Source organism: Ananas comosus, linkage group 2 (genome assembly GCF_001540865.1).
Source record: "Ananas comosus cultivar F153 linkage group 2, ASM154086v1, whole genome shotgun sequence".
NCBI classification, from domain to species: domain Eukaryota; kingdom Viridiplantae; phylum Streptophyta; class Magnoliopsida; order Poales; family Bromeliaceae; genus Ananas; species Ananas comosus.
This window is the reverse complement of record NC_033622.1, coordinates 10,973,448-11,045,082: the sequence shown is the minus strand read 5'-3', so window position 1 is coordinate 11,045,082 and position 71,635 is coordinate 10,973,448. Positions and strand designations below refer to the sequence as shown.

At 35.2% G+C, this 71,635-nt stretch overlaps 5 protein-coding genes across 8 annotated transcripts; 1 reads left to right on the top strand and 4 right to left on the bottom strand.

Annotated features, from left to right (window-relative positions):
• On the bottom strand, positions 1,434-3,384 carry LOC109724308 (agamous-like MADS-box protein AGL30). The gene is made up of 3 exons (XM_020253091.1): positions 2,754-3,384; positions 1,613-1,672; positions 1,434-1,512 (listed from the first exon to the last, which is right to left on the bottom strand). Exons 1-3 carry the CDS (start codon positions 2,936-2,938, stop codon positions 1,455-1,457), a joined length of 303 nt encoding a protein of 100 aa, XP_020108680.1. The 5' UTR covers positions 2,939-3,384; the 3' UTR covers positions 1,434-1,454.
• Positions 16,242-43,089, top strand: LOC109723202 (protein OPAQUE1-like). Of its 4 annotated transcripts, none has more exons than XM_020251496.1 (38): positions 16,242-16,652; positions 16,857-17,000; positions 18,175-18,320; positions 18,431-18,587; positions 18,719-18,777; positions 19,552-19,708; positions 20,995-21,144; positions 21,260-21,396; positions 22,604-22,750; positions 22,833-22,934; positions 23,769-23,826; positions 23,945-24,046; positions 27,364-27,401; positions 27,499-27,625; positions 27,705-27,878; positions 29,239-29,370; positions 29,712-29,821; positions 30,795-30,855; positions 31,050-31,227; positions 33,335-33,540; positions 34,417-34,536; positions 35,947-36,045; positions 36,782-37,003; positions 37,417-37,556; positions 37,853-37,964; positions 38,065-38,115; positions 38,241-38,330; positions 38,586-38,756; positions 38,848-39,000; positions 39,797-39,973; positions 40,092-40,229; positions 40,841-40,911; positions 41,012-41,111; positions 41,185-41,241; positions 41,319-41,375; positions 41,517-41,597; positions 41,684-41,766; positions 42,569-43,089. In XM_020251496.1, the coding sequence occupies exons 1-38, from the start codon at positions 16,533-16,535 to the stop codon at positions 42,702-42,704; spliced, it is 4,563 nt and encodes a 1,520-aa protein (XP_020107085.1). In that variant the 5' UTR covers positions 16,242-16,532; the 3' UTR covers positions 42,705-43,089. The 4 variants fall into 4 exon arrangements, with proteins under 4 accessions (XP_020107085.1, XP_020107076.1, XP_020107093.1 ...); XM_020251487.1 differs by having other exon boundaries at positions 38,041-38,115; XM_020251504.1 differs by lacking the exon at positions 16,242-16,652 and having other exon boundaries at positions 16,894-17,000; positions 18,185-18,320; positions 38,041-38,115.
• Positions 43,547-46,312, bottom strand: LOC109723225. The gene is made up of 2 exons (XM_020251527.1): positions 45,949-46,312; positions 43,547-44,533 (listed from the first exon to the last, which is right to left on the bottom strand). The coding sequence occupies exons 1-2, from the start codon at positions 46,152-46,154 to the stop codon at positions 44,041-44,043; spliced, it is 699 nt and encodes a 232-aa protein (XP_020107116.1). The 5' UTR covers positions 46,155-46,312; the 3' UTR covers positions 43,547-44,040.
• On the bottom strand, positions 51,074-57,490 carry LOC109706621 (fatty-acid-binding protein 2). The gene is made up of 11 exons (XM_020227566.1): positions 57,257-57,490; positions 55,053-55,655; positions 54,442-54,652; positions 54,040-54,115; positions 53,733-53,835; positions 52,997-53,065; positions 52,023-52,059; positions 51,851-51,925; positions 51,706-51,757; positions 51,575-51,619; positions 51,074-51,283 (listed from the first exon to the last, which is right to left on the bottom strand). Exons 2-11 carry the CDS (start codon positions 55,568-55,570, stop codon positions 51,186-51,188), a joined length of 1,284 nt encoding a protein of 427 aa, XP_020083155.1. The 5' UTR covers positions 55,571-55,655; positions 57,257-57,490; the 3' UTR covers positions 51,074-51,185.
• On the bottom strand, positions 60,978-69,050 carry LOC109725500 (UMP-CMP kinase 4-like). The gene is given in 11 exon segments (XM_020254713.1): positions 60,978-61,187; positions 61,263-61,318; positions 61,513-61,584; positions 61,885-61,992; positions 62,091-62,171; positions 62,323-62,456; positions 62,459-62,472; positions 62,614-62,731; positions 63,169-63,223; positions 63,441-63,477; positions 68,950-69,050. Coding segments are annotated over 9 exon segments (603 nt in total). The 5' UTR covers positions 63,453-63,477; positions 68,950-69,050; the 3' UTR covers positions 60,978-61,187; positions 61,263-61,309.

The following is a 71,635-nucleotide window of genomic DNA, read 5'->3' as shown; positions in this document are numbered from 1 at the left end:
TTGTAGAAAATTAAAAAAATTATAGAAAAACTAAAAGACACACTAATACCTATTAAGTAACTAAATGTTTTATTCATCAATATGAACAGTGTTAGTACAATAAACTAAGGTATAACCGAACATCCACGTACATATTTTAGAAAGACCAATAGGATTTATATTGCTTTTGACGAAGTTAACTTTCAATCGAACTACATCCATTTCGCATTTCATTCGCTTATACTGTTGGCACTTGGTACTTGGCCTTATGATTTGAGGCCATCATTACATCATTGATCTTCATGGGAGATAAAAATGTGACTAATAAGGCCTGCTTGATCACCTTCTATAATCCGAATTACTTTGAATGCATTTATCCAAGCCAATGTGCTATACATTATTGCTAAGTGATTTACGAGCCTAAAGACGCATAATTAATCTTTCCATTGAAGTTAAAGAGGTTCTAGACTATTTAATTGTCTAATTCAAAAGCCATTTCAAAATTAAGATAGGCCAAACAAGCAATTGCATCCATACGTTTGGTAATCGCATATCGCTCTCTTTTTAGTTTTTCTTCTTTTTTTTTTGTCTATTGGTGAACTCTTTATTGGCTTGTACTATTCGGACTATCAACGACAAGTTTGACGTTTTGCATTTCAGAAAAGTGAATAAGGTGATATTGTTATACTCTTTATTGACTTGTACCATTATTCACTCCATTAGAAAAGTGAATAAGGTAACATTGTTATACTCGTGCAACATTTATCTCCTTATTTAGATCCTTATATATAATATACTGAACACTAATGACTTCAGTTTGTTCATCCAATAAAGGATTAAAAGCAACACTTGGACTAGTTATTCAAATGCAAGAAAACTGGAAAAAAAAAAAAAAAAAAAAAAAAAAAAAAAAAAAAAAAAAAAAAAAAACTTGTTTTCAAAATCAAGAATCAAATTGTGAACTTCGTTAGTCAGAAGAAAAACAGACAAGGAAAGTAAAAGCAAACAATATCCCTTAATTCTATTTTGCTTCTTACCTCAATTTCTCTTTTGACTCATTAATTTGTTGTTCTAGTTCTTGCAAGTATTTTTTGATTTCCTATAAAGAGAAAAAAAAAATTGAGATATATCTCAGTTGTTGTTCCAACAGATTAAAATTTAACACAAAAGTACAATAAATATTACTCACTTCTTTCTTTTCAGATCTGTAAAATTCATCAAAAAATTACAAAAAAAAAAACAAAAGCAAATTAGAGGGGGCAAAAATTCATCATTTGTCTAAATAGAAGGTAAGGAGCTAAAAGAAGATACTTACACATAGGAATCTAAGCCCTTCAAATCTATCTCATGTCCTTCTTTCTCATAGCACTTCCTAAGTTTCTGTTACCAAAAAACACAGTTATACCATGCATCTTAAAAATATGTAGCATTTGGAATTAATTAAAACTTAGTTCCTGTAATTATATTAGACGCGCTTATATATATCCAACAAGTTTTGGCTCATGAGATCTTACAGCAATAACTTCATTCTTCCTGTAGCATTCAGAGAAAAAAAAAAAGAAAAAAAGAAGATTAGTGTAATAAAATCTAATATGTTGTATAAGATCAGTTGCCTCTTGTACTGTTGTTGCACCTGTTTTCTCTTTCGGTAGGATCGACCTTCGAATACTTTTCCAAAATTTCTGCCAAATCACTAGAAAACAAAAGGCAGCTGTTGGTGAACATACATTCAAATCACTCGTTCAAACAATTTTAATTAGTTCAATCATGTCAATAGATGATTTTGAAAATAAAACAGATAAACGTAAATTATTATATTTTTTGAACTTCAAGAAAATTAAAAAAACTGAAAAAAAAAAATTTGGCACAAAATATATGTAGAATAGATTAGTCGATCTTTTAGTTAATCCTTTTTATCTTTTTTTCCTTTTACACAATCATTCTTATATTAATTGTTTCTACTATACATAATCCTTCTAATGCAGAATCCAAACACATTAGAGTATTTCTTTTAGAAAAAAAAAATGATAAATAGAAGAACCAAGCCATCCTTTTCCTTTTATTGATCACTAAAGTTAAAACTGAACAACAAAAAGAAGAGGAAAAAAAATTTCACGGAAAAGAAAAAAATATATTACAATCATTATATTCTTCATCTTGGAATGGAAAGGTTTGCCCAAATTGATACAGTTTTTGGAGGTTTAATGCACAATTACTAGATAAAAATACTATGCTTTAATATTCATATATATATAATATCCTTTATTCTTTTATTTTTCTTTTTCTCTTTTTCTTTTTTTGATTTTTTAAGTTTCTCATTGGCTATAAAGCTATAGTACAACATAATCTTTAGGACAAAAGAAGCTAAAACTAAATTTTACCAAATAAAACCTCATCACATCAACTATATATATAGGCATAAATGTACATCAAGAATTGTAAGATCTTACCAGATGCATATTATGTACTCCTGATCCATCTTCAGTAAAAAAATATAATAATAATAATAAATTAAATTGATCAGAGTAGTAACAAAAGATCTCAGTGTAATACAAATAACCAAAAACCAACATATATATATATATATAAAAGCAAAATCGGGAAGGAGAGAGAGAGAGTAGAGAACCATGCATGAATCGAACCACAAAAGCAGAAACAAATCAAGGAGACACCACAGTGAGAAAGTGATCATTAATTACTACCTAGCCACACACACACGCGCGCACACACACACACACACACAAAAGAGGAAATAGTGAGCATTAATGGATTACCTGGTCCCGCCGCAAAAGAGCGAAGGGTGACCGGAGGGGGAGAACATGAGGAGCACCGCGTCGGCCTCGCACAGCACGCCAAGCTCCTCAACGCGCCTCTTCAGCACCGGATGCCTCTTCCGGTACGTCTTCTTGCGGTGGTGCAACGTATCCCTCGCCTCCATCGGCACCTTCGTATACCCCATCCCTGCTCCCTCCTATCCTTACTCTGACGAAACCGTTCGCTCAGATGTACACACGTATGTATGTATTTGTGTGTACATGTACATGTATATATATTTATATATATATCGACGCGAAACATACTGCATTTCGCGTGTCGCCGATCTCTTTAAGCGTTTTCTTTTTTCCTCTTTTGGTCGTCGATGATGAGCTGGAACGCGGTGGGGCAGGGGACAGGTGGCGGCCGGGGAGAGGGGGTGGGAGTTAAAGTGGAAGGGTGTTGTTTTTGGAAGGATAGGAGAGGGGGAGGGGATGCACTCCATGAATGCAGTGGCTACGTAGTAACAGTGCTTGTGTGCTTGAGTGACAAGAGTGAGGGGACGAACGGTTGCGATTGCGTTTGAGACGGGCATATGATGGGTGTTGGATTTGAAATGGGATGATCTGAGCCGTTCGTTGTTGTGGCGCTGTTCTGGTTCGTCGCATGTAGAACTGGAACGTGGTCACCGGGGTTATTATTATTTATAGAAACTCAGCTTTCAAGTATTTCTTTTTTTAAGTGAGAATCTCTGTGTTCTCATTTTTTTTGGGAATTAAGTAAATTTAGTTTAAAAACAGAAAGAGATATGAAGATTTTTATCAAAATTACTAATAATTTTATTAAATTTAATAACTTTACCTAATAAAATCATTAAATTTAATATGATTTTTTAACTTAATTGACTATAAAACTAGCATAAAAAAAAAGTTAGAAGTTGAAGGAGTCTTCGTTAAAAAAAAGGAATTAGTGTCTATATACCCCTCAATACTTCTGAAATATTTTATATATTTCTATTTTCTTTACTTCAAATATAACCCGTGTATATTTCTTCATTATTCAAAAATAACCTCACTGTTAGTACCCGTTACGTCATCTCGAGTTAAACTCAGGTTAAATTTTCTACCAGAGTTAGAAAAAAGTCAAAATATCTATTTGTCCCTAACTAAAAGACAAATAAGAAAAGTTGATGTCAATAGAAGGGTACATTTAAAAAGACAAAAATCAAAATATTCTTTTGTTCCAAACTTAAGGGCAAATAACAGAAGTCGGTGAAGGTAGAAGGGTATATTTGAAAAGGCAAAATAGTAATTTCATAGAAATAACGATTGTTCCTAATAGTTCACTAATTAGCAGAATCTAATTCTAAGAATATATTTGAAAAAACTTGTAATGTTAAAAGGATATTTTTAATATTAGCCTTCTAAGCAGAATAAATAAGAAAGTCGAGAACTTTTCAGAAGTATATAAGCAATTGCCTCCCCCAAAAAATAAGAGTACTACCACCTGCACACCCAAAAAGGAGTGTATATCTTACACCCCTTATTCAAGGGCTGAAAATTAGCGCTTATCTTGTCAAATTTTTAAAAATAAATATTAGGAGTCCAAAGGGTATGCTAACCTTAGAATGATGGGGTGTCAGTTGAGAGAACTATTTTAAATTGTTCTAGTAGTTGAGAGGGTTCCCATACAATTTTATCTACTATATGTGGAAATTGATATACCTGGACAGCAAAGAGGTTCAAATCGTGATAAAATATAATATACCTATTTTGGCAAAAAATTGCTTTGAATATATGAGTTTCTATTATATATATAGGAGACACTATTATTGGCATGCATTCAATTAATATATATCATAAACTGGCCTTTATATTTGATAATAGATTCGTTTAAAATTAAAATTTAATTTGAAAGATATTATACACAATGATTAAAAATTAAATGTATTAAAATTCAACAGTTTATAACTTGAATATGTAGACATAATTACTAATTACTAAGTAATGCCAAAAATCATTAATGGTATAAAGAAAGGCATTATTTGATTCAAAAAAAAGTGTCAGACCGTCCTTATCCAATACATAGGCGATACAATCTTCTTTTGCGAACCTAGAAAAAGCATTTCGCGCAATATAGGGTTCATTTGGAAACTATTCGAATGGACATCAGGCCTTAAAATCAGCATAGATAAATCCGAATTGTACTATCTGGGACCTAATCTGCACAAAGCAGTCTGACCTGCCTCTATTCTGGGATGTAAAGTGGGCACTCTACCTTTCCGCTACTTAGGATTGACCCTTCACTCTAAGAAGCTTAGGAAGGAGGACTGGTCCCCAGTTATTAATCGCATTGACATGCGGATCGAAGGTTGGAAGGCAAAGCTACTATGTCAAGGGGGAAGACTGACTTTAGTCAACTCTGTTCTTACTAACTTGTCGTTGTTCTACCTTACCATTTTCAAGGCCCCCCAATGGATTCTTCAACGAGTCGAGGCCCCAGTAGGGCCTTCTTTTGGAAAGGATGCAACAAAATAAGCGGGGGGGCATGACTAGTTAACTGGAAAACCATTTGCAAAAGCAAGAAAGAAGGGGGGCTAGGAATCAAAAATTTAGAATCAATGAACACGACCTCCTATCTAAATGGTGGTGGTGTTTCTTTATCGAGGATAAACTAGCCTGGACTAAGTTGATTAAAACCCTATATTACAGCAGAAGACGGCAGCTACATGAGGGCAAAGCCTTCGTCTCCTACTCGCAATGGTAGCAGAGTATACTGCGTTGCCGTGACGTGTTCAAATGCAGTACAAGCTACACATTAGGGGACAGCAACGGTATTAGATTTTGGATGGACATCTGGATGGGAGAGACCTCTCTTCGCACCGAGTTCCCAATTATATTTAACAATATTAGGAATAAGGAGGCTACTGTGTCCCAATGCTAGAGCGCTAATGGTTGGAGATGACACTATATCTGTCGGGGTTTCGTGTCGGCCCATTCCTTAGAAAGACACATCTTTCTGTTGCAGTTAAAGGATATACTACAACCTCACAATCCATTCAATAGACCGGACTCGGTCAACTGGCGTTGGACTTCAAATCAACATTTTACAGTCAAATCACTCTACTAGTTTCTTATAGATGCTGGTCGAAGAGACCCGACAAGCCAGTTCATATGGAAATTAAAAATCCCGATCAAAATCAAAATATTCATTTGGTTGCTGCTACGTAACAGACTTCTTACTGCGGATAGATTGCGCACCCAGAGATTGCCTTAGGAACGAGTCTGCGTCCTTTGTGCGAATGACCTAGAAAAGTATGATCACCTCTTCTGCAACTGCGTGTATGTCAAATATCTACTCTTCAACGCAGACGGCCAGGAGTTACTCGCCGATCCCCAGAAAGAGGCTCAAGAACTATGGAATAGAATCTTCTGTCAAGGAAATGCCGAGACAAGACACAAGAGATTATCTATACTGTCAGCCACCTGGTGGGTAGGGATGTCAATGGATATGGATACCGAAATTTTATCCGAATCCAAACCCGAATGAAACGGATATATCCGATGAATATGGATATGGATTCGGATATGGATATCAAAATTAGAAACCCGGCGGATATGGATTCGGATATGGATATTGATTGTACCTGACCCGAACCCGAACCCGAACCCGAACCCGACCCGAACCCGAATTTATTTTNTATATATATAGAGTCCGGCTACTATACTTTTATGAGCATTGGTTCTCTTATACTCACAAGTTTTCGGCCCTTAGATTTATTCCATGATCATTTCCACCCGTTAGATCATACTATTCAACCAACTATCCACTCAACCTAGGGGACCACTATCATTCTAAGTGGGGACCACCATCACCCAAACCACACATCCCATCAATCAACGGTTAAAAATTTATGAGTGGCAAGAGGTTCTATACTCATAAGAGTATAGTAGCCCCGGCCTCTACATATATATATATATATATATATATATTGTCACGCCCCGAGGTCCCTTTTTAGCTAATAAAACAGCGAAAATGCCCAATACATTTTTTTTTTTTGAAAACCTTGACCCAAAGGAATGCCTTCACCCAAAGGATGACAGACCTGCCACAAATATAGGAGACCCATTGTTCAAACGGACAGAGCATCCCCTGTATTTGCACGACATCGCACAAGCACAAGTACAACCACAATCATTCACTACACAACATACTAATACATTTCCACAAGAAAACTCTTTTAAAACTATTTTCCACTCGGAAACCTTTTCTTTAAAGACACTATCACGATGGGTAGAAAATTATTTTTACAACTCACAACCAGTTATAAAAGCCATAATATTTAACTTTATAAATCCATAAACATTCAACCGAAATAAAACCACTAAACCATAAATGTCTAAGTTATTTATTTTGAATAAGTAAGGATAGAAACTAAACCAATTCAATCAGGTCAGAAGCTCTATCGATCGCTACTAATGTGTCTCACGCCTCGTCACAACCCTCATCGCCCGCATCACCTGAAAAATGGTGGGGGGTGAGAACATATAAACATATCTCCCCTCCCAGTGGGTACCGCAAGCCAACGAAGACGAGGAGTACACACTGATACATAGAGATGTCAACGGGTCGGATTCGGGGCGGATTTTTTAAAAACCCGAACCCGAATCCGACTCCAAACCCGAGACCCGAACCCGAACCCGAACCCGAACCCGAACCCGACGGATTTTAAAAATCCATATCCAAATCCGAACCCGACCAAAAATTTGAAACCCGAACCCGAACCTGAAAATTTGAAACCGAAATAATTATTTCTTTTTTCAATATTTCAAAATATATTATATTAAATCTAAATTTTTAAAATACAAATTCAAATATAATATCATATATATATATATATATATATATATATATATGATATTATATTTGAATTTGTATTTTAAAAATTTAGATTTAATATAATATATTTTGAAATATTGAAAAAAGAAATAATTATTTCGGTTTCAAATTTTCAGGTTCGGGTTCGGGTTTCAAATTTTTGGTCGGGTTCGGATTTGGATATGGATTTTTAAAATCCGTCGGGTTCGGGTTCGGGTTCGGGTTCGGGTTCGGGTCTCGGGTTTGGAGTCGGGTTCGGGTTCGGGTTTTTAAAAATCCGCCCCGAATCCGACCCGTTGACATCTCTACTGGTGGGTGATCTGGACCGAGCGAAACAACAGATCTTTCAAGCGATATCCCCCAACCCTTTGCGCTCGCTCGATTGTATTAAAGTTCTCCTAACCAATTGGAGTAATTTCTACTGAGCGCGGAACATTTCACTTTTTCCTTTCCTCTAACTTTGGTTTTTTTCTTCTTTTTTTCTTTTCTTTTCCTCGGAAGGCTTAGCTGCATCCATCTTGTAAGTCTAGTTTATTCCACTTATTAAATGAAGCAGATAGTTTGCTATCTTTTTCTCAATATATATATATATGATTTTCGTATCCACCACTTTGAACATATATTAATGAAAATATTTAATAAATTAAATTCTAATTTTAATGCCCTAGAATAGAATTTATGGATGTGGTGCATGCACATGTATTAGAATTTATGCAAGACATTTGTAAGGGCCTCTTTTTTGTTTTATTTTTTTTATAAGTGCGTTCAAAATAGCTTTATCGTGCACCAAAAAAGGGCTTTAATTATTTCTTAATATAGTTTGATAAATTTATGTTAACTATGGTTCTATTTAACTTTTTTACTATATTATCTTGAATCTCCTGAGAATTTACATGATAACTTAGGAAATTCGACTTGTTTGGTCCACAAGATATATTAAAACTTAAAAACAAAGATACAGGAATTAAACATTATATGTTAAAAAGTTCCGGAAAGAAAGAAATTTTGCAGGTAAATTAACCACAAACTCAAGAAAGACCCAATCTTGAAGTGTCGTTGGATTAGTCAAGGCATCTTAGAGGATACGTACGTGATTAAACCCTTACCTAACGTATTTGACTTGAAATTTCAAATTCAAAGCCTAATTTATTTTTGGGATAATTGCCTATATACTCCTTATACGTTTGAAAATATCCGATTTACCCCTACTATTTTTTTTCTTTCTAAAATACCCCTCATATGTTCCACCGTTATAACAAAATACTCCCGCAGTTATCTCCTGTTAAGTTAACTTGGGTTAAACGTGAGTTCAATATCTGCCACAATTAAAAAAAAATTAAAATACCAATTTTACCCTTAACTTAAGGGCAAATAAGAAATACTGGTGACGGCAGAGTGGTATATATGAAAAGACCAAAAGTCAAAATACTTTTTGTGTCACTGACTTTAAGGGTAAATAAAAAAGTCGATGATGGTGCAAGGGTATATTTGAAATGGCAAAATAGTAATTCTACAGAGATAACAGAGTTAATTAACAGATTTTAACTCTAGGGGTATATTAGAAATAGGTTGGAACGTAAAAAGAATATTTTTAATATTAGCCTTCTAAAAAGAGTAAATCGAAAAGTCGAAAACTTTTTAGGGTATATAAGCAATTGCGCCTTTTTTTTTTTTTTTTTTTTTCAAGAGGAGAGAGGTAAGGAAGCAATAATGATAATAGACGACACAGCGGTAGATAGGGATAACCATGACAAAGCTGCTGTAATGGAGGTGATTGCTACATGTGACTAAGATTTAGTCTGAAATGACCCATTTGTTTTTAGTTTTCTCTTTTTTTCTAATATATTGATAATTTTTTTCTTCGCTGGAATAAAATTTAACTATTCGTTTTTAAATACTTTTGGGAAAAATTCTGAAACTTTTTTATTTAATAAAAAACAATCTGCATTTTATGAAAACTAATGTAAATTTTTTAAAAAAAATTGGAACTAAAATTAAAAAATTAAAATATATATAAAAAATGGGTTGGCTGGTTATTTGCATGGCACAATTCGACCCAGAATGGTTCGAGCAAGAGCCTGTACTGGGCCTTAGTCCGAGAAAAGGCGTCTCATTACGACCCACAAAATGATCTGAATCACCTTGCCGCTCAGTTTGGCTAAAACTTATATATAGTTTTATCTGAACTATAGACCGTTTTAATTTAGCTATTTTATAATTTTGGCTTTATTATTTAACCTTATAAAATTATTTGATTTGAGTTAGTCAACAACATTTTAATTTTAAAATTAAAGTCAATTACTAATTTTAATGTATTTGTAGTTACGAGAATTACATGAAATATACTAACTAAATCTGTAAAGATAAACGACGCATGCAAATTTTAAAAGTAAAGTACCGTTCATTGCATCAAATTAAACAAATAGGAATGTTAGATAGTAAAATCAAAATTTTGAAAGATTGGATAGTGAAATCAAAATTGTCTATATTTCGGATAAGTTCTGTACGTTCTTACCAAAAATACAAATTTGATTAAATCACGCCAGCATTATAAGTTCAGATTAAAATTACTGATTCTAAGCACAATGACATAAAAAAAAGGGCGCCGGATGGCAATTAGGGGCTGTTTGGTTGGATGTAATTAAAAACGTAGTGTAATTGGAGATGCATTCAGTTGAAAATATACCAGTTATAATGACATGCACCTTATTTTCTTAGAAATGATAGAAAATATCGTAGCTATAAATAATTTGTTTGGTTGCATATAGTTAAAAAGTGCATTTGTAAAATTTTATTATTCTATATATGCGGTGGCAAGAGTATCTCAAATATAAAAAAGGAAATTTTTTTTTTATTTAAACAGTGATTAGTAAGGTAAACTTTTTTTTTTTTCTAAAGTTACTCCTTTCAACTACTGTGGATCGAACTACAGCAAATTAGTAAGGTAAGCTTTTTTTTTTTATTTAAAAGTGCTCTTTCCAACTACCGTAGATAGAACCACAGCTTGGATGTAATTCCAACTACTGTATTTGGGTCTTCTCACATAGTTCCAACTGCAGTAATTAAATTCAAATATATTTAGACGTAATACCAAATTTCAATCTCCATATAGTTACAGTTGTAGTTCAGTTATAAGTAGCACATCATTAACATTCTTAAAAAAGAACTCAAAAAGATAATAACATTAAAAAAAGAAAGATTACTTCGTTCTTAACCATCTGAATAGTTCTATTCTTGCATCTCCCGCTATTGACTTTCTTATTTGCTTCCAAACGTTGTAGAGTCTGAACAAAGGATTATTTCAATTACAATTTAAAAATAATCGTTGCTTAACAGGGTCATCATAATTTTTTTAAAATTTCTTTTTCTAACTTTTATTAAAAAACTCTTTTTTATTTTTTTTTTTTGGGAAAACGAAAATTGCGGAAAGCTGATTTTTCGCAATAATTTTTCATAATTTTCGAACCAAACAAGCAATTCAATATTTTTCCCATTTAAATTTGAGAAAAGTAATTATTTCTATTCCTCTGTAAAAATTTCAGAATTTTATATTTACTTTTCCTAGCTCATAAAACTCTTTTTGTGACAAACATTCATTAAATGGTCTAAGCTCCTCGTTATTTATTTGGCGTGACGAACACAAAAGCCAGCTGTATAAAATTTGTGTGGGGAAATAATTTACGAGCCGTCCGATGTAATTCTAACGGCCGTGATCGCGTTTCCGCTTTTCTTTTGTTTTTGTTCTCGGGGCGACACCTGGATTATTGCGTCTTTTTCCCACGGCATACTCGTGACGAGTTGCAATAAATTTATTTATTGATAAATTAAAGGATAAATTACATTTATTATGGTTCTCAAACTATTGGGGACGTACCGTACTGGTACTCCATATTAATTTATTAAATTAATTTCATACACATCCCTATAAATATAGTAAATTATAAATACATCTCTAAAAAGTTCAACTTTTATATATCATTTCTGTAAAAATCTTAATATTTTTAAATATATCTCTCTGATTTGTTACCGTTAAAACACCATTTATTTTATAAGTGAAATGACATTTTTGTCATTACAAACATGTTTCTCCAAAAGTCTCAACTATTAATTAAAGATGAATAAAAAGATTAATTCACCTCATTAAGTAACTAGGGTTAAGTATTTTATTTATAATTAACTAATTTTTTCTAACGGATTTTAACAGGCATGAACATATTTGAAAATATTAGGACTATTGTAGGGACAATATATAAAAGTTGAACTTTATAGGAATATATTTGCAATTCACTATATTTATAGGAACCTGTATGAAATTAACCCTAATTTATTATAATATTTTGTCTCGAAAATTTTAAATTATTATATAAGTATGCATAATAATTAAATTTAGTTGAGTAAATATTGATGTGCTCGTGATATAAAAATGATGTAGCAGTATTATAATAGATAATTAGGTAATAATTAAAATACTAAATTACTTTTACATTAGCAATTCAATCAATATTTAATGAACTAAATTAGGTTTGAAACTTAATTGTAATAATTCATAATTCATAAAGTTTCAGCTAACACTTATAACGAATTGAAGTTTGATGACCAAATAGTCACTTGACTCATAGTTTGAGGACCAAAAATATAATTATTCAAAATTTAGTTTGTTGTATCATAGCTTTATGTAGATGCAGCATCCAAAATGACCAATTATTATACCATTTTTTGGCATTAGAGGAGTGGATGGAGTTGAAATTACACACAATTTATGTGATACAGAGGAAACTTTATAAGTGGACTTGTCGCATATATCGTATAATGAGATTTATAAATACAATTTTTAATTATGCTTCTAAATAAGCAAAACTTATAGCCATACCTAGTTTNTTTGAAATGGCAAAATAGTAATTCTACAGAGATAACAGAGTTAATTAACAGATTTTAACTCTAGGGGTATATTAGAAATAGGTTGGAACGTAAAAAGAATATTTTTAATATTAGCCTTCTAAAAAGAGTAAATCGAAAAGTCGAAAACTTTTTAGGGTATATAAGCAATTGCGCCTTTTTTTTTTTTTTTTTTTTTTTTCTTTATTTCTCCCTCTTCCATCTAATTAGAACTTTTCAAATCTTTAAATTAAAATAGTATATAGGATAGAATAATATTTTCTTTATTTTTCCAAGTGTTATCATATTACATATATAATGAGGTAAAAATGTAGAGAGTTTATCTGATATGTGAATTATTTTGAATTGTATACCTAATCTTTCAAAAATTTAATTTTACTATCAAAATTTTTAATTTATTTAATTTAAGTCGGTCGATAATACTTTGATTTTAAAATTTAAACTAATTACTTACTTTACTAAATTTATAGTTACGAGAATCATACAAAGTGTACTAATTAAATCTATAAAAATAAATAATGTATCTAAAATTTGAAGTTATAATATTATTGACTGATTCAAATAAAATAAAATGAAAGTTAAATAGTAGACCAAAATTTTGAAAGGTTAAATAGCTAACTCAAAATGGTCCACAGTTCAGATAAGATCAGTACATTTTTCACCTATATAATAATAAGTTGGTAAAATATATTTTTTATAATTAGTTAGTTTATATATATATATATAGAGTGAGGCTATTACGCTATTGGAAGTACGGAGCCTTCCGTGCTTCCAGCTTGTTTTCGATGTTGCGACTTTCGAATCGTCGATCGGCTCCGTTAAACTTGATCTAGAGTATTTGAAGTATCTAGAAAATAACTTTTATAATTTTACAATATCATTTGCCTAGTGAACGAAGGGGCTCAAAATCAATGGCTGAAAATAAAAATCTTACAAAATGTAATAATATGACATTAAAATTTTAAATCAAAGATATTGATCTTGTTTTATATAGTATAAAGAATTTTCTATCAAAATTTCACGTGATTTGGATATTTCTACACCGTTAAACTTGCAAACGGCTCACTACGGCTTTTGAAATTTATTGATTTTGAGCTCATTCAATCACTAGGCAGATGATATNTATATATATAATATATATATATATATATATATGTTTAAGTTCTTTTTGTTTTTTTTTTGTACAATAGCGTTTGACGGCTCTCGATGTGACACGTAAACCATCTGAATTCCGAAAATAGCAGTACGATTGTGAAATTTGAATGAAAACACTGGGGACATTTTGGTGTAACCTTAGCAATGCTTATTTCCGAATCAAAACCAAACCCAATGCAATGGTGGACTAGTCAAAGGTACCTTCAAATATATATCTATATATATATATATATATATATATAGAGAGAGAGAGAGAGAGAGAGAGAAAGAGAGAGAGAGAGAGAGAGAATGTCTCCTGTGCTTTCAAAGCATCGAAGTCTTCGTATTTATAAATTATTTTTAATAATAAAATATTTGATTTGACGATCAGTTCTATTAGATATAATTTACGCTATTAGAATTATTTAGAAATTAAATTTTGTATATTTTCGACATTATTTTCAAATGATTAAAGAGCCTAAAAAATGACTATTTTAACAGTCGATGTGGCACGTTTTTAAATTCAACGATATAGAAGAATCTAAATTATATGAAACTTTAATAGAAAATTTTATTTAACATCAAGGAACAATACTTCAATTTAAAATTTAAATTTATTATTATTATTATTATTATTATTTATAAAATTTTTATTTTCAGCAATTCGTTTGAAACTACTCGTTCATCAGGCAATCGATATCCAAAAATTATAAAAATTTAGTTTCTAAATAATTCTAACAACGTAGGTCATATCTAATAATATTAGCCGCCTAATTAGACGTTCCATCATAAAAAATAACTTTAAAAGCACGAAAATTTTCGAGTTTTGAAAAGCGCAGGAGTAGGAAAGAAGGTCAAAACCGTAATTTGGGGAGACAACACGAAGAAGGTCTCGCGGCACCGTGGGAGTAGTAAAATATACAATCCATTTGAATTAGGCGATCAGGACCGTTCGTATATCATCGGATCCAAGAATCCAACGGTTAATATTTTCTCGTCCTTTATGCAGTATAAAAAGTAAATTTTATCAATACAAAAGTGGGGCCCGATCCTGCAAAACACCGGACCCAAGAGACTCGAATTGATAACCCATCGCGCGCATTAAATCACAAGTATATATAAATTAACACCTCGCACCATTCAAATAGGGTAAATTGCGTACATACTCCCCAAACGTTCGAAAATTTTACAGTGGTCCTTGAACTTTTATTTCGAAAATTGTAGACTCGAATATTTTAATATTATTTCATTCTAATATTTATTTGTTTTTATCATTATTAGGTTTTTGATTTGATTTACATCCCCTCTTACTCACTAATTATTTGATTTAGCTCATTTCTTTAGCAATCTTGAAAATTTTTTTAAGAACTAAAATAGGCGTGATGTGCGAACGGATCAGCCATGAGAGAAATATGTGATAAAAAAATATTTTTAGTTGATTCTAATAAATTTTTGAAATTACTAATAAAATCAACTAAATCAAATGATTTCTAAATAGAGGAGGTATAAATCAAATAAGAAAAAACTCCTATTTCGAAACGAGTTAAAATTCAGAAAAAATACTTCTTATACACTCCGAAAAAGGATGTGCATCTTACACTCGTAATCCTAAGGTTGATAAAATCGAATTGGATTTTAGTAAAATTTTTAAAAATTGATGTGACCAAAATGATTTTAGGATGAAGTTGATGTAAGATGTACATCCTATTTTAAGGTGTATTTATAGCATTGCTCCAAATTCAGAATAGCCTATATATTTTTACCTACTATCTATTGAGCTATATTTTTTAAAAAAATTAAAATATTTGATAGAGTTTTTTTTTGCATTTGTCCCCTTGAAAATAATATATTTAAAAAATAACCCCAGCAAATTTATATTTACAAAAATGACCCTAGTCCTGTCACGCAGATGCTACGTCAGCGCCACGTGAGCGGGCTGTGGCCAGTTTGTTAAGTTAAATACTGTGAACCATTCACCTTATTTGAATACGGTGAACCATTCATTCATCGTGTTCAACTTAAAACCCTTCTGCTTGCGTGGTGCTGATATGGCACCTGCGTGGTGGGGATAGGGCCAAATTTGTAATTATAAATTTAATAGGATTATTTGTAAAAAAAAAAAGTTTGAGCGGCCAAATGCAAAAAAAAATCCTATTTGATTAGTATGAGATACCTATAGCATAGCGGACGTCGGTAAATTATTTATACATAAATATATAGAGAAATCGGATGCAGATAATAATTATTTCTCCGGACTTAAGCGAAATAATTCAAAAGAGGTTCAGTACCAGGGATGTTGAATTTACACTTGTGAGGCCTAAATTGAAATTTGACCGAAACAATTAAATTCATTCAAAATTAGTGGCATTTTCGTTATTTTCGTGAAATCGGGGGAGACTTTCTCAAGAGAGGCGCGGAAGTTTAACTTGCGAAAACTCTCGCCCGTTACCGCGAGATTACCCTAGCACCAGTAAAGGGAAACGTGTTTTCTTTTTTTTGGATTGGCAGGGGAAACGGAATATATCGTACGAATCAGAATAGGGGAAACGGGGAATCGGTACCCTTCTTCAAGTAGAAGCAACTCGTGTGAGCTCCGCAATTTTTTTATTCCCTGAATTGATTTGGTTTCGGAGAAGCGCCAAGAAATCGAACGATCGCCATGAATGAATCCGAAGCGTTCTAAAACCCCTCTCCGACGCCGTTGCCTTCACGTTTCCCCTGCTCACGATTTTCCCCCCATCTCCCACGCAAGAGAGAGAAAGAGAGAGTCTACGCGTCGCTAGGGTTTTGAGACCTCTTTGCTCTCTCTCTCTCTCTCTCTCTCTCTCTCTCTCGCCTTGTTGGTGTTTCTAGGGTTTCGAGGTGTTCTTCTTTGATCTTCGGAGGGGAAGATGAGCTTCCGAAAGGGTTCCAAGGTATGGGTGGAGGACGCGGAGTGCGCATGGGTCGAGGGTGAAGTGATCGAAGTGAGGGATAAGCTCCTTGTTGTTGTCACCCCTCAGAAGAAGAAGGTTTGGAGATCACCTCTTTTCTTTTTCTCTCTAAATTAGTTGTAATTTATGATTGCAACTTGTTTTGGATCATTCTTGTTGGAAAAGAAGTTCCTTTACTTTTTTGAAATTTTTGCTTGTTCTCAATCTTTCGTTGTTCAATTCGTTTCAAATTTCTGTGCAGATGAAATCTGACTAATTTTACTGGTGATTGATCATTCGTAGGTCACAGTTGCTCCGGGGAAATTACTGCCTAGGGATACTGATGTGGATCTTGGAGGGGTTGACGACATGACGAAATTGACTTATCTGAATGAGCCTGGGGTTCTATACAATCTCGCGAGAAGATATTCGCTCAATGAGATTTATGTAGGTGTTCTTTTCTGTAGGCAACTTTCTGATTATGTAACTTAGACATATTTCTCTGTTTGAATTTCACTTTTTTTGTTTCACTTTGGTGGACATTTAGTAATAACCGCCCGGTTAGAATATTCGAATTGTTGCTGTTTTTTTTCAAATGTACATCTCGATACTACTCACGCAACACAAGCTCTTTATCTGTTGCCAATATATACAATTGTCTGACAATGTTGATCACTCACCTCACCAACAAAACTTGTTAGTATATAAATGCACCATTTGTTCATGTTGATGGTAACTTGACTTTTGAATGCCTCTGTTATTAAAAGAAAAGATGGGCTAGGGGAGTCTAAAAGTTAATATTAAGGAAAAAGGACTCATTAATTGAATTAAGGCTTGAAAGATGATGTCAAAATCTATGTTTGGGAAGATTTTATTAGTGCAATGCGATACAATGACAATGTGTGGTAGGGAAGAAAGTTTAGGGAGGGAGGTCCATTGTTGACATTAAAGGAAATAATGAGAAAAGATATGATAGCACCTGGTTTGATGAAAAATCTTCCCCTAACAGAGCTTTATATGAACGAATAGAGTGAACATAGGCAAATTCAGACGCTGATTCTCGTAAATAGTGGATAATCTCATAGTGGAATGGGAGGGAGAAGATGCTATACGAAAAGAGACTAACAAGATCATTGCCAACCAGCCTCTTCCTTTGTCATTGTAAACATTCAGCATTTTCACTTTAATTTGTTACCTCCTTTTCGAAGAAAGTGCTGTTTCTAGTCTGCTAAAGAACCTCCTAATTTACATATATCTGAAAATTTATAAAATAAAAATAACTATTCGATCTTTTGTTTGCCAAGCTCACATCTTTACAACTTTCTGGTATTGGGTATTCTGTTTTCATTGATTGTTTTGTCCTGTTTATGACACAACACGGCACGACAGCCTGGTGGTGCTAATTTTGTACTTTATGGTCCTAATCTTCAGCTCCTTGTATGCAAAGGACCCCTTCACCCTGTTTATCACTAGTTGACTGAATGTTTTATTTTGATGATCAACTCTGTTTGAGTTTCGCTAAATTCAAAATGTTCTTTCATCGTGCTGCGTCTCTTTCAAATTGATGTAGCTTTGCTCTTGAATAGTGTTGGAAGGGCCTCTGACCTTAATAATTTAATAGACATACACAGGAAGCATATTGATTGCTGTTAATCCATTCGCAAAGCTTCCTCATTTGTATAATGAGCACATGATGGATCAATACAAGGGTGTTCGACTGGGGGAGTTAAGTCCACATGTTTTTGCTGTAGCTGATGCATCGTATAGGTGGGACTCTTTTTCCATTCTTTGTGCTTTATAGTTCCCTTTGGTAATCTATGAACTATTGATTTCTTTGGCATATGTAACTGATAATTATGGCGCCCACCTTGTTATAGAGCTATGATAAATGATGGGCGCAGCCAGTCCATTTTGGTTAGTGGAGAAAGTGGGGCAGGGAAGACTGAGACAACAAAGCTTATCATGCAGTATCTAACATATGTTGGTGGTCGGGCTGCTATGGATGATCGGACAGTTGAGCAACAAGTTCTTGAAGTATGTCGCTATGCTCTTTTTATTCTTTTGTGACCTTGAGTTGCTTAAAGAGTATATCTGGATGCCTGCTTATAAACAGTTCTGTTACCTACTTATGTATTTTTTGAGCTTATTTTCATTTTTCCCTTTAGTCGAATCCGCTTTTAGAAGCATTTGGGAATGCAAAAACAGTTCGGAATGATAATTCAAGGTTAGTTTATATTTCCCCTTGCATATGGTTTTTATTCCATAATTTTTAAGTTTTATAAATAAAACATTTGTCTTTCCCCTCGACAAAGTTGTTAACTGGCTTATCATGCTTGCATCATTTACTTGTGCATGTAAATGCATTATAAGTACTACTGGATTAAAACATGCATCTGCAATAATGTTTGGAAAATGTAGAATCTGTTAGCAATTAGAAAGAAGGAAATTTCAGTGAGGTCAAAATCATATTTTATGTTCTTTACCTAACTTATCCACTCTTCTGCTGAGGTTGTTATTGTTGCTTGTCTGGCTGCCTTGAAAATTAAAGTAGTTTCTGGTCCCTTGCCTTTATAATATCTAATATTCACTGCTTCATGCCCAAAATTTCACCATAATGTTCAGATAAGAAACTGTAGGATCGCAAAATCAAAATTATGATTTAGTATGCATGTTTAGCGTACCTCTCTATTATCAAACTTGATTACTTTAATGTTTGGATCATGTAAGTTGGTAGAAGGGCTGCCATGTATCCAGGTGGTCCGTACGGTAGATCTCATTTAGTTAATTAGCCAGAAAGTAACACTAAATTCAAGCTTCCTAGAAGTGTCAGCTTGTTCGATATCAACAACTTCTCGCATGTTGTAAATGTCACTTTTACAAATAATGCCTTTTGCCTATTTACAGTACGCCTACCACAACATCTGTCTTCTTTTGTCGAATTTACCCTGTCTCTGCTTCTTTGTATAGATATTAACATTTTGTCTGTTATTGGGTACAGTCGGTTTGGAAAATTTGTTGAGATCCAGTTTGATGGGAGTGGTAGGATATCTGGTGCTGCTATTAGAACCTATCTTTTGGAGAGATCTCGTGTAGTGCAGATTACCAATCCTGAAAGAAACTACCACTGTTTCTATCAATTATGTGCCTCCAGAAAGGTACATTAAATGAATTGTATGTGCCTTTCATCCTTCCATATATAATATCTTTAGTCTATATTGTTAGTTGAATGCAATGCTACTGTTTTCTGCATGAAGACTGCTCAGCAAGTTTGCAGTACTCGTCTTTTAATACTTATCAGTGGATCAGTGGATTCTCGATGGAAATGTTGATTGTTCAGGTTGTTTGTTCTTGAGTTTAGTTGGACATTTCATTTTTATGCATGTATACTTAAAACTTATTGCCGACTTTCCTACAGTTGGCACTTCCACCTTTGAATCTTCTAAATCTACTCAATCTCCATTTTTCTTATATTCTTGGCTTACATGGTTCTTCATACGCATTTATTTGATCAAATTGTGAGCTTCAGAAAAGAAGTTGAAGAACAATGGATAAGGCAACATTGAATTTGAAAGTAGTTTTAGATAGGGAGGGAGAAAAATGAAAAAATTATGGATGTGAGATATAGTGAAAGAGTAGTAAAATGAATCATGGAGGCATAATGCGTGATTATCATGCATAGTACAATTTTCGAACATAATACACCTTTGACATGTGACTGACATGTCTATCATCGCTTTATGGGATGGCGGGCAGTAATTAATTGTGATAACCGCCTTTTGAGTGCTTGCACTTTTGTCAACTACAAACAGATTTGTAGAACAATGGCCTGAGAGCCTTGAGTTCTTGCTTTTTGCCTGCAAGATGTATTGTGAGATTGGTGGCAAAATGATACAGAGAAACACATTATCGAGAAGCAAAATGTATGATTTTCTTTTTTGAGGGAAAAAACCATCCAGCTGGGAGGGGGCAAGAAATATGTTTTTGTTATGGTGATCCACTTCATTTCTTCCTGCTTGTATGTTTTGATTAGGCCAAGTGTCACTGGTATGGCTGTCTTGGTTGCAGTGTGGCTTCTATAATTGGATGAGAAAGGTGTTGTTGCAATAGTCAATTTTGTCTATATTTGTTAAAAATTGGACATAGCAGTATTAGCATAATTATCTTGCTGTGAAGTTGATGCTGGAGTGATTAGAAATGCTTGTTTATCTTGGTTGGAAGGTTTGGGGCCTTGAGATATAGACATATTTCATTATGCCAGTATATATAATGATCAAGATGTAGACTGTAAATATTTTATAATTTTGTTAAACCAAGTTAATCTTGTTCGTGTATCCAGCATTATGCATGTTTTTTTAAAGCTAGCATGCTGCATCTGGATGTTTCACCAGCCAGTTTGTTTAAGTTAACAGTTTTTGGACTTATATTATATCCTTCTTTCAAGGATGTTGAGAAGTACAAGCTTGGGCACCCTAGCACCTTCCATTATTTAAACCAGAGCAAGACATACGAATTGGAAGGATTGAGCAATGCAGAGGAATATTTGAAGACGAGAAGGGCAATGGATATAGTTGGTATAAGTGTTACTGATCAGGTATAACTGTATAAGTATCGACATGCAGTTTTTGCTTGATATTATTGGCGGCAAGCTGTTGGAATGGCTTGCTGATAGCCTTTAACCTTTATATTACTTCTTTCTCCATTCCCAGGAGGCTATATTTCGAACCTTGGCTGCTATTCTTCACCTCGGCAATATCGAATTTTCTCCTGGCAAAGATCATGATTCTTCAATTATTAAGGATGCAAAGTCTAATTTTCACCTTCAAATGGCTGCTAACTTGTTCATGTAAGAAAATTAATTTTGACTCCATGAACTTCTTATCGGTATTGCTATTTTTTTTGTGTATTTTATATGTTTGTTATCTTGGTCTATTCAGTACTGAGGGAGATTAAACTTATGAGATGAATGAGGGTAGTAAATGACCTTGGATTGTTTATGAGCATTCCAAGTTTGAAACCGGCTGTCACACTATCCATTCACCGATTCTTAACTATAAAATTTTAGTAATCTAAATAAACCAGTTCTGCTGATTTCACAGTCAATTGAGTTTATGAAAATACTGGAGTTTTTGTGAACTCACTTGTTCTTTTTTACTTATTAACCAATTTACACGATGATCTAAACCTAGCTTTCCTGCTAAGTGTCTTTTTTTCATCTCTCTTTTTTTTCTTTATTGCATATCCGTGGTGGAGGCAGCTTAAAGAAACTATGAAAGAAAAGTAGGATGCATAGAGTTTGTTCAGATTAATCTGTGATTAATTACTTGGATGATGCATGCTTGTTTATCTTTTAATAGTCATATCTGTTTAGGTTATTTGTGGCTGCGTATATTGAGTATGTGTTTTGGATTTTGTAATAGTGTCTATTGGCAAACTAACTGGTTGCCCTATACTTGTCTTGACGTAACATACTTGGTACACCTGAAGTGACTGTTTTGTACCCAGTTGGAGGCTGCAAACTTAAGGCCCTGTTTGAATGCATGAATACCTTGTACAACATTTCTTTTTGATTTACTCAAGAAGCTTGTAGTATTTGGTAAATGAGAAATGATATCAAATGTCTAGAATGACATACCATAGTTGGCTTTCAAGTCATTATCTTAAATTAAGATAAATCAAATCATTGGTGAAATATTCTTTTCTACCAATCATGGATGCCAAGACCTTTTAAGGAGCGAAAAGTAAAATTCTAGCTTACAAACACAAAAGAAAATCTTCATATCGAACAAGTAATTACTGGATAACTTATTCCAACATCTATACAATGCCTAGTTGGACAATACGGCTGTGACATATGATATACATTGAAATCATATTTCTGGTGCATCTTTTTCTTTATCTTTCTGATAACCATTGTTTTTGCTCTTTGTCATTATCATCATAATTTGTTTTCCACCAATGATTAGTAGTTGTGTTAACATACGCCCTTCATAGATCAAAGCTTGACATGATTCTGTTTTTTTTTTTTTTCTCTCCCCCTTTTCTTCCATTAGGTGCAATCCAGAATTGTTGGTTGCAACATTGTGCAGTCGCTCAATACAGACTCTCGAAGGAACTATAACAATAGCACTTGATTGTGCTGCTGCTGCAGCTAATCGTGACGCATTAGCAAAGACTGTATATTCTCGATTATTTGATTGGTACACTTTTTTGCTTCCTCTTACTATTTCTTTCTTTTCAACTAGCAAATATAATTCACTTTTCCATCTTTTCTGCCTTCAGGCTAGTTGATAATATTAATAAGTCTGTTGGGCAAGACAATGATTCAAAGATACAAATTGGTGTCCTGGACATCTATGGCTTCGAATGCTTTAAGAAAAACAGGTTTCCAGTAATCCATGTATTCTATATTGCAGCACATCCTTTTCATTTATCGTTGGCATTTATTCTGAGGGAAGAATCTTTGGCCTTAACTAGTGGTTCAATATGTCTCTGTTGGTTTTCCTTTTCTTTTATTGGTTTCAAGTTTAGTGTGTCCAAATGGTCATATTGATGGGCTGATGACAAATAGAAGATCTAATTTGTTTGCCATGCTTGTTTGACATCCTTTTCCTCTTGCATATTTCTGACTTGCTGTTTTATTGCTTTTATTCATTACTGGTACCTGATGGAAGTTGCCAATGGAATTTACTTTTCTTTAACATTTCGATAAACATATCATGATGTGTGATATGGCACTTGGTGTAAGAATAAATGAACGAAGGTTGGCTTGAAAAAAGTGTATCTGAATATCAAATTTGTATGTCTAATATAGCTAGGAATGTGATTGCATTATATTCTAGGACTAAATGTTTAGGTAGAAGTTCAGAGACTAAGTTGCAATATTAGAGACTTGCTCTGGGTTTTATTTTCTACTTCTGTGGACATTACCATTCCTTTTCTGGTGGATGTGTTTGGATCCTTTCACGCCCTATTATACTTCTTCTTCGATTGGTATTAGCATTATAAGCTTATTGAATTTTTTTTAGTGTTCTGATTGTACTTGTACTTCAATTCTGTCTTTTTTCTCTTCTGGACCCTGTCATCTTTTGCACTGTGAGGGAATGAAGTTGATGGTTAAATAAAAGAAATAAAATGTCTGCTACAATCATGTATAAAACTATATATGTTTCAATCCAATTTTCTCATCAAACTAGTTTCCACCCTTTGTTTGCACAGCTTTGAGCAGTTTTGCATTAACTTTGCAAACGAAAAACTTCAACAACATTTCAACGAGGTAGAGTAAATCTTTTTACTATGATAATTTTTAATATTTCTGATGTTATAGCTGGAAAATTGCACTTTGCAAGGTTATTTCCTCTATCGTCTTATCTTATTTTCCATTACTTTTACAGCATGTATTCAAAGTGGAGCAGGAAGAATACAAAAATGAGGAGATAAATTGGAGCTATATTGAATTCATAGATAATCAGGATGTTCTGGATTTGATCGAGAAGGTCCTTTCCCCTCTCTGACTCGTTTGATGCAATTGATGGTTATCTTCTTGATTTGCTTCTTTCAGTTTCATTATGTTATTGAAGTGATCTGCTTAACCATCTCTCCTGCCATTTAGCTTTTCCTGCCTTAAATTTGCTCATACTATTTTCAACTGACCTTTAGTTATTCTTTTGTTGTGGTTTAAGGAGTACATTCAAATGCAGTCTCTTGAAATCACATTTTCCATGATAAAATATTAGGTGTATTCATGATGTAAACTTCTTGTTTTAAGGTACCCTAGGAATCTTGCAAGTTAGTTGTGTAGGTCTTATTTGACTGGTTAAGCTGACTAAAAGAGACCGAATTTTAATATGTCCATATTAGCATACCGGTAAGCAAGAAAACTTCCATCTAGCTCAATAAATATAAGATAAATACATCATAAGAATCTAGAACAGTGAGTTTTTACTTTGATCATTATCCTCGACTTAGACCTTTGGAGGGTAACATCTAGATCCGATGGTACACAGATGCAACATAGAAAATTTACTTTGCACCGAGGCCAGCAAAAGTAAAATGAATGTGAAGCTGGAAGAGAATATTGCTTCTTTTCCTTTATATAAATGGATAGTGGTGATTGTGATGATTTATTACTAATGATGTTGATTTTGAGAACCTATCAAAGGTGATAATAGTTTTGGATTTCATTATGCCTATTAAATTATATGAAACAACCATTGTTTTCCAAAAATTTTAAGTTACCAGAGAATGATGTTTTTAATATTTATCTTCAATACTCCCCCTCACGTCTGAGCTCGGGACTTTTGATAATCCCGAGACGCAGACCTGAATTAAATGAGAGAAATTAAATGAAGCTAGGAGCCTGGTGGGATTAGAACTCATAATCTCCTGCTCTAATACCATTTTACATTATAAAGCAACTATTTTCTGTAAAACCTTGAGCTTGTAGAGATGATATTTTTACATTTTTCATATTTAACACTCTTTCTTGCGTTTGGGTCTTGCGTCTGGGCTCGAGACTTTTTGATAGGCCCATGAGGTGGAGCTTGAATTAAATGGGAGGAATTCAAATATGCTAGAAGCTTGGCAGGACTCAAACTCAGGGGTCTTGCTCTAATACTATGCTAAATTATGTGAAACAACCATCTCTCTCCAAAAGCTTAAGCTGGTAGAGAATGGTGATTTATATTTTTATATTCAGCGCCCCGTTGATTTATATTTTTAATATTCAACACTCTTTTTCGCGTTTGGGCTCGAGACATTTTGATAGGCCTAAGACGTGGACTTGAATTAAATGGGAGAAAATTAATAATGGTAGGAGTCTGATGGAACTCAAACTCAGGACCTCCTACTCTAATACCATGTTGATCAACCATTGTCTCCAAACGCTTATGCAATTGGTGAACAATAGTTATTTTCTTTTCTTTAATATGGTATCAAAGCAGGAGGTCCGGAGTTCTCGTCCTGTTAGGCTCATAGTGTTGTTTGAATTTCTTCTCATTTAATTAAGTTCATGTTTTGGGTCTAGCACAAGTCTCGACCGCGGAAATGAGGGTAAGTGTTGAATATAAAGGAAATGTAATTACCAACTTAAGCTTTTGGAGACAATGGTTGTTTAACATGGTATCAAAGCATGATGTCCTTAGTTTGTCCCAATAGACTCCTAGCATTATTTATTTCCTCCCATTTCATTCAAGTCTACGTTTTAGGTTTATCAAAATGTCTCGAGCCCAGGCGTGAGGGGAGTGTTGTATAAACCGTTCTCTGGTACTTTAAGCGTTTGGAGCAAGGATTTAAGTGCCGACTGTGCCTCACCGTGCCAGTGCGGCACGTACCGTGCCACCAAGAAAGGGGCACGGTACAGGGGGGGTCTAGGACTCCCCCTTCGTGCCGCGGCACGCGGGGCAGTGCCGCACGAGACAGAGCGGCACGGTGATGCGTGCCACGGCACAGTGCCGTGCCGGCGCTGTGCAAAAAATTTTTTTTTGCTTTTTTTTTTGCTTTTTGTTTTTTTCTTTTTGTTTTATTTTTTGGGGTACTCGAAGCATTCTAGGTACCCTACATCCCCAAAAAATATTGCAAATTGAAGATCTATTTATTAGGCAAGTAAAAAAAAAAAAAATTTAAATTTTTTTTTGTTTATCAATATAGGGCAAATTTTTAATTTACATATCCAATCCCTCTACTTTCACCACAGAGTCACAGACATCTATGTTTTCTTCACAAATTATTTTATCAAAATTTGTCTCACCGCGAAACTTTTGCCAAATTAGGGAAACAAAATCGAACTCAATAAATAAATTTTAAGACACATCAAACATAAAATTTTATTTTTGCATTAGAAGATTGAAAATACTGATAAAATTAAAAGTTAAATTAAATTAATTGATACTTAAATTTATTTAATTTATTTGTCATATAATTTATTGCTTAATTTTTTTGATAGATCTACTAATTTTTTGAAAAAATTAATTAAAAAATAATTTTTAAAAATTATTTTAAAATTATTTTTTTGTATTTTATAAAAGAAAGACTGTAATATGGTCAAAGGAAAAAAAAAAAAAAAAAGATGTCTTTGCATTTTAAAAATTATAACCTGTAAAAATTTCTATTCTGCATCAGATATAGTTGTACTTTATATACAAGAAAGCTTACAAGTATGTTAATTGATGAGTATAGTAAGCTATACATAACAAATATTCATAATTATTTGATTAAATCTTTCAAATTAATATTATAAGAGTTTATTGAAACTAAAAAAACTAAAATAAGTTCGTGCCAAAGCGTGCCAGTTGGAGGTCATGCGTATCCATCGGCACGCAAGCGTACTATGTGTCGGCACGGAAGCGTGCTGGTGCCGTACCTGCCAGGCAGACAGCGGCACGCCCCCGTGCCACGGCACTTTAAACCTTGGTTTGGAGAACAACCGTTGTTTCATATAATTTAACATGTCCTGTCATATTCTCATTGGATCATGCTGCGCTATATACATTTATAGAGAATTGTGCTATTCTTTATATGTATTTAGTTGATTTGATCTTTAAAAATGTAACATTTTATGGTATATTTGAGGTCAGCTGGTAAAGCTATTTCTATGTTTGAAAAATAGATTTTGGAGATAATTGTTCATGGGAATATCACCTATCAAATGATTTATGATTATGTATATATGCAGTATCGAAAGTAAGATCTATAATTTATCGTCAGCGACTTGCAACCTATCTCTTGCTCTACATTGACTTTCTTCTTTTGGCTCGTGATAAACATTTACTTTCCATATAGATGAACTCACTGTGCTATGTGTTGTTCTGAACAGAAACCTATTGGAATCATCTCATTACTGGATGAAGCATGGTAAGGAAATTTGCTGTGTATCATTTCCAACCAATTCATTTACATTCTAAGGTTTTATTGTTATCTAATGCTTAGTTATAATTGTTCCAATTTTCAGTATGTTTCCAAAGTCAACTCATGAAACTTTCTCCACCAAGCTGTTTCAGACTTTTCGCTCACATTCCAGATTAGAAAAGACGAAGTTCTCTGAAACAGATTTTACGATATCGCATTATGCCGGGAAGGTTTGACAGGCACCTGTACTTACGAATTCTGAAAATGTCCTCAAATAAAAATAAGCTTTAATGAATCATTTTTTTGCAGGTGACTTATCAAACAAATTCATTTTTGGATAAGAATAGAGACTATGTCATTGTGGAACATTGCAATCTTCTGTCTTCATCAAAATGTCCTTTTATTTCTGGACTCTTCCCTTCGCTGCCTGAGGAGTCTTCAAGATCATCATATAAATTTTCTTCTGTTGCTTCCAGATTTAAGGTATCAAACATGAAAAATATTTGGGAGATTAGTTTATGGAAATGTTTCTATGCATACAACTGGCTTGTTTCGTTTGATGCTCTATTTTCTCTTGTTTTTCTTTTCTTCTAATCTGTCTTAAAGAGAGTAGAACTTCAGTCGATCACCTTTGTTTTTTAAATAAATTTTGTTACTGATATATAGACGTGCTTTTCTCACTCTTCGCTGTACAAAACATATATTGATATGTTGTTGATCCAGTGTTAAGGGTGATTTTTTGCAGAGGTTGGACTAAAAATAATTAATCTAACTATGAGTTTTAGAGAGATGCTGTAGGATATAGAGCTTATCCTAATACGATGAAGAGAGTGTAAAATTTCGGTTGTCTTTTTTGTTTTTAGAAATTTCTTGTCGTATTTTTCATTGTGTTTTTTTTTGTTGATTTTTGAATAGAACTGATGGATATTGAACTCCACACTTCTATAATTATGAGAGGGGATTGGTAATTTATAAGCATATCCCAAATAAATAAACTTTTACATGGTTTATAGATATTCTGCAAATGGATAAACTTCTCAATGACTCATATATATCCTAAATATGTATTGTGTTATGACCACTTGACTTGGAACATGGTAAGCATCTCTTCTCCCGTCATATTTCTGAGTAGTTTACTTCTTGCTAACTTATTGACAAATTGTCTGGTTCCCCCAACACATGCAGCTTCATTCTAAACTTTCTTACCGTACAGTTGGATTTTGTGGGGTCTCTTGCACTCATTGCTGTTTTAAAAAGTCTTGAATTCCAGTCTATTGCATCATAATTTGTTTCTAAACTGTATTTGGTGCATATTATAGTTTTGAAAGAAGTAATCATCTCTTTTCTTACCATAACCTAGTTCTACAAATCCACTATGCTACCATAATGCATATGATTGGCCAGGTTCCTCACTGCATGTTCAGGAAACATCAAATACATATGTGGGTGCATGATGAACATTTGCCAACGCTGATCTCATTAGCACCCTTTTGTATTACAAATGGGTACTTGCCACTACAAACATTACTGCTTGAGAGAAGAGGCTTCTTTGACACCCTCAAAAATTGAGAGGTTTTCTTCTTGTTGGTTAACTTAAAAAATAGATGTTATTACCATGACAGTCAGACTGTAGAAGTCACTAAGCATTATTATTGGTTAGCTATGTTCTCATATGTCAGCTTTTGTGTTTGTATATTCTCTATTTCATCCATATCTTATGTTTCTTTTCTTCTTTTTTTTTTTCCAATGTTGGTTGTAATGTTCTCAGTTGATTGTCTTAGTTATATTGTATATGGTATCTGACTTTTAAATTTACTATTTGGTGCTGGACTTAATCTTCAAGCAACAACTTCAAGCCCTCATGGAAACACTTAGCTCGACAGAACCTCATTATATACGCTGTGTGAAGCCAAACTCTCTCAACCGTCCTCAGAAGTTTGAGAATCAGAGTGTGTTACATCAACTTCGATGTGGTGTAAGAACTATTGAACTTTTTTGTTTTTGTTATAAACTGCCCTTGTATGTTTTTACGTCTTGGTTGCAGCTGTTTTTGCCATCTTAAATTTCCCTGGATTTTTCAGATTTTATCCCTATTTGTTTTTTTTTAAATTATGTAGAACTCGATATTTCGATCATATGTCATATTCCCTCTGGTATCTCTCCTACACCTTTTATTTTTCAGTTTTGTCTTCTTTGCTGAGGGTTAATATCCTTGCTTCATCGTGATAGCTGATTTTGTCTTTTGAATCTTTTTGTACTTTTGACATGTTCGTCTGATGCATTGAACATGTGATTGCTGCCTTGGCTTCTGTACAGGGTGTGTTAGAGGCTGTGCGGATAAGCCTTGCTGGTTATCCTACTCGGAGGACTTATTCTGAATTTGTAGATCGGTTTGGAATTTTAGTGCCAGAGCTCATGGATGGAAGGTACATTGTCAAAATATCAGATGAATCGATACTTTTTGACCTCTTTTACCTTAAGACGGAAAAAGTGTCCGCACTATGAAAAGATGATTTTATCAAGCAAACAAAACCTAGTTATAATCTATAATTTTATGAAGTAGGTCTTATGTCCTTTTTTTTTAAACAGAGTACTGAAATTCGCAGTTGTGCAATGTTGTTTCTGTTCACATGTCCAGCTTTTTTCAAACAAGTTTTTGACCCAACTTATCCTCAGAATCATGCATTTCTTATTCTATTGTCTCCAATAATCTCAATCTCAACATCGTAAAGAACTAGTATCTTCTATATAATTCATATTCGGAATTTAAACTCTTCTTAGGCTCATCAATGGAGAGGCAATGACCAGCTAATAACATGCACATTATGTTGTACTGGTTTTTGTTAGTTCTTTTATGCGTAACAAATATTAGGACTCAGTATCAATCCATGGTTTGGCCCTATTGTCATAAAATGTGCTTTTTATCTCTTTCACAATCACCTTGCACTGTTCATTGCTCTATAATTCTCATCCCAGACCACACTTAATATTTATTGTGAAATCCACATGAATTCCTAGTCTGTCAATCATAAGCTTTCTTGAACTAGTTAATACCATGTTGTGCTTATAATCAATGTTCTTTTTCTGATCTTCCCAATAACCATGAGGATGACCCGGATAGTGCTGTCAAACTCCTCTTTAGAAAAGGTTAATGGGAAGAGCTAACCCATTGCATTTTCAGACTCTGGTTCTTTATATGTTATATATTCCTTGAGCTTTTAGTTACATCATAAACTTATATATACTTCATTTGACTTTTCCATGATAAGTACATTCTTTTTCTTTCTGCGACTGTTGATGGGTTGTCACTCTCAAATATATTCATGCTGTTTTTCTTAATAGACTTGTGGTTCTTTGTGCTTTTATATCTTAATGAATCTTACTGTTTAATTTATGTAGTTATGATGAAAAGGCACCGACAAAGGGAATTCTCCAGAAGCTGAAACTTGAAAATTTCCAGGTATTTTGCTGCTCCACTATTAAACAGTTTTTATGGTCTGTGCCCCCAAACTTATAGGCTATGCCGCAATAATGCAAATCCTTGTTGACAAAATGGTCTATTAAAAAGATATTAACGTTTGCAACTCGAGTTTAATGTCTTTCGTTTGCATCGATTCTCTTAATGAATTTTCATATGTTGGTTAATTTATGCAGCTTGGTAGGACAAAAGTTTTCCTCAGGGCTGGTCAGATTGCTGCGCTAGATTTGCGACGTAATGAAGTTTTGGATAATGCTGCAAGGTTTATTCAGGGTCGTTTTAGGACGTTTATCGCTCACAAAGAGTTTGTTATGACTAGGAATGCTGCAATTTCCCTCCAAGCTTATTGTCGAGGTTTGACATTTCATATTTCTATTAGTTCTTTCTGCTTAGCTTCTTGTCAATTTATAGAAATTCTGTACTATGCATAAATATATTTAGGGCTTTTTTTTGCAAATAGCCCTCTGAGCAATTTTTATTTTAAAAATAGCCCTATCAAAATTAAAATTGCAAAAATGGCCCTGTCCCTGCCACGCAGGCGCCACGTCAGCACCACGCGGGCAGGGCTGGGGCCAGGATATTAAGTTGAATACGGTGAATCATTCACCGTGTCTAAACACAGTGAATGGTTCACCGTGTTTAGTACGTATTTTTTGTATATTGAAAAGTGGAATAAGGAGTAGGGATGTCAATAGGCATGGATATCCGAAATATTATCCGAATCCAAACTTGAGTAAATTATATATAAATATATATATACGTAATTTATTTTTGTTTATTTATACAATATATAAAATATTTAATAATTTTTATTTCTTAGATCTTCATCTAACAGTATAGATTTTTAAAACCCGCTGGGTTGGATGAAGATCTAAGGAATAAAAATTATTAAAAATTTTATATGTTGTATAGGCCGTGGCTACTATACTATTATGAGTATTGGAACCCTCGTACTCATAAGTTGTTTTCAATGATGGAGATTCCGAATCGACGATCCACTCCGTTAAATATGATCTAGAGTATTTGAAACTTCTAGAAAATAAATTTCGTAAATTTTCGAAATCATAATAAAGTCCATCGAGTGGACATAAAATGAACGGTCAAAATCGAACGACGTCTTAAAAAGGATGATCGGATCCTTCAATTCAAGATCGGAGTTATTGATCTTTATCTATATAGTGAATAGAATTTTCTATCAAAAATTTAACAAATTCCGATTCTTTTACACCGTTAAACTAGCAAGTATCCCATACCGGCCGTTAAAAATTGTCAAATTTGTGACCTGTTGATCGTAAGGTAAATAATGTCGAAAAATTATAAAATTTGATTTCTAGAAGTTTTAAATACTATAAATAACGTTTAACGGTGTGGATCGTCGATTCGGAAGCTCTATCATCGAAAACAACTTATGAGTACGAGGGCGATCGTACTCATAATAGTATAGTACCCGGACCCATATTGTATAAATAAACAAAAATAAATTATGTATATATATATATAATTTATTCGGGTTTGAATTCGGATAATATTTCAGATATCCATACCTATTGACATCCCTATTCCTTATTTCTCTTTTCAATATATAAAAAATACGTACTAAACACGGTGAACCATTCACCGTGTTTGAACACGATGAATGGTTCACCGTGTTCAACTTAACACACGGACCCGACCCTGTCCGCGTGACGCTGACGTGGCACCTGCGTGGCAGGCCCAGGGCCATTTTTGCAAATTAAATTTTGACAGGGCTAGTTTTAAAATAAAAATTTGCCAGGGGTCTAAATGCAAAAAAAGCCCATATATTTAATATTTTGCTTGCTTACGTCTCTGCAATTGAAGCTGTATAAAATATGTTTCCTTCAGCTTGAGGACTATCAATTTCAAAGTAATATTTTCTGCTCATATTGATCGACTATAATTCCGCGTATTGATCAAAATAAATATTGACATAAATGCCACGCATTAGTCAAACCGCATGAAGCAGAGTCTGCGCATTTTGTTTTTTGAATCGTAAGAAGATAAAGTATTAAAAGTTTCAGACGGGTAATATGCTCTTTCCCACATACTAGTTTTCCAATGCATTGTGTAGAATTAATAAGAGATGTGGAAATGAAGTTTTTGTTCGTCTTTGCTGTCTATGGCAACATTTTGCATCTTCATTTTTGTAGATTAGCATCTTAAAGAATGTAAGTTCTAAGCTTTTGAAGTTTATGTTTCGTTGAGGGTTTCTTATATGTTTGTTTGTCTGGGCATCTAGGATGCAACATTTTCTGCAGTATAATGCATGTCTTGCTTTGAAGTTTATTTTATATGAACTCTTTGAAAATTCATATTAAGAAAAGTTTCTACTAGGATTTTTGTTGTTGCATTATTGCCAGAAAAGATATCTACGTTGTCAAATGCGGTATTAAATGCAAGCAACAATACCAAGTAACTAAGCCAAGCTATACCCCTTATGCAGGCTGCTTGGCACGGAGTATATATTCAATTAAAAGAGAAACAGCGGCAGCTGTCTCAATTCAAAAATACATCCGAGGATGGCTGTTACGCCAGGCCTTCTTGCAGGTTTCCTCCGCAGCTCTACTTGTTCAATCTTGCATCCGAGGATTTCTCACTCGTCAGAAGTTCGCCCGCATCAAGGAGCATAGGGGTGCTATACTAATCCAGGTATTCTTGTTTGTTAGTATTGGAAGAGCTCTCATAATTGTAAGATAGCATACAGTTGGCTCTGGGGATTCTTGCTTTCAATAAGTTTCAACCAGCATAAGATAATATTCTGTGCTAGCAATTCTGGACTGCAATTACATGGGTTGCAACCACTAAGGAATGCACTTGCATTTTGAATAGTGAACAAGTTCTTAGGTAGTAGAGGAAATAAGTAAAAAGTTCATTGTCTAGTGTAGGGCTTACGGTCTCACAAAAGTGGGGTCTTGAGAGGGAGAGTTTTGGATGGAAAATACGGCTCCAACATAGTCGGTGCTCTTAGTAGTTTGAAGTTCCAACTATGTTATTGCTAGAGCAAGACATATATTATAGTCAGTGCTCTCAGTAATTTGAAGCTGCAACCATGTTATTGCTAGGGCAAGACATATATTGCACTGAACCATGGAATCTAGGAGGAATTTGGTGTAGGTAGTAACCTGATGTTGGAGAATCCTTCTTGTAAAGTAATGTGGGGCAAGTTTATTCTAGGCATCAGTACAACTACTTACCTTGGAAAGTATTGCACAATGCAACATTGTCGTTCTTGCTCTGATTCTGAAATATCTTCGGAAACCAATCTCAGTGCCAGTTATTAACTTTGTCTGCTACCTTTTGCTCTGCCCATCCTCTTTGTATCAAAGAGTTGGCAATTTTATGTTTCTTGGTTGGATATTCTACTGTTAAGATTCTCTCCCATTTACTTTCTTAGTTCTTGAAGTAATCAGGAGACTTCGTAGTACTTCGCTGCGTATACTTTGTTGTATGAAATTGTAGTTGGTATTAAATTGAAGTTAATTGGTGCAACCATCTACCTTTGTAAGCTTGGTGACTTTATCACAGGCATTGTGGAGGAAGCATAGGGCACATAAGTCTTTCCAGCATTACCGATGTGCTGCAGTATCCATTCAATGTGCTTGGAGACGAAAGCTTGCAAGAAGGGAACTCAGGAGGCTAAGAATGGTACGAACTTCTATTTTAGTTGACTTATTTTGGAAGTTTCCCTTAACAGGTACTTCCCACAAATGTTGGAAGTGATGAATTATAATTGTTGGGGTGTTAACAAAATGTCGCTGTCTAAACCGAAGTGGAATTCGTTTTTAATCATTAGGCTATTTAGATAATGCCGCTTTTGGCTTAGGTTGTATACTGATCTGCTCTCTAACTATTCCAGTCTGCTGCCTGCAGGCCAAAATTTGGAAATGACAGAACTTTGTCTTTAACTAAATTATTTTAGAATTCATTATTTCGATTTTTTGTTATAGAATGAAATAACCAACAAACATTTACTCTTTTGAAATAAATTATATTACCTTTTCTCTTATTTATCATAAATCATTCACTCTTGTCCGAATTACTTACATTTTGATGTGGATGCTGATGGTAGGTGGAAATTTGGAAATGACAGAACTTTGGCTATAACTAAATCTTTAGCATTCACTAGTTTGATTTTTTGTTACAGGATGAATATAACCAACAAACATTTAGTCTTTGAAATAAATTTTATTACTTTTTGTTCTTATTAATCGTAAATCATTCACTCGTCTGAATTGCTTACATTTTGATGTGAATACTGATGGTATGTGGAGATTTTGATAAATTAAAATTTTAATTATTGTTTTGATAGTGTTCCTTTGGGGATAAAATCTAGAGGATCAAAATTCATAATGTCTTACGGTCCTGGTCTAGTTGTGCTAATTTTATATTAAAAAGATTTAGTAGTTGTTATGATTTTGGGATATATTGTCATTTTTGTGGTTTTTTGTATGAGTGTTGGCAGTCAGTATATTTGGTTTAAATTTTTGTTGATCCTTTAATTACATGATCGCAGCTGGACTGTGCATTCTATACAATTCTTTAGGTAATCAACAAATGCAATGTAATCAACAAATGTGCTGGTTGAAAAGGTCAATAGTTTGCTGCTGTTTTCTTGATTTTGTTGCATTCCTACTTGTGTAATGCAAATTATTTATACTTCCTTCTAGTCTAGTTATGTAATATTTCAACTGCAGCTTGGGAGAAAAAAGTATATGGGCATGGTAATATTCATCTTTGTTGCATCTTTGTCATATTATTTTGGTTTGGAATATCAGGGCAGGCGTATGTTTCCACTTGTTAGATCCCGCTAGTTTCTAAGTCTCGCTAAGCAATTGTATATACAAGTGGTCTATCTGTAGTTCCAAAATTTGATGTGCGCACTTTGTGGTACAATTAATCGTCTGGCTAGTATAGGTAGTTACTGTCTTTTCTCTCGATGTCTCAAGGAATGTTGTTGTTGTCTTTACTTTAATCTAAAAGGCTATGCTTTGCCGCTTTTATTTTTGTATATTTCAAGAGAGAGATTGACAGTCTGTCTCTTCGAAAATATTGTAGGCTGCAAATGAAGCTGGTGCACTGCGTGAAGCAAAGAATAAACTCGAGAAGAGATTGGAAGATCTTTCTTTGAGATTGACTCTGGAGAAGAGGCTGCGTGTAAGTGATTTCCTCCGTCTGCTGGCAAATATTTTGTTCTCTGTTTAACCTTTAGTTGCTTTATTTGACTTCTAACTTCTATTTTATTTAACACCATCTTTTTTCTCCTTTTTTTACTTTTATTATTTGTCATGGCGAATTTGGTTACTTAAAATATTATAAAGTGCTATATTTTCTTGGTAAAATTCATGAAGTAAACAGTTTTTGAGTTACAAAGGAATATTACTGAGGTTTCTTGGTTTTGTTTTCCTGTAAATGTTTGAGGGTTTTTTTTTTTTTTTTCTTGTTTCTTTTTTGGCATATATCTGAACTGATGTGAAATTATTCAAATGCCTCTGCAAAATTGGTATTTGTGTGCCTACCCTGTTCTTTTTTCTTTTTTTGCATATATCTGCACTGATGTGAAATTATTCAAATACCTTTGCAAAGTTGGTATTTGTGTGCATACCCTGAAAACATTTTAATTTGTTTGTGCCCCTGCTAGGGTTAACTATTTGGCATATATTTACCATGATGGGGATGACTGAATAAATAAAGTTTTTTGGGGCACACTTGCCAATACAAACTTTATAGGAGTACTTGGGCAATTTCACATATTTGCATGGGTATAGGTAAAATGCCCATGTTTTAGTTGCCCACTGTTTATTTATTATCCCTATTTACTTTCAGGAAGATGATTGCTTCTTTATTAGGCATGTCTTAGTTTCCTGGTATTATGGACTTGCAATATGTACAGGTGGCTACCGAGGAGTCAAAGGTGGCGGAAGTTGCAAAGCTTCAAAAATCCTTGGAGTCATCAATTGCCGACTGCACAGCAGCCAAATTGGCTGCTGCAATGGAACATGGCAAAATTGTGTCTATTCAAAGTCGGTTGGATGAGTCATTAAAAGATATAGCAATTTTGCAGAAAAATCTTATTGATATGGAAGAAGTCAAGAAACAAAACTCCTATCTCAAGGTGATGCAACATTATATTCTGCTTATCTGTAATATTATTTCCTCTCAAAATATAGCTTGAATTTTTCAGTTTCCTGTATTATTGATTTATACTTTCTAATTCTGTACAACAATGCAAAGAACTAGTTGATAATTGTTGTTTTTATAAAGAATGAAATGTCTTATGTCTGGAAGAGAAACCTTTTCAATTTGGTGTTCTTGCAAGTTTAATAATTTGTTGTCTATAGAAATAAGTAATAATTGATGTAACGTGGTACTTGAGTAATATAATACAACATATAATTCTCTGCAAATAAGAAAATAAAATAACGAAGATCAAATGCGCCGTAGATCTCTAAGCTTCTAAATGCTACTACATGATACTTGTGGCTGTGTAGATTTTAAACTAGATCTCTCTGTGATGCTATTCCACAGAAATCTGTTGAATCTATAACTAGAAGAAATTCCGAGTTGGAAAGTGAGCTCGCAAAATCTCGAAAATGTAGCGACGACACTTTGGAGAAGTTGCAAGGTGCAGAAGGAAAGTGTAGACAGCTTCAGCAAAATTTGGACAAGTATGTTTTCTTGTAGTTTTGGATTGGATGCTAACTTTTGGTATTTACGGTAGGAGAATCGAATTACAAGCATCTCCATTTTGTGTTTCCACTTGGCTTTTTATATATGTGAAATTACTTCTCTAATTTCTTTCCTTTTATTTAATAAATAGTAAATTTTAGTCTGTAGGTAATTTTAGTTTCAATTGTCTGTCTCTTTAGAGTTTAGAATATGTTGTCCTTGAGATGCTTTTATCCCTTTTTTTGTCATATATCCCCATACTTGATGCTGATGGCTTTGTCATTCGGCTTTGCAGGTTGGAGGAGAAGCTCTCAAACTTGGAAAATGAAAATCACATTCTAAGGCAAAAGGCATTTAGTTTATCTCCAATGGACAACCTTTCTTCACACGTGAAGCCATTTTCTGAGGTTTTTTCTCTCTTATCTTAAATATTTGCCCTTGTGGGTATTAATTTCTTTTTGTGATGAGGCTGTAGTTGTAAAGGGTATGTCTGATTTGGCTAAACAGAAAAATTCGGGTGCTCTGGCACTTCCAGACATCAACCAGAAGCCTGTATTTGTAAGACATTTCTTTTGATAGACTTCAAATTTCTGCAACTTTGTTTTGATAGACTTCAAATTTCTGCAACTTTGTATTAGATTAACTGTAAACGAGCATTTACTGTTCCTATATATCAACAACAGGAAACTCCAACACCAACAAAATATTTAGTTCCACTTCCCCAGAGTTTAACAGGATCAAGACGAACAAGAATACCTATCGAGAGGCATGAGGTGATTTCTCCTCGAATTATGGAAAATAACCATGTCTTGTAGTTCATCGACTTGAATTACTGCTGAAATCCTTAATAGTCTGCAGCTGAAGGATTTTTTCTTTTTTCATGTTATTAATCCTTTTCTTTGTTTCTTGTATGTCAGTTTCAGCATAATGAATGGCATTTAGAATTAACTGTTGGATGTGCTAAAGCATCCATTACTTCACGTGTTTTTATTTGTTTTTTGTTCTATCTGATCAAGGTTGTCATGCAGGAAAATCATGAACTTCTTTTGAGGTGTATTAGAGAGAACTTGGGGTTTAAGGATGGTAATCCAGTTGCAGCATGTATCATATATAAATGTCTTCTGCACTGGCACTCTTTTGAAGCTGAGAGGACAGCAATTTTTGATCACATAATTGAAGCAATTAATGATGTTTTAAAGGTTTGAACTCATTTATACTCTTAGTAGTTCTGTTGTATGTGTAGTTTATTTTTTTTAAGCCTTTTGTTTGTTTCCTTTCTAAATATTTCAGGACGACGAAGGGGATGACAGTTTGCCTTATTGGTTGTCGAATACTTCTGCTCTTTTATGCCTCTTGCAGAGAAATCTTCGCTCGAATGGGTTCCTTACAACGCCTTCACGGCGTTCTGCCGGGTCTGTTGGTTTGGCCGGAAAGATATTAAGAGTGAGTGGCTCAATAAAGTAAATATTGTTATTTTTCTTTCCTTATATTAGCTATTTTTTAGAACATTCACAATAGTTTTCTTGTGGACTATACTATGCAAATTATTTGTCCATACATTTTTGCTCATCTAAAATTTGTGACTGTTTCTTGTGTACTAAATATTTTTCTATTCTGTTAATCATTTAGTCCTGATATTGTTCGTTTTAAGCAATCTATAAATGCTACTAGATAAGTGGACCTAAGGCAGCCTAGCAATCCTACTGAACTTCCAGAGATCAAGGCAAAGCAAAACTGAAAAAATAAAAGAAATAATAAATGTAGAGGAAATTCAGTGTTACATGATTCCTGTACAATGACTATTTATTTGGAAGTTGGTGAACTGGTAGCGCAAACACTAAGGCACATGCACTTGGGTAGTTCTTTCCTAGAAGAAAGTTATCTTTGCGTCTATTTGTCAATGTATTGGACTAATATTTTTCATGTTCTTCCCTCTTTTACTAGGATTTTATTTTTTCTTTTTATTGACTGAGTGCAGCGGTTTCAATGGGCATTTTTCTGGTGTTTCCAGTAGTGGAGGGTAGATAATAATATAAACCGAGGTTTAGTAATAATTAATAACAGTTTTTCTATTTCTAGGTTGTTCACAGCAATGTGCTATTGATTACATTAGCCAAATGAGCATTATTATCATCATCACACTATGACTTAAGCCAACGAGTTTTGAGTCATTGACTACATAGCAATTTTGCCTTTTACTACCTTTCGTCACTGAAACTGAAGTCGTGTTTTCTTCCAGTCTTTGAAATCACCTTCAAAGCTTATTGGAGCTGAAGATGCTCTGACACATGTGGATGCTCGCTACCCAGCCATACTGTTCAAACAGCAGTTGACTGCATGTGTGGAGAAGATTTTTGGACAGATTAGAGATAATCTGAAGAAAGAAATATTACCACTTCTCAGCCTTTGCATTCAGGTTTTTACAAAATTGCTTCGGTTTGACTTTAATCTGATCATACCTACTCTTGGATTGCTGTTTTTGTTGCCCTTCATAGAATTGCTGATTGATGGTTGAAAGATTGCAACCTGTGTAGGCTCCAAAATCTGCTCGAGGACCTTCTGGAAGAACATCCAAATCACCTGGTGGTGTTGCTCAACAGCCATTAAATACTCACTGGGACAGCATTATTAGATTCTTGGATTCGCTTATGGATCGTCTCCGCCAAAATTATGTGAGTAGTTGTATATGTTTTATGTTTAAGTCCTCTCTCGAGTTTGCTGCTTATTCTTCTCCTCTGTTTATACCCATCTTTGTAGTGGTAAAAATAATTCTGCTTTCATTAATGCAGTTTTTATTGTACACCCTCTTTATTGTATAAACTAGTGTGCACATTGTTTGCTTTCTGCATGTTTTTGTCCGTTGTCTCAAATGGTCAAGTGTTTTCTGTGACAATGTCATAGTGATAATCCAGTGTACTTCATCATATGTTGATATCTACTCTGCAGGTGCTAATTAGTGGATTACTTTATTGCACATACAATTCTTTCTTTTTAATCCTGATGAAATAGGAAAAAAGGCTTTCCAGGTCCTTTTTTACTTTTACTGCCATTTACATTACATGGACATCCCTTTGTTATAATTTTCTAGTTTTCATCACGGTGCATATTGAGAAAGTGACATCACTTTACAATTATTTGACTTTGGGGATAAGGTAGTTTAGGTGGTTCACATTATTGTGTGATGAGCAATGACTATACTGTTGCCTCTCTCTGAATGCTCAAAAGTTGTAGTCTTAGATGCTTTTCTTTTTCACCTTCCTTCTTAACAATGGAGTTGATACAGGTGCCTTCCTTCTTCATACGTAAGCTCATTACACAGCTCTTCTCCTTTATCAATATCCAGTTATTTAATAGGTAAAAGTTATTCTCTTTTCCAAGCATAGACAGCAAATCGTAAATATATATATATTTCATACTGCAAGTCTTAACTCTGCATTCTCTTCATGTTCTGTAGTCTTCTTCTACGGCGTGAGTGCTGCACGTTCTCCAATGGAGAGTATGTAAAGTCTGGCCTTGCGTTGCTGGAGAAATGGATTGCTGATGTCACGGAGGAGGTAAAAAAATGACTAATTTTCCTACTGCTCTGCTAGCTGTCCCTTCAAATCTTAAATATTCCTTGTACTGTAGTATGCAGGAACTTCCTGGCATGAGCTGAATTACATTAGACAAGCTGTTGGGTTTCTGGTAAGGCCACAGTTTCAGGTATCAATGATCACTGGTTCTTAAAATCTAGTTTCTTATGTACTTGTTCGATGATACAGGTTATTCATCAGAAGCGGAAAAAGAAACTTGAAGAGATACGGCAAGATCTTTGTCCGGTATGGTTAATTTCAAAGTTTAAATTTTGATGCTGTTCTTTATGCAAAACAGTATCTTATGTGCTGAATGGTCATTCAGAGCTAAGTTTGTGAAAGAGGAGTTTATTTGAACCAGGCTTTTGTAAAATATTTTCTGAACAGGCCTTAAGTGTTCGACAAATTTACCGGATATGCACGATGTACTGGGATGACAAGTACAGTACTGAGAGTGTGTCAAGTGAGGTCAGTTATTGTTGACCTAGAATCTTCCACCATTTTGAAAAATTTTCTGCCATGTTTGTCTTCTGCTGAAATTGAAAAATTTGCAGGTTGTTGGAACAATGAGGGAGATGGTAAACAAAGATTCGCAGAATCTTGTGTCTAATTCATTTTTGCTGGATGATGATTTAAGGTATGTTGTCCCATGAGCAAGCCAGCTTAGGTTTCTGATTGTCGTCTTCTTTTTTCTTCCTTAAAACTGCTCCAACAATTTAAAGGCGATTCATGTGGATGTCACGAGGGACATGGAGATTTTCAAAAGACAACAGCTCAAATACATAAAAGGCGTGTTAAAGCTGTTGTTAGTTACTAAGTATATCTAAGTTCTGATAATGACCCCTTCAATAGTGATATCCAAACTAGGTATATAAGACATATTTTTAGAGTATTAAAAAGATCTGAAGGTTTTGTAGTTACATGATCAACTGAAAGAGAACTTTCTTAGTCTGAATTGTAAGTTAAAGCTGCACCTTGTTTGACATTGCTTATTGAACCATTCAACAAATTTTCTTTTTTATGAGAGAAATGTAACATGCTGCCCGCTTCATTCATTTTTTGAAAAAATGAACTTAGCTGGAAATGTGAAGCAAGGCTACGAACTTGGAACTTCATGTATTAATCATCAAGCCATTTCCCATCTGCGATAGGGATGGTTGGTGAATCGTCCAACAATTAAATCCCGTAGATAAGAGTAAATGGCCCCTCCATTCTAGAGATCTTGCAATCTAGTAGGTTATTTGTCACGCTTTTTGCATTTTCTAACGTTAGTGCTCACCTTAGGTTGTAATTCTTCAGTTTATCATAATAAACACATAGTTGATACTTGTTTGCCAGGGTTTCCGGGTTGCCTTAGAATCCATTCCATGTTTGAGAAATTAGCTTCATATCTGATCCTTCTTTTCCTGCATACCCTCACTTCATCTACTCTGCTGCAGCATACCATTTTCTACAGAAGATATATCAAAGGCTATTCCAGCAATAGATCCAATGGATGTTGAACTGCCGCAGTCGCTTAGTCAGCTTCCATCTGCGCAGTTTCTACTCCAGCATCCTGAGCCGCAGCCGGCCTAGGTTAGTTGCTGTGGAATAATATCATTCTACTACATTCTGTAAAATCAGGGGTGTTTTTTAATGTCACAGACGCTCGTGTTCAGCAGCTGCCACAGTTTGAAATTTAGAAATTTAGCAACAATTGTTGCTTGGCACTAGTGGTTCGCGTAGTGAAAGTACGGCTAAATTGATAGGGGCTTTGTATCATATTAGTCATGTCCCCCTTTCCCGATCTTTGCGGCAAGGGATTAGGTATGTTGTGTAGCACGAGTGTAGGATCTTTTCTATTTATTTTATATTTTGCCATATACGCAGTGTCATTCCATTTTAGGGATCACAAAATATGTTGGAAAGAAATTGCTGTCGGTATAGTAATGAAAAAGCATAGGCTTATTTATTAAGCATTCTTGAGATTGCCTTCATTTTTCTGAGAGTTGCCTCTGAACCACCAGGCGGTAAAAGGGGAGTTAATCTGGTTTGCCATCGCTATTGTCATTTTGAGACACAGGGAGTGTGCAATGTTTCTTATTGTATATTCACTTCTCGCTTGTACCAGATCATGGATGAACTACTGAAAGAAAACTATAATGGAATATGGTGAATCACTCGGATATCTTCTTAGTCTAGTAAGAACTGTCATAAGAATATTCACTGCATACAGAAGATTACTAGCACAATTTAATTCAAGCTGAAGATGAACAAAAATGGCTAATTACCTTGTGAAGCTGAAGTAGCTAAGAAGTTGCATTCATTTCAACAAGCATTTCAGAAGCCATCTACATCGCACCCATTAATTTAATTGTAGGTAAGAACTCCCACCAATGGTTTTATTGATTCGTTGGTAAATTTTCAACTGTCTTAAGTGAATCAATAACTTTCAAACAATTTATTAATAATGTATAAAAACATCATTTTAGGAGACTCAGCAACAATGCCTTTTAACTGATAAACCCTACAAGAAAAGAGTGATAAATACCAACCACCTACATAATATCATTTCAACCTCGTATTAGCATACCAACCACACAAGCAACAGTGACTCAAACCTATAAAATCCTATGCACATGAGGGCATTAAATGAAAACATGCCAACAAACAGAAACAAGACCCCAGGGCAAAGCACAGAGCAACAAGTACTTTCATGTTTGATAGAAATTAAGCATCTTAAGCCCAACTGATACAACAAACCCTACTTCATGTACAAAATACAGATAAACGAGGGAATCCCAACTCCATACTTTATAAACACCTTCTCTCTATCAGCCTCCCTGTTTTATTACCTGAAGAAACAACATTGGCCAACTGAGCTTAAAATTGTACAGTAATAGCCAAGTCATCAGAAAGAAGTTTCGAGTCGCTAATCCCTCTTGGACTTAACCTTGGAGCCAATTGATGAGCTCGAACTACCAGCGCCTTGTAGATCGATCATTGAGAATGATCTCATAGGTACGGGAAATGTTTGAGGCGATGAGCGGCTGAATGCGGAAGTAAATGCGGCATTACTAGCAGGTTTTCCATGTGGGTGGCGGGGCGGGAGCCGCCGGGGCGGCTCATGCTCCTCTTCGCTACTGCTGCCGCTGCTGCTATTGCTCCCAGAACTGCTTCTGCTTATAGGGTTTACCGTGCTTCTGCTAGAATTGGCTGGCTTCTTGGCTATGCCACCTTCCATTTTTATAAGGTCTTCATTACGTGATTTTTCGCACGTGATACTGAAGGCGAGTAGATTTTTCCTCTTCCTAGTATAGGCGTTTTCTGGCTTGGCAAGGTCCTTTGCGGAGGTTGATGATATGGCGTCTGCGAGGCTCGTGAACGATTTTGATTTGCCGCAGTAGAATTTAGAGATGCCACGCCTGCCATGATTTTAATGAATCAACAAATAACGACATATTAGTGTGATTCCAAGCAGTTAATAGAAAGAACGGTCAGAGAATATAGGCATTCGATGCGGACAAGCTTAAAGAGGTCATACCCCTACATGCCAAAATTGATGTACTTACCAACTCGAGCATATCGAGTCTACGATACAAACAATTCCCTCTTTTAATGCAAAAAATCAAGAAATTTGCCACTCGCAGACTAATCTCTATCAGTAATTTGGTTAGTTCAACAGATTTAATGACACATCATCCTCAGATTTCGCTCGTGCTAAATCCACGCTTGTCTAATAATCAGCGAAATATGGAGAACTCCTAAAAGTAGTTTCCAATAACGACAGGATGAAAAGTACAAAAAGAAGCTGAAATTCTCTCAAGAGAGAGATCCAGGGAAATTCCTGAAAATAAAAAGAATAGCAACTTTGAAAGATATATAACAAAAGAGCCCACCAAAAATGCGAATTTCCCTGTGGAAGACATAACAGTAGTGAACAAGAGGGCCGAATTACGACAATCTATAATTGGGCAAACTTAATCCATGTTCATTCCCTATCAACAGAAAAAGTTTGTACAAAAGGAATGGCCGAAAAGCATCATTGGCTTGATGGTTCTAGCAGATGAAGGGTATCAATTCAATGCACATTATCAATACCCAATTGAGGAACAATATCCTCGAAAATCTTATCGGTAAATTTCCCAGGGTAATACAGCTCACTGGCATTTATTAGTGCATTCCTATTTCGAGGCCTTACACACCAAACCAAGAATTGTCAATTGCTAATATCATTTTTACATGGTAGTTCTCCTCTCCTTTTTCGTTTATTACTTCACTTTGGCTCCTTGATACTTCTTTATCTAATTCAAGAGTAGTGATTTCTCACAAAGATCCTGAATAAACCATCTAACCTAAATCTATTAATCTTATGTGTTAAGTACCAGATCTCACCACAGAAACTAAGTTACCAAAACAGTGGTCTTGATAATTGCAAAAATAACACCAAATTAAAGCTAGATATTACTAATAATGTTGTAAAAATTTCAAGAAAAAAAATGTTTTTTTTCTTGAAAACCAGTTTCTCTTTCAAAACAAGAAACTACAAAATATTCGAGGAAAACGAAGATGTGTTAATATCTTTCACCCAATGTCCCCCAAATTGTATCACATTTCTCTTTCATGCTCTAATAACAGTTGAAGAGAAACCTAGTTCAAGAAAAATCAAGCAAATTGTCCAAAACATTAGCTTAAAAAAAAAAAAAAAAAAACCAATTTTGAACACATGATTCTTCTTATAACGCAACAAATTAGAAAGAGAAAGAGAAACAAATAACATAAAGAAAAATCCCAAAAGCTCCTAAAGAGATCGATCATACACAGTGATCTTTGTTTTCACCTGATCGGGAGCGATTCCTCCAACGCGTCCATCGTATCGAGCGGGCCCTTGTACGAGCTCTGCACCTCCGCCTCCTCCCCCTCGTCCGATCCCGACCCCTCCGCCGCCGGCGCCGGCGCCTCCGCCTCGTACGCCGCGAAGCAGTTGACCCCCCGGGCGAACCCCGACCCTCCGATCCCTCCCCCCCTCTCCAGAGCGATCGACATCCGTCCGATCACCCCGGCTCCTCCGCCCGATCCAAATCAACGGCCGAGATCGCCCCGATCGCCGAAGCCTCGTCCCCCCCCCTCTCTCTCTCTCTCTAGCACACTTATCACTCCTAGAGAGAGAGAGAGAGCATTAAAAGAGAGAGCGCGCATTAAGAGAGAGAGAGAGAGAGAGAGAGAGAGAGAGAGCAATTAATAGCCTAATTAAAACTAAGTTAACATGGAGAAAGTAATGTGGATTAACAGCTGTTAATTACTTAATTAAGATTATCTTTTTTATGGGCAAGGAACCTTATCGGTCCTTATCCCGTTGTTCTTTATCTAATATCCGGGTAATAAAAAAGGAAAAGAGCAATGGAGAAAAGTGTACAAAGACCCCTGAATTTTATCTGTTGTACAAAGAGATACTTGAACTTTTCATTTTTGGCTATTACATTTTCTAAACTTTTACCCATTCCATAGGCCCCTTTTCTCAAATGAATTTACTAATTATATGTTGATAGGATATTGTGCATATAATCTTATAATATTTCAAAATATAAATTTTTATTTTATTTTTTTCTCTAATTTTGATAAATAAGTTAGACGATCGAAGAAATGGTTAAACTGAAATTTAATTATTATTATTATTATTATTATTATTATTACTACATGTTAGAACAAAAAAATAACTTTTTTTTAGTTTTGAAGCTAAAAAATGATTGTATAATCAAAAACTTTAATGGAAAAGAGCTAAAGAGCTAAAGAACTATTTGATAAAGAGTTTAGGTATCTAATTACAAAAGGCCTAAAGTTTGCGGAGTCTTTGTACATTTTTTTTTCTGTTTCTTTTTTAGAAATGCTAAGTGTACAATCTTTAGGGGTCGTAATTTTTACAACTCCCAAATCCAGGGCCTAGGATTATCTCACTTTTTTTCATTTTTAGTAAAGAAAAAAAAAGACAATAATATATAAATCTTATTTCAACTATCATCTATTTGGATTTGATTATTTAATCTCCAAAATTTTAATTTTACTATATGGTCTTTTAATTCATTTGATTTGAGCCGGTTAGTGACTCTTTAATTTCAAATTTTAATTGTGTTATTTATTTTTACAGATCTCATTAATATGTTTTATGTAATTTATGCAATATAAATTTAGTAAAATAAATAATTAGCTTAAATTCTGTATTCGAACAACCATCAATGTTCTATGAAAATAAGATTAAATTAAAATTTTGAAGGATCAGATAGTCTAATGGTAAGGTCTATAATTCACATAAGTTTCATATAATTTTTATCCAAAAAAAAAAGATACAAAACAAGTCGGAAAAAAATAATTCTTGGATGATTTAAATTGTAAGATCAGGGAAGGTGAGTCATAAGCTTTTATTATAGGCTTATCTACAGGAGGATAAGGTTTTACATGTGAATTTTTTGCACGAAAAATAAAGAAAAAGCGTGACACAAAATTTGGTTTATAGGCAAAATTTTATTGGGATTCCAACGAGTTTCATTAGTATTGTTTATTAACTCAGGCACTTAAAAGTTAAGGGATGTTTCACCTAAATTTTTATCCAAATATGAATTTGAATAATACGGATTTATTTGATTCTAAATAGATATGATTCGGATATATATATAAAGAATAAAAGCCCAACGAATTTGAATTCGGGTATGGATTTTGTCCCTACCCAATCCGAACCTGAACCCGAATTGATTTTATATTATATAATATATAAATAAATGTTTGATATTATGTTTGCACTTGTATTTTAAAAATTTAGATTGTAATATAATAAGTATTGAAATATAGTAAAGAGAAATAATTATTTCGGGTTCGGATTTTCGGGTTTCAAATTTTTGGTCGGATTTAGGGCATATCCAATATGAAAAATGATAATCTAAAATGCCAGTGTCTAATTTCAAGTGATCGTGATGGCAAGTTAAACTTTGATCAACTGAGTTATGAGTGGCAAATTGCAATTTGCTACAGAAGCAAAATTCAACTTAGTTGATTTTGTAATAAACTTAATATTAGAGCTTGAATTTTTTTTTTTAGAAAACTATAAATACCACCCATATGATTTCGCACTTTTTTATTTTAGTATTATATATTTAAAGTGTATCAATTTAGTACCCATGGTTTTATTTTTCTCTTTTTATTATCACCCCTACTAATTTATTTTCGTTAAATCAGTTACAAAGTTAAAACTAAAATATATTAAAGTGAATATTCTATAAAATTAGGTGGAGTATCTGAAGTTTTTTGTATATAATTTAATAAAATATAAAACTAGGAGCTGACGAAAAGAAAAAAATGAAACCCCAGAGAACTAAATTGATACACTTTAAACTATAAGATACTAAAATAAGAAACTACGAAACCGCATGTGTGGTATCTAAAGTTTACCTTCTTATTTTTAATCGTATAGATTGGAACACGTCAAATTATTTTCCTTTTTAATCTATCATTGTCCGCGTAGAGGAGTGACAACAAAATTTTCTTCTTTATTTTATTTTTATTTTTTTCTTTGTTTTATTTTGATTAAGTTGGAGTTTTTTTTTCCTTTGTTTTGTTTTGATAAGTCGCGGGTCTATCATCAATATTGTTTCTTTTTCAGTTCTATGTTATTTTATAATATATTTTCTTATTTTCTTAGAGCTTTTATGTTTATTTTTGCGTTGTGTTTTTGGAATATATGTCTAAATATTTTTATCAAATTCGTATTCAAATTTCTTTATTAAATAAAAAAAGATATCTTACAAAAACAGTTGCCTAGCGAGTGCACAATGATGGAATGATTTGCTATACTGATGTGGAACGATGCTATAAAAAATAAAAATAAATAAATAAATCAACGTGGTTCCATCAGGTGTAAGAAGGTAAGGATTAATACATAGTTTTAGATTATAAATTATAAATTATAGGTGAATAAAGTTATTCTCATTTGTATTTGTATTGGTAATTTTTGAAAAACGAAAAAAAAACTCTACTCCATTTTTTTTATAAGACTTTTGTGTGATGAAATCATGATAAGACCTGACAAACGAACGGGTTGGATAACCTACGGATGAATTATTATACGTGCTGGTTACTTGAGTATGGATAGAATTATCCATAAACTTTTAGGTAGCCAGCATCTTTATCCATATCTGCCCGCTGGTGGACGGATGGGTATGCGGTTATCTGCAATTTGTTTTTTCTTCTTTTGCTCTTATACTTTTAAAATGCAAAACAAGTATATCTAAGTTTTGAAAGCGTAACATAACTTATTATTTAAAATATTATAGCATATAATAAAAGTATTTAAAGTTTTAAAATAAAAAAAATTATAATATAAAAAGACACACTATAAGAAATTAGAATTAGAATGTTTAAGATGGGTGAATAAAAAAAAATTTAATTTAAAAATATATGTGCAGGTACCTATGGGTGCCCACGGATTACCCAAAATATCTATAATTTAATGGGTATCCACCCGTTTTATTTGTAAATTTTTGGGTTGAAAAAGTTAGTGTTCATATCCATAAATTTGTGAGTAATTTACGGATAACCGCGGGTATAGGTCGAGATTGTCAGGTCTAAACATGATATAATAGGGGTCCAAAATTATCATTTAAATTGACCAATGTATACATCTCAATTACCTCAATCTTATTAATTAAGAATTTAAGAGGTGTTTATCTATATTGCTTTTATATGGGATGTAGCCCCAATCTACAACCCCAGATACAAGTCGCATGTGCCACGTCAACGCTTACGTGGATGATAATCACAGCCGTGCAGAGGGACGAAAATGGATCAGATATTAATTATCCCACTGCCCAAGTTCTGAATCCAAAACTTACTGAAAATTTTACGATTAGACACAGATTCAGACCGGATTTCGAGCTAAAAGTATTTTTCGAATTCATTTGGATTCAGGTAATTCAAATTCAAAACTGGTTTTCAAATTCAAATTCATTTTAAATATATAATGACACTCCACTGAGTCCATATTTGATATTGTTTTTTTCTAAATTTAGAACCCTTTGATATATGTTGGCAATTTTTCTTTTTAAATATGGTTTTGCTAGTATGCTGAATGTCCGATTCATATCTTTTTCCAAATAATATCCAATCCGTATTCAAATTTATTTTTACCGGACATTAGATTTAATTTTAATATTCGACTAATATCTGAATCCGAATTTATATTCGATGTTAAATATGAATATGAATACATAGAATAGGCACTACGGCATCCAAAGCAGACCAGTTTTCACCCCTTTCCATTTCCATGCATGTAAACCACATGAAACTAAAGAGGAGCGCATTGCATTGCATTGCACAAATCTCATTCTGAGAGTAAACTCACAAATAACATTTCATTCATAAGGTTGTTCAGATATATCCAAACAAAACAGAATTGCACAGCTTCAACACCACACCCGGGAACAAAACAAGGAGAAATATTGGGCCCAACCCTAGGTTTCAAAAGATCCAAACCAAGAATCAAGCCCGCGTAAGGAGAATGGCCCGAGAAATCGGACCACAACAATCAGAGCCCAAGAGTGGTTCACATGTCATCATTTTCTCATGTTTCCTTGGATCCCTTTAAAGCACTCTTTTTATTCACCAAATATCAAACAACCATCACCAGATGCATTGGAAAGATTAAGAATGACCAAAACCTTGAAAGCAATTGATGTTCGATTAAGCACGATTACATGCAAAAACTGATTCAAAAGAGTGCCGTAAATCCAAGACTATACTCTATTTCATTTCCTGTGGCATGCAAAAGCCTATCCAAATGAAAAAGGATGGAGGCTTTTTACTTTGTTCTATTTTCATTTCTCTTTTTTTTTTTTTTTTTTTTTTTTGTTTTGAGAGATAGGTAGCACTCTACCTGTTTCGTTTATTTCATTTAGAAATAAACTTAGCTGGAAATATGGATCTAAATCTTCTATATGACTGATGCCTATCTAAATCTTCTATGACTGATGCCTCTCTTCTTTGCAAAACGCTCCCAGATATGGCGTTTCTTAACGAACTTAAACTTTGCTTTCAGCATTTTCTTATGAGGTCAGCAACATTCTGGGCAATCTCTTCCTTGGCCCGCAGCGACACAGGAAGATCGCCAATATACATGTCGAAGAAAGCCTCTGCATAAAGAAAAAGAAGTATACTGAGAATAAAAAGGGAAACAAAACAGGATCTTGAGGAGCACAAAGTTGCAGGGGGGAGAAAAAAATCATGTATCAGAGGTAAGAACTTAAGAAACTTGAGTAGCATAGTTGGAAAATATTTCACAATATCAAGAGATCATAAGCATAATTTATGTCATACGCCCCCTTTTCTTTTTTGTTGGTATTTTGCTTAATTGTTCTGGAAGTAGCATCGACCAAAACTAATTAACTCCTATTGTTTCGTATGCGATTACAGGATCAACTTACTGCACAGATCTTTGCTGTGGACAGCGCCAATATGTTCGCCACCAACTGCACACAGATCATCTTAGTCAAGATCGGATAAATATACATAAGACAGGATAACGCAATAAAAGAAGAAACCAAGTAAAACCTACTTTTTGTTATCAGCCGACCATCTGCTGTTTGTCTAAAATCTATAGTTGTACCCTGCAGTAATAAATAAGCTATAATAGCACCTAAGATTGAAAAAACACAAGTTTCATAACAAAAATACTGGAACAATGGAACATTGAATCTTACCATAGGTATTGGAATATCTCGAGTGAAATAAGAACCAAAAGTAGTCAGGCAATGAAAATCCGTCTGAGGATTCATCTGATCAGAGGGAGGGCAAAGTAAAAGTAAGAATAGTGAGACTTTATGTAGGAAAGAACAAGGATACAGTTGCCTTTGTCTGAATTATAATAAATACCTTCTGTAATCGTGTGCGCAGAGACTTCTCGAATGCACTGAGACAAGAATTACAACGTGTGTAAATAGACAGCAGGCATTCATGTTTTTGTTAGAGAAGAAAACTCTATATTATGTAATTAAGATACCAGAGCAAACTATAATAGCACAACAGAAACAAAATCAAACTGGGAAGGGTAGAATCCACAAAATGTAATAGGGTTTTCATCCAAAAATTACTTGTTCCTACTTGGTGTCAAATGGAGAGAGGGCGCTTTCATCAAAAAGTACACTGAGAAGTTAGGCCTGGCTTGAAATTCTCAAAAAAATAGCTTTCCATAATTACATTGGCAATTATGCATCAAAGAATTTGTCGATCAGTTCAACCGAATGCAGATCTTTTCATACAGCCTATGCCTACATTTATGCGCAAAACTTCAGGATGGACAATTTGCATATTGCTGAATGGTGATAGGCTAATTAAAGTTTCGTATATTAGGTCAAAGATCTTTGGTAAAATTGGAACTTTCAGTCAGGCCTATAAGCTTCTAAATTAGCTGTCCTCAAAACCAAAAATTCCAAAAAAGGCTGGGAAAAACAATTACCAAGTATCTAAGAGAAGAAGAACTAAATAGTCTGAAACATATAAATGCAGAAAATTCCAAAACTGATCTTAAAGAATGAAAAAAGTTTCAACAAAACCACAAGGCAGGTGCTCTAACTTCCGCATTTAGTACTTATAACTGCTCTCCTGTCCAAATCCATTTGCTCAGAATCAAACTTTCTCTCACAAACGATAGAACAAACTAGAATTTTGCATGGAAACTACAAGATATGAGTAACAGGAAATTAGAAGGTAGCTAGAGCTAGTTTTCTCAAGAGAATACACTGCTTCACTTAATATCTTAAAAATATGAAGCAACAACTATTTGTCAAGAAAGTCAATATTTGAGAAATGGAATCTCTGTCAATCAGTCAGAAAACATATACACTTACGTTCTCACAGAGTTAATTTTGATGCCATTACAATTAACAACCAGTCGAACAGTCATACTAATGTCTTCCCTGCATCATAAGAGTAAATTGTTTCGTAAGTTTTAGAAAGTCATCATAAGGACAAAATCAGTAAATTACTTATATTATGCACCAGAAAATAAAATTTTTTGTTTCACCTTTGTGGCAGTGAGAAGCAAAAAAGATAGCACTTAACTAACGTGGTGACTAGCTAATGATTTAAATGATGAGCAGGCCTTAAACGTAACTCTGCAAAGCTCCCGTCTGAAAATTTTCCAAATCAATTTATCCTATTGTTTTGGTTTCATGAGATAATATTTTAATAAGATAATGAAGTTTCTCAAGAGATCCAGTTTAGAAATTTTGCAGACTTACATTGCAAGGCCTCCTTTTTGTCAAAATTATTTTCACATTGATATTTTGCCATCATTATAGTCTTCACTGATGTCATAATTATCCAACTATTTGTTGGTAGAATATCTTCTTTGCAATATAGTTAGTCATCAAGGGTAAACAGCATCTTGAAATATTAGACTGTCAAATATTGGCACTTAAACGAATTTGCCATAGTGTTACCCAACTTCTTCGCAAGTCAAATGTATCTAAACCAGTCAAGTACCGTTACTCTGTTCAATGAGCATTACTATAATCGAATATCAATATTCTAGCAATATAGCTGCTGGTTTCAATTATCTGTAGGCAAACAATATAGGCATACCTCAGGAGATCTTTCAAAAAATCTGAGCAATTCATCAATTCGCTGATGGGTACAGAAGAATACTTTCGACCCAGTTTCTCACAAACGGATTCTGGATGGATATCTAGAAGATGAAAATTATGTTAGAGTACCATAACAAATAGTAATTCCATGTCACAACACTTGCTTTTAAAGAACTAGAATGTAAACATGTATAATAAGCAGCACATAGCATACCTGAACCACTGTGAACAAACAGGGCATAGAGTATTTGACCAACCAAAACATAAATAGCATTAAAATGACAAGTATATTGTAATATACTCACATAAGCCAAATGCATAGACCTTCAGAGACTTGAGCTTTATTATTTTCATGCTTCGGAAACCTGTCCCAACAAGCACCTGAAATTTTTTTTTTAAAGAATCACTGATGTGAAGTTGCTGAGAATGACATGTATGCTTTTGCAATGTGGGAATCAGTAGAATAGTTTCTCCAATAGAGATTGGAAGAAAATGAGTGCAACACAAAATTAAGCAGAAAAGTGCTGAAAAATGAATAGAGAAATATTAATGATTTTCACAGTAAGCATTCGAGTATTTCAAGTCTTAATTCATGTCCTCATGAAGCCACATTAGACACTAGTAACAATTGTGTAAGCTTCTTCCTTCACGATAATTAAAGGGGCAGCTCAAAAGCAAATCATTCTGCAAGATAGGAAGAGAAAGACCTCCATAGACAGATTAGAGTTATCTTCCAAAGCTGTTGGGAACTTGATTCCAGTCTTTGGTTCAATTGCATTTTCTTTCCGGGTAATATTAGAGATGGTACGACTAAGACAGCTTCGATTATTGTTCTCTCTTAGCGAGCGATCCACAACCCCATTAATTTGTTCATCATTGTTCACCAAGGTAACTGATTCAGCAAGTACTTTCGCAGATCTTATGCCATATGCATGAAACAAAAGAAGAAATGTCAACACTTGTCATATAGCCAAAGCAGACAATGTAACAATAGGAAAACGATCTAGCTTTTAGAAGGCAAAATGCATGGAAAATCCTTGTATTCTCTCAAACTGCGACTTACTCACTAAGCTGTTCAACAGGGTAAAAAGGTCATTTTATATGAAAAAGTAGGCATTTTCAGATTATTCATTTTTTCCTTCAAAAGCAATGGTCGAAATTGCAATATATGGAGAGGTTCAGGGACTCAAATATTTATGTCAAAATTTCAGGGACTAAGCCATAACGTCAGGATTGTACAAGGACTATCCTTACATTTTATCCTTAGGAAACTGCATAACATTCTAGATCCAAAATATAGCTGAACATCAAAACTTACAAATTGTCGAGTGGCGGTACAAGAGCTCCAGCTAGAGATAGTATGTGGAAAGAATGGTTTTTTTCGATTTCCCTCCAGAAACGGCCAAGTGTTGAACTGGCAAGCTTGGCTAGAATCACTGGTACGTAATGTTCATCCTTAAATCCAGAACCAAAATGCAACCCAGGAAGGATTTGTAGGTAAGAAGTAACATTCTTTATTTGTGACTGATAACCGCATGAGTGCAACTCATGAGAGTTGCTTGAGAGTCTACGAAATATATTCGAATTTGACCCAGCAGATAGTTGGACAAATAATGCACCAACAAACTTATTAAGACGATTAAATGCTTCCTGGAAAACTAGATTTCCAGAGACACATATTTGCTTGCTACCATGGAAAGAATTGTCGACCAATGTACCAAATTGTTGCAGTATGTTCGGCCCAAAACCTTGAGATAATTGCGACTCTGTGGGAAAGATATGTGGGCTACCACTATCATGACCCAAATTTATAAGAGATGACCATTCATTCCTCATGCTAAGTTTTGGCACTAGGTGATGTCCAATAACAACAAAGTCTTACTCGTCAAGAAGTAAAGCACAATAATACTGGAGTATGTGCCTGTCAATCAAAAGAAAAAAAGTATCAGCGCTTCTATTTAATGTTTGTCTTTTCTTTTAAGAGACAGACACAAGTATACTTGTAAAGGACTAAAGCACAAAAATAGTTGTAAAAAATGAAAAATATAAAAAAAAAAATTCCCCAACCAGTGTATTCACCCACACAATAATTAATGAAAATTTGACAGAGAGGCAGAAATTACATTAATATTCATATGCACAAGTATCCATATTCAAGTAAACAAATCACTTTTTCTTATTCACAGGTAAAACATGGAGCCATGAAGGCAATTCAGCCAACCGGTATCATTCATCCTAGTCAAGAATAGCGAGCACAGAGACAACTTTCAGTTGTTGGAAGCATCTTAGCATGCAAAGGGAGAGTAGACAATTTGTTAAGACAGAATCAAAATCACTTGACCTTTGGTGTAATCAATAGACTGCAAATAAACTTGCATACACTCTAAATATGAGCAAATAAGGCACAGAAATATGCACATCATGAGGTATCGAGCATGAAGTTGGGACTCCAAGATTCATAGAAACTAAACACTTCAATTAACATTGCCTAATAAGATCATTGCGCTTATACAATACCAAGTTACAGTATCACTTCAATTTGCCAACATTGATATAATACATCCGTGATTTTATTCATCTTTTCAACCAAGTTAAGATGCATTTGCTCCCTCACTATGAATCTCCGAATCTTCATATAAACGCCCAAAATAAAATAATAGATTTTTCCCTCTCAATGTACGTTCCAATCCTCACACCAATGTCAATTTTGGACAAAATTCACATGTTGGAACATAAGAAGAAAATTAATTGCACGTCATATGTGGAGAAGCCAAACTTAACCTTATAATCAAACACATTTTCGGGTTATCTTCCTATATTTGTTTTTTGGTCCATTCTTGTTGAGAATGAATGATTAAAACACCGCTCTTCAACAGCTTAAGCTTTCAGAGTAAACAGTTGTTTCACAAGATATAAAAACAAGAGATTCCGAGTTCGATTTGTTTAAGGCTATTATTCTCATTTAATTTCCTCCCTAATTATTTTGGAAATTCACGTATTGGGTGTGTGTCGAAACCCACCCAACGTGAAGGGAGTGTTGCGCACAAATGATTAAAATACTGTTCTCCAACGGCTTAACCTTTGAGAGAAAAATTGTTGTTTCACATGATATCATTGCAGAGGATTCTTGAGTTCACGTTTTTCCAGTTTCCGAGCCTCATTCAGTTTACTTCCAAACAATTCAATTACACATCTAGACCCTATCAAAAAGTCTCGAGCTCAAATCGCGAGACAGGATGTTAAACATATATTACCAAATCAGCATTATCTAAAAGCTCAAGCTTTTGAATTGTTTCAAAAGCTTCAACAATCCTCCTAGAGTAGATCTAAACTACATCAACAGCATTTCAAAAACAAACTAAATTTTGAACAATCCCAATCAATCCACAAATCAAAACACATCCCGATCCAAGGCATTCACCACCAAACCACCCGATCCCATCCACAATCTCCGAATTACCCAAAACAACAAACAACAACAATTAAACAGCAGGAGAAACCACGACGCAGCTGCATCCGTACCTCGAAAAAGAGCCCTGGATCGATCGGAAGCTCCTAGGGCAACAAAGCCTCGCCGAATCTCATGGGATCGGCACAAAGGGGAGGAGCAAAAAGCGATTGGGGTTTCCCTAGATCTTTAATTCCCCTTTTTTATTCGATTCGAGCTTGGAAATCGCACGCGAAAAAGAGGGAAAGGGACGATGCGGAGGTGGAAAGAGAAAAACGACCCTCTTTCTCCTCCCTACCATCCAAATTGTTTAAAAAGCGTGCGTATGTTTTGAGACGTGCGATTGATTAGGAAAGTAATTAAGACAATGATAAGAAGAATTAAAAAGATAAACTGAGATTAAGGGAAAAGTAAACTGAGATTAGTGAAATAGTTATTTATTTATTTATTATTATTATTATTGTCGGTTGTCGGGCCACTGCACCGGGTGTATGCAAAACTATTAGGCGAAACAATTTGTACCTATACAGTGTTTATGCGCCACCTGTGTTCTGAGTTGTATTAGAGGACAGTTATAAATGGTTAATCGTTAATTAGAGAGTTTAATAAGGGCTTAAACCGCCACCGCTTTTTGTGCGGAGATCTAGGGGATGACGTGGCGCTCTCTGGGCCGTCGATTTGTAGCCCAGATAAGTCACAGGACACGTGAGTCGACATGAACGCGGTTTTCGGTGAGCGTTTGGGGACCGGCCAGTTGTCCACGTGGCGGTCACACCTCGCTTGATGGAGTTGTCGGGTCCGAGGACTGTTTGCTCGGACCGAGTCCACCACGTCATCCGTGGAACGCACTAGTTTGAGCGCTCTGGTTGTCCGTGAAATATCCAATTTTATTTAGCTAAATATTAATAAATTGTTGATGGAGAAGTATTTGTGAAAAATATTATGATTGATGTTACTGTAAGAAAATTATATGAACGCAGCGGAAAAAAATATAACAATTAAAATTTTCTAAACCAAGAACACATTGCGTTTTGTTTTAGATCTTGAACAATCAATCTAAGTGATCCAATCAGATAGAATTTGGTTTTTTAGCTTACGTGGGTTGAGACCACAGTGAAGTCGATATCGTTGATGAAAACTGTTCGTTCTCACTAACTGCACACGCGTCCGGCCTCTTGTGTCTACACAAAATCGCGTCCTCGATCAAATTAATCAACACCTTCGATCCGCGATCCGATCAGGAGCTGATGCTTGCATTGTTTCGAGGGGGATGAATCTATCTTCTGAATGTACTAGCAATCTTCTGAAGATCGAAACCAATAGATTAATTATGAAAAACTGGAGGAAGAGAGAGAGAGAATTGACGGCTAGAATTTTCTATTTCTCTTGTAATTCATTATTATTAATATGTCATATGGCATATATTTATAATGAAAAAATCCTAAACCTAATTCTAATCTTAAATACAATCCTAACTTTGATTGAATTATCTATTTCTATTATAATTCATTATTATTAATATGTCGTATAAAGAGAAAACCTCAGTTTAATTCTAATCCTAATCGAAATCATAGTTTGATTGGATTATCTATTAATCCCTCAAGTTAGTTTTAATTTAAATTCAATCTGAATCCTAATCCCATTAATGTGTAACATTTACACATAAGTTCTCATATTATTTACTAATGATTAATAAATACACCATACAATTTTTGCATGTAAATACCTCTAATTTACAATAATTATAAATTAGTACTTTTATAAATAAATTAGTAAACTTTAGTATTTAATAATATTATAATTGCAATTAAACTACCGAATAAACTTCTTTTATTGTCTTTTTAATATCGATCATACGCGATTTCTTATATCTGAAAGTGAGATATGTAGGGTTGGCAAATGAGTGAGCTGGCTCACGTTCGACTCGCGTTTGGCTCGGTATTCGGCTCGCTCGAGCTCGACTCGAAATTAAATAAGCCGATCTTGAGCAGAAAATAAAACTCAAAATATATTTCAACCCATATTACTAGGTTCGCTCCAATTAGGCTCGAAAAGCTCAAATATAATAAAAATAATTATAAATTATGAAGCATTTTGTTATTAAATTATTTTTACTTTACCATATTATGGCTTTCAATAATTATCACTTTGTTGCTCTGCTTAATGGTAGGCATTTTGTGAAACAAAAATAAATTACATAATAATCAAGTAAACTGAAAATACCTTAGACCACCCTGAGGACAAAAGAAAGTGTAATTACCGAGTAGTAAAATTTATGCCTTAATTCTGAAAATCGAGTTCACCCTCTTAACTTATATCTCTACAAACACTCTTTCGAACTTAAGATTTGTCATATAGAAGATTAGTTGCTGATAATAGAGGCTTTGGTTGTATTTTTTCGCTCACTAATATTGCTGCGAGTCTCTTAAATCGTGAAGATTTTTTTTATATAGCAATCACACGATATCAACAATATATAGTCAATCAAATGACACCTTTCGAAAGAAAAGTATAATTTTATTTAACAGATTGTGTCACGTCATATAAAATATGTGATTGATAGATTTTATAATTTTTTTCTAAAATTATTTTCTTCGTGAGCTGTCGAAGTATTGATGTATTGATGCTGTAATCAAATATCTCTTTATGAATAGTTGATGTGATGGATTTGTATTTGCTCACGCGCGGCGTTTCTAAAAACGCCGTACGTAAGTTTGCTTGTCTGAGAGGAAGCTTTCACGCATGTCGGTCTTGGCATTTTCTGGCTTGTGATGGTCCAAGTATTGAAGCGGCTGCCTTCTCGACTGAACTAATGAGAGATATTTTATCTCCAAATTCGAGAATCCGCCGAACTGTTTTCGAATATGAGCAAAGATTTCTTTTCAAATGTTTCTGTATAGAATGTTCATACATCCAAATAAATTCTAAGATCAAAAACTAAAGACTCAATCAAGAAACTCCAAACAATGAACCAAAACCACCTCATGCATGCTCTCAATCGGACAAAAATTTGGTGGGCATCCGCCCCAAACAACTTGTTTGCGGACGGAGGCCGATGGTCGCGACCCTTGGAAAAAAAATATATAGGCTCCGATTTTTGAGAGAGAGAGAGAGAGAGAGAGAGAGAGAGAGAAGCCGGTGGTGGTTGCGATGGGCACCCAACATCTCGGTCCCCACAAGTTGTTTGGGAATGAATGCCCACCAAATTTTTGTCCTTCTCAATCTTACTGGGCACCGTAATAACTCTCTTATGTACTATCCTCATATTACGACTTTGTTCCAGACTTAAAACTTAGACACTTTTAGTTCTTGAAATATCCCATACTTTAAAGTTTTTTTTTTAATTTTTTTTCTGTAAGATGATCTCCGTATCCTTCTGTAAAAGAACTTTCTTACTCTGAAACGGGCTAAACTGGTCATTTTATAGGGGAAAAAAAAGGTTTGCTTCAGATTCTTTTAGCGGCCGCGATTGGAATTGAATCACAAAAGATAGGGACTAGAGTTCTAACTGGCACAATTGGGATAGTACAGGGACCATCACTAAATTTTACGCTTAATTTGAACTGCTGCAGCATATAAGTAATCGTAGTAAGGCATAATTTGATAATGTGGTGTCCACAAGCATTATGAAATGGTCAAATAATTCAAAAGCCGCGAATATGTTGTAACTGCAATTTTATAATATTGGAGGAGAAAAATAATTGTAAGAGCATTTAAATTTTTTAACTCTTCCATAATGTAAAAACAGTGTTTTTAGCACCACATTACCAAACATAACTCAATAGCAAACAAAGGAAAAAAGAAATAATTTATAATAAAAGTAGCAAGCTGGCCCCCAAAAAAATGCATAAGCAGAAACCATAAAAATCCACTTACGTGTATAAACTATCAAAGGAATACAACTAAACTACATCCCAGCATGCTAGTAAATAAATTTTCAATTGACTATATGGGTATATAAACTCCTCCAGGTAAACTTGTTCGCAGTCTGAATCATAGAGTATCCTGTAAAATGTTTTAAAAATCATCATTATCGCGTACTGAACTGAAGTTGGGAGCATCTAAAAGAGGGGGTGTAACCTTTTGTTAGATTTCTTTGCTGCTATCCGTCCCGTGGCAGCACGGCTCTAACTAGACTGGTATAGAAAACAAGAAGAAAAAAAACGTAAACAGAAGGTTTCATTTCATGTGTTCTAGGAGGTATGCTGCTTTCATCGGTACAGAATAATGCGTTTGTTCAATGAAATTCATAATAAGCGCCGCACCAAAAAAAAAAAAATCAACCATATTACAAGAAACATGAATATGCAATGGGAGATAATTATCTTACCTTTGCGCCGTAAGAGGAGAAAATGGCTTTTACATCCTCAAATACCTCAACAATAGGCTTTCCGGCATCAATCTGAGAAGAAGATCAGTTAGCCATTGCAAAAGAACATATCACACGCTAAGCATGAGGTAAAGAGTGAGTTAAACATGTTTGGCATTAATGAAGGTACTGGTCGATGTAGAAATTACATAGACAGTTAGGCCAAAGCCTAGCTTCAAACGTAGGGAAAAGATCAAGATGCAATAATCTCATTTATAAGTGAAAAACTCGTGAAAGAAATATTAACACAGGAATACCCCTATCGTAGATTCTCAGATTAATAGAGCTATTGAACCTACTACATCACATTATAAATAACTAGAAGCAGAATACCTTCGTAACCTTGCCCTGTGAATCATAATGTTGAACAACAGGTAGACTAGATTGTACAAAAACTTTGAACCGCTTCCTTATAGTCTCGATGTTATCATCAGCTCTTCCCTATAAAGCCAACAGCACCAAAGAAGCATCGGAATGAAGTTTAGACAATAGTATGCTCTATGTAATATGCAAAAAGAACTTAAGGCATGTGATCCGACCTGATTACGGTTCAAAAGACGCCGCTCCATCTCTTCCTCAGAGCAATCAAAAAATAGAACGAACTCAGGTACTATTTTGGTCTGTAACAGAAGGAAACAACTAAGAGTTCTGCATTATATTTGAAATCATAAGAAAAGAAGCAGAACCAAAAAGGCTAATTAGTATAGAGAAATGAATCGCGAGAGAAGTACTTTAAAAGCTGATGAAAAATGCAACAATTTACAAACTTACAACTCTCTCAAATGCAGTCCTATTCTCTTCATTCCGAGGAAACCCATCAATGAGAAATTTGTCATTTCCACTTTCAAGCATAGCCTGTTGTAAAAGCTTTATTGTTACCTCAGATGGGACAATCTTTCCCTCCTGTTTTGAATCATGGTTCTGTAAGAGCAAAAATAAAAGGAAATTCTAAGTAAATAGAGAGTATTGAAAATAACACAGAAATTAAATGAAATTCATTTTTATAAAGAAAATGAAGTGCTGTTACAAATACACGAAATGTATTAAGAAGAGTATCAATACCCATTCTTAGAACCAGATTTAATTTCTGCACGCAGAAGATCACCGGCACTGAGATGAGTGAACCCATAGTGTTGAACAATATTGGCACATTGTGTGCCTTTCCCACTACCGGGACCACCTGTAGAGAAAATGAGAAATGAACGCACTTAACGTATCTTGTCAGAAGTACCCCCTTTCTATGTGTATGCAGACTGTTCTTAAGGACGATAGATGGGATAACTAAGATGAAGCGCAATACATGACATAGAATGAAGTCCATAAAAATTTAAAATGGAGTAACTTTTCTTACTTGAAACTATCAACAAAGCATAGAACAAAACCATCTAATTAAAAATTTCAGATAAATGTACAAAGAAACATCAAGGAAGAAAATGAAATAAGTTGGAGTTAAAGAACAAGCCACAACTGATGCATAATGAAGTAAGAATTTTTTGCCTATTCGTAATATCTAAACAATGCAATTTGTTACAATAAATTACTCTGAAAGACTGAATATGGGTGGCAGATAAATGCTAAGAAACCAACCATGATAAGAATGTGGAGTAAAAACCTCACCTAAAACAAACACAACTGTGACTTTCTTGTCACCCACGATGTTCTCGTTGACATCCTGTAGAATAAGAAGCTATAAATGTCAACATGAAATAAACTAATAAAATAAAAAAATTACCATGAGTTTTTATGATTTGAATGACAATTATTTTATTTATGCAAAAAATTGCTATCAATGACACAAATTAATCATGTAATTGAGGTGGAAGTTAATCTTCAGATCAGCTTGACTATCTCGCAAGTCAACAGATTTTGGAGTATAAGATTTAAAGTACCTTGTTTCCCATTACTGGAAGTTTTCAGAGTTGGTATCTGCAAAGAGGTATACATGTAATTACTTCCTACTGAGCGATATACGGAGAGAGAGATAGAAATAGGAGAGATCGACTGCTCTCAAAGAGAAAGAGAGAGAGAGAGAGAGAGAGAGAGAGGACAGAGAAGGGAGAGACGGATGGTGGGGAGCAAAAGGACACAGGTGGATTCAGAGCATGTCTTCTTCCCTGCTCATTAACCGATACATAAAACTCCCTCTCTCTCTCTCTCTCTCTTGCTGTGATTTTTAATGCTCTGTTTCTCTCTCTCTCTCTGTTCCTTCGCTTCTCCTCTCTCCACCCTTTCTCTTCCCCCTCCTCGGTTCAAAAGACCCCCCACCCCCACCCCCACCCCCATTTTGTTCTCTCTTCTTCCTTCACCGTAACTGATAGTGTAAATTACACCGCCAGTCCCTGAACTTCCGCATAAGTTTCATTCCGACACTCAAACCTCACGTTTAGCATTTTAAAATTCCAAATTTCTTTGCTCATCGGAGACATGTTGAGGCAAAGAGACGATCGGAAGAAAAAGAAAGCTGTTGAAGCGAGTGGTTTGGGCAGACGAAGTCGGTAGGAAGTTATTGGTGAGCGAGGATGGCATTAATGGTGAAGTGAAGACCTTACCTGATGTTCGATGTCCCAAGGTCCGAGACGAGGTTCGAGACGCACGGGAAGGAGTTACTGCTGATCAGCTAAGAGGAAATGGGGAATCGAAGGTTAACCATGTATCGGGATCCTTTCTTCGAAGTTTAGCGGGGTCCTTCCTTGACAAATGTGTTTTCCTCGAATCTAATGGCGCGTCCGGCGGTCTGATTACTTGTTGGAGCTCTCGGGTCTTCAGTTGTAAAGAAGTAATCGTCAGAAACTTCTCCATATCGATTCTTTTGGAAATGGTGAACGGGGGTACAAGATTTTTTCTCACGAATGTTTACGGCCCAGCCACTTGGGATGGTAAGGAGAACTTCTTCTCGGAATTAGCGCTCTTGAAGGATTGTTGTAAGGGGAAATGGGTAATGTGCAGGGACTTTAATTGTACGCGTGGACCGCACGAGCGAAATGGAAAGGCCTGGAGCTCCAGAGCGACGGCCTTATTTAACAATCTCATCAGGGACCTTGAATTAATCGATCTTCCCATGACAAATCAATCGTTTACTTGGTCTAATCTACAAAAGCCCCCGACCTTGGCTAGACTGGACCGGTTTCTCGTGTCAACTGATTGGGACCTGGAATTCCCTATTTCCAAGGTGGCCGGTCTCCCAAGAGTGGCTTCGGATCATAGCCCCATCCTTTTAACGGTGACTAACTCTTTGAGCAGGATGAGGGCGATTTTTCGATTCGAACCTGCCTGGCTAAACCACGAGGATTTTAGGTCCAAGGTGCCAGGCTGGTGGGAGGAGGGCCATAAGCACAATTCGGCAGTTCTTACGTTCACAGCAAAATTGAGACACTGTCGTAGAAGAATTAAACAGTGGTGTACCAACGAATTCTATAGCATTCGACGAGTTAAGAACAAACTCTTGGAAGACATCCAGAGCATCGACAAGGAGGAAGAAACGAATCCTTTAACCCAGGAGCTAGCAGATAAGAGGGAAAAGCTTAAGACGAATCTGGCCGAGGTGCTTAAAGATGAGGAAGCGCTTTGGAAGAGTAGAGCGAAACAACACTGGTTACGGGAAGGCGATAGCAATACCAAATTCTTCCATGCAGTTGCCAACGGCCGTAGAAGAGTGAACAGAATTGACGCACTTGATGAAGATGGACGAGTGTATCAATCTGAAGGCGAGAAGCAGAATTTACTTTTCCAGAAGTTCAGAAATCTATTCACACCTGAGGATTGGGCACCGTCCTCTTTCGGAGATTTGAGTGAGCTCTTCACGACGAGGCGGGTCGATACTGCCAACATAACGCATATCACGAGACCTTTCGACATTGAGGAAGTAAAACAAGCCGTCTTCCAGCTAGGACGAAACAAGGCGCCAGGACCGGATGGTTTCCCTCTGTGCTTCTACCAAACCTTCTGGGACACTCTCAAGGATGATATCTTGAACATTTTCCATGAGATGTTTGAGGGAACACTAAACACCGGCCCGATCGATTATGCATACATCTGTTTAATCCCGAAAAAGGAAGCAACTAACCGGGCAAATGATTTTCGCCCTATCAGCCTCTTGAACGGGATACATAAGATATTATCCAAGGTCTTAACTAATCGCTTGGAGAGTATTATGGGTAGCCTGATTTCTGACTCCCAATCCGCCTTTCTGAAGGGAAGAAATATTTCTGATGCTTTCGTGACGGTGCGTGAACTTTTTGGCTGGGGAAGTAAGCAGGAGATGGAGGGAGTCGGGATAAAAGTGGACTTTGAAAAGGCTTATGATCGAGTTTACTGGCCTTTCCTTTTTCGTATATTGGAGTGGTGGGGATTTGACAGAAAATGGATCAGTTGGGTCGAATTGTGCGTGTGTAGTGCCAAAGTCGCAGTTCTGGTTAATGGTGTACCAACAAACTGGATCAAGATGAAAAGGGGATTACGACAGGGCGACCCCCTATCACCTTTTCTTTTTCTTCTTATAGCAGAATGCCTTACCAGATTAACTGACGAAGCAGTAACGTAAAACCTTATCTGTGGCATTGGTCCCTCCGACGAGTCAAGGGTCCACATTATCCAATTTGCAGATGATACCTTCTTCTTCTGTGAGGCGAAGAAGAGATTTATGAGAAACCTCCTTTTTCTTTGGCAACTTTTCGAATGGGCTTCTGGAATGAGGATCAACAAAGACAAGACTGAAATTTTTTACTTGGGATCGGTGGAAGGTAAAGCGAACAGGTTAGCGCAAATACTCGGATGCAAACTCGGTACCTTACCTACCAAGTATTTGGGGTTGCCATTGACGACCAGACCCCCCTCCAAAGAGGCTTGGAGAGGAATCATCGGCAGGGTCCAAAGCCGAATTGATGGATGGCAAGCGAAGCTACTGTCGCGGGGGGGGTAGACTCATTCTGGTTAACGCTGTTCTTACTAACCTACCCATTCATTTCCTCACTGTGTTCCAGACACCCAAATGGGTCGTTAAGCGAATTGAGGCTCTTAGGCGGGATTTCTTTTGGAGAGGTGGTGTCAGTTCGCCTGGAAAGGGTTGCCTTGTGGCTTGGAAGAGTGTCTGCCGGAGTAGGGAGGAAGGTGGGTTAGGCATTCTCGACATAGCTACATTGAACCAAGCACTCCTGGTTAAATGGTGGTGGAAATTCCATACGGCGCCCAACCTTCAGTGGAACAAGTTAATACATGTGTTGTTTTACCGAAGGAGAAGACCGTTGAAGGAGGGGCGGAGCTTCAGACCTTCCTCTTTCTGGTGGAAGGGAGTACTAGGGCAGAAAGATATTTTTAAATGGGGAGTTTCCTACATTTTGGGTAATGGAAAAAGTATTGATTTTTGGGCCGACCGATGGTATGGGGAAACCACTCTTCTGTCATCCTTTCCCAAGCTATCCTCCCTCCTGACTTATAAAACCTTGTTAATCAGCAAATGCTCCAACGGTACTGAATGGTGCTGGAACAAGATTCTACGTGGCGTCAACACTTCAGACCACAGAATTCACCAAAGCATCGCGACACTGAAGGAAAGGATCTCCACCTCCAGAACCGGACAAGGAATGGACAGCGTGTATTGGCGGTGGACATCTGACGGCCGTTTTACTGTGAAATCGACCTATACTATGTTAAGCAACGGCGGAACAAGGGATAACAGGACTTACGACATCTGGAGACTCCGTATCCCCCTTAAAGTGAAGGTCTTCTGTTGGCTCGTGCTCAAGAAAAAGATACCCACCATTGACAACCTGTTAAAAAGAGGATGGACCGGGAATACGAGCTGTGTGCTTTGCGGATCGGAGCCAGAAACGTTTGATCATCTCTTTACACAATGCGCGTTCTTCAGATTCCTCTTGGTTATGTCACTGGAGGAAGTCCATCCAGAAGATTTGGGAGCTGACGTACACCGGATGTGGGATTTATGGAAAGGGCGAAGGGGCTCGGATAACGACCTAACCGGTATCATAGCTTGTTGGTGGGTGATTTGGGAGACTAGGAATGGTGTCATTTTTGCGAAGGCCCAGGCGGATCCGATCCGTGGTACTCATAAGATCAAACACCTGTTAGCTCAGTGGAGTAGTACTGATCTGTAGATCGGTAGATCTGTAGTTAGAACTCGTAGACCGTATAGAGGCATCGGCTGTACTTTACTCACAACACCTGTTTCCCTGTCTTTTCCTTTTTGTCTCCGTTTGCCTAGAGGCCTTGTTGCCTCACCCATGTAGCTTAATTCACCTCCCGAATGAATGAAGCGGGTAGCATGCTACCTTTTTCTCAAAAAAAAAATCCTTTTAAGCCAAAAAAGTGAACCATAATAAACATAACATACCACAAACTCCCTGAATAATTTTCTTTGAAAATCCCATATGAAAAGATTTATATTATAAAATCAACTTAGACTTACTGGTTGAGTAGCAAATTCAAAAATGTTGAGACAAACAAGACAAAAAATGTTAAGATTATGCTCTACATCAGTTTCAGATTTGATCGTATTCATTTCTACGCCCTACTTAAACTCCTTAAAAGCTAAAATCCGGGTTTATGCTTTTGATCATTCATATGTCTTAGTCATACAAGAAACATGAAGTTTTCCTCCAGAAAGAAATTAAACATTTGGTGAAGCTCAGGACGAGTTTGCAAACTTCAAATTATAAGAATGACAAACTGCCATAATGCATTTCATGAGACGGATTATAACTGTGCAAAAAGAAATGCTTCGGTTCCCTCAGAAAAAGGCTCCTATGGGTTGTCCATGTGTGGCAAACTGATGTTGCACCTTGGACTGAATGCACGAACCAATTAAAGGCCTCGACATCATTTTTTGCCTACTGATCAACAGCCCATAAATGTAAAAATACTCTTCTTCAAATGATAATATGCAGATCTGTTAAGTCTTATTGTGTCTGGTCTATCTAATTCCCAAATTTAGCCACAATTACCTCTACTATATACAAAAATTTTGATCTAAATTCTAAATGTCTTATGAAATGGAGATCCTCTTTGTAGAATTCATGAAAAAAATGTTTTTTTTTTTAGAAAATAAACAGAAACAGATCTGCGCCTCACATCAAAAATTCACTAACATTCAAAATTCCGACTATTTTCTCATGAAAAAAAAGAAAAACTAAATGAGACATTTTAGAGAATACTAACACCAGATCTAACCCAAATGTGCCAAAATCTAAACAAAATCACCAGAACTTCAGCAGCGCAGATCCCAATTTCACCCGATCGGATCAAGAGAAACCCCAATCCTAGAATCAATCCACAGGAGCACGCTAAACCTCTCAGAATTCGAAACACATTGTTTCAGCATTCAAGACGAACCTAGAAAACGTATCAGATCCAAAGATATCGATCGAGAGATCGAGAGAGAGGTACCTTACGGAGGAGAGGGATCAAACGCGACCGAGATTTCGCCCTAGATCGAGCGAGCGAGGGAACGTCGGAAGAGGAGGAGAAAGGGGGAATGGAGATCCGAGTTACGCTCGGGGAATGGAATCTATGCCTCCGAAGGGAGAGGAGAAGAGACGCCCTATATATATACAGAGAGAGATCGATAGGGAGAACAAGTGCGCGCGCGGGGAATTGGGGTTCGGACGAATTTATAATAAGGAAAACTTCAAATACCACCCTGTAGTTTCGCAACTTTTTACTCTAATACCATATAGGTTAAAGTGTATCAATTTAGTACCATTTGATTTCGTACTTTCTTATTTTAGTATCCTGTGGTTTAAAGTGCATAAATTTAGTATTATGTGGTTTCATTTTTCTCTTTTTGCCCTCTTTTAATATTTCGTTAAATTATATACAAAAAACTTAAAATATCCTACCTAGGTTGGTTTATCGAATATTTACTTTAGTATCTTTTAGTTTTAACTTTGTCACTAATTTTTTTTCATCCGTTAATATTTCGTTAAATTATATATAAAAAACTTCAGATACCCTACCTAGGTTTATCAAATATTCACTTTATTACCCTTTGTTTTAACTTTGTCACTGATTTAACGAAAAAAATTAGTGAAATGGATAATAAAAAGAGAAAAATAAAACCGCAAGGTATTAACTTGATACATTTTAAATCACAGGGTACTACACTGAGAAAGTGCGAAAATACAGGGACTAACTTGATACATTTTAAACTATAGGGTACTAAAGTTAGAAAGTGTGAAACTACAGGGGGATATTTGAAGTTTACCCTTTATAATACGTCGCGTGTGGACGTGGTGGGAGCGGTGAGTAGGGCTGGCAAACAAGCGAGCCGGCTCGCGTTCGACTCGTGTTCGGCTTGATATTCGGCTCGCTTGAGCTCGACTCGAAATTAAATGAGCCAAGCTTGAACAAAATAAAAGACTCGAAATTCATTTCAAGTCGAGCTTGAGTACTACTCGGTTCATTCGAATTAGGCTCGAAAAGCTCAAAAAGGTCGAATATATATATATATAGACTAGGCTGGTGTCTGCCACCACGAATGACGCACCTCGCACGGGGAATTTAATCTTTTGGTTCTCCCGTGGGGTAGTATTCATGATGTAGATTAAAGTATGTGTATGTATGGTTATCAGGTATTGCGGATCCATAGCTTCCAATAAACGCAAGCGTCTATTGTTAATTACCCCACACTTTTAGTGTTAAGGAACTCTCGATTAAGAGACCAAATATAAATGCTGATAAAAGAGACCAAGCAGGCAAATAAAATTTTATTCATATGATTTGCCGTTTACATAGCTTAAGCAGGGGCATACCCCCACTGTACATGAATTTCATAAAATGACACAGCATTCGGTTGAAGTTTTGATTTATTAAATCCTAAGTATATGTATTAGGATTTAATTGGATTTGAGATTGACTAGGTCCTAAGTATATGTGTTAAGACCTAGTCGATATTAGACTCTATGTATTAGAGTCTAATTGGCTCTAAGTATATGTTTTAGAGTCCAATTATATTCACCTTGGTTATATGTTCCAAGGTGGAGATGTGACCAAACCTCAAGTATATGTATTGAGGTGGGTCGAATTACCCGAAAGTAGAGAGTGGCTGATTCCTGAGTATATGTATCAGGATTAACCGAGTTTAATATGTTTTCACTCTAGTTATATGTGCTAGAGTGAAGATCTGACTAAGCCCTAAGTATATATATATTAGGGTAGTCGGATTTGATTCATATGAACTCTAGTAATGTATTAGAGCTCGTCGGTAAGGATTTCACTCTAGGTATATGTGCTAGAGAAGGACCTGACTAGACCCTAAGTAATGTGCTAGGGCTAGTCGGGCTGTCCTTTGTAGTTTTACAGTTTCGGTCGTTTGAAATTGGGTTTACAGTTTAGCGACTTTTTCAGTCGATATGGAATTAGATTTAGTTTGAGACCGACATTTCGGTCGATTGATTTGGTGGATAAGTTTTAACGGCTTCGTCGTTGATTGGTGGATTAGTTTAACGACGTTTCGGTCGGTATTCGAATTTAGGTTTAGTTTAACGACGTTTCGGTCGACATCGAATTTAGGTTTATGTAAACGACGTTTCGTCGACGTTGATTTGTGGATTAGTTAACGACGTTTCAGTCGATTGATTTGGTGGATTAGTTTAACTGAACGTTTCGGTCGGTGTGATTTGTGATAGTTTAAGCGAGTTTCGTCGATTGGTTTGGTGGATTGTTTAACGATCGTTTCGTCGATTGATTTGGTGGATATAGTTTAACAGACCGTTTCGTCGCTTGATTTGGTGATTAGTTAACCGACGTTTCGGTGCGATTGATTGGTTTAGGTTAGTAACGACGTTTTCGGTCGACTATCCGGTTTGGGTCACAGAGGTTTATGTATTGGGTATTATGATTATGGTTCATCGAACTTGGATATGTTCATGGTTTATGGTTCATGTGTTTAAAATGGTTCAATAGGCCTTATAGTTCATATGACTTATGTTTTCATGGGTTTATGGTTCATGGGTTTAATGGTCATGATTATAGTATAATACTTATGTCATGGGTTATTGGTTCATGAGTGTTATGGTTCATGGACTTGGTTGTGTGGTTATGATCCTTGCTCATGAACTTGATTTGATTCATG

Excerpts from the sequence above, each read along its gene's own strand:
- LOC109724308 (XM_020253091.1), bottom strand. The coding sequence starts at position 2,938 with ATGGGGTATACGAAGGTGCCGATGGAGGCGAGGGATACGTTGCACCAC. Across the intron at positions 1,673-2,753 it reads CTCTTTTGCGGCGGGACCAG|TGATTTGGCAGAAATTTTGG; the intron begins GTAATCCATTAA and ends TTTGTTTTCTAG. Across the intron at positions 1,513-1,612 it reads CCTACCGAAAGAGAAAACAG|GAAGAATGAAGTTATTGCTG; the intron begins GTGCAACAACAG and ends TGAATGCTACAG.
- LOC109723202 (XM_020251487.1), top strand. The coding sequence starts at position 16,533 with ATGAGCTTCCGAAAGGGTTCCAAGGTATGGGTGGAGGACGCGGAGTGC. Across the intron at positions 38,331-38,585 it reads TACCTATCGAGAGGCATGAG|GAAAATCATGAACTTCTTTT; the intron begins GTGATTTCTCCT and ends GTTGTCATGCAG. Across the intron at positions 41,376-41,516 it reads TACGGCAAGATCTTTGTCCG|GCCTTAAGTGTTCGACAAAT; the intron begins GTATGGTTAATT and ends TTTTCTGAACAG.
- LOC109723225 (XM_020251527.1), bottom strand. The coding sequence starts at position 46,154 with ATGTCGATCGCTCTGGAGAGGGGGGGAGGGATCGGAGGGTCGGGGTTC. Across the intron at positions 44,534-45,948 it reads GAGGAATCGCTCCCGATCAG|GCGTGGCATCTCTAAATTCT; the intron begins GTGAAAACAAAG and ends AAATCATGGCAG.
- LOC109706621 (XM_020227566.1), bottom strand. The coding sequence starts at position 55,570 with ATGAGGAATGAATGGTCATCTCTTATAAATTTGGGTCATGATAGTGGT. Across the intron at positions 54,653-55,052 it reads GTACCGCCACTCGACAATTT|ATCTGCGAAAGTACTTGCTG; the intron begins GTAAGTTTTGAT and ends ATATGGCATAAG. Across the intron at positions 51,284-51,574 it reads CCACAGCAAAGATCTGTGCA|AGGCTTTCTTCGACATGTAT; the intron begins GTAAGTTGATCC and ends TTCTTTATGCAG.